The sequence below is a fragment of the Salvelinus sp. IW2-2015 genome, linkage group LG32, assembly GCF_002910315.2.
Source record: "Salvelinus sp. IW2-2015 linkage group LG32, ASM291031v2, whole genome shotgun sequence".
Lineage (NCBI taxonomy): Eukaryota > Metazoa > Chordata > Actinopteri > Salmoniformes > Salmonidae > Salvelinus > Salvelinus sp. IW2-2015.
Genome location: NC_036871.1, coordinates 3,461,822 through 3,533,910, shown reverse-complemented (window position 1 = coordinate 3,533,910; position 72,089 = coordinate 3,461,822). Strand labels below are relative to the sequence as shown.

The following is a 72,089-nucleotide window of genomic DNA, read 5'->3' as shown; positions in this document are numbered from 1 at the left end:
TCTATGTTACTTAGCTAAATCTGATTCTGCCACGACAGGATGTGTGGTCCAAGTCTGGGTTTAAGGGTATATTTTCCAAGCTTAAAAGGATAAACACTCAAATGCTTGCACCATGGGTCAGAAAATGTTGAATACATTGGCCATGCTGTCAATCCAGCATGACTTCTGCTGTGTTCAAAACAACTGGATACTCGGAACTGGGAAATCTCAGACTTCAGTGAGTTCAAGACACCTGGGAACTTGGAACAAAACGAGCTCTGACTAGGAAAATACGTTTTGAATGGTAATCCAACTCGGAACTCCAAGTCAGGAACTCGGGTCTCTTTCTAGAGCTCCGACCTGAAGATCACTGACGTCATGACTCAACCTGTCACGCCCTGACCTTAGAGATCCTTTTTATGTCTCTATTTTGGTTTGGTCAGGGCGTGAGTTGGGGTGGGCATTCTATGTTTTGTGTTTCTATGATTTTCTATTTCTATGTTTTGGCCGGGTATGGTTCTCAATCAGGGACAGCTGTCTATCGTTGTCTCTGATTGGGAACCATACTTAGGTAGCCTTTTTTCCCACCTGTCTTTGTGGGAAGTTTACTTTGTTTAGGGCACATAGCCTTTGAGCTTCACGGTTTGTTTTATATTGTTTGTTGTTTTGTCGGCATCATTTCTAAAATAAAGAGAAAATGTACGCTCACAACGCTGCACCTTGGTCCTCATCTTTCAACAGCCGTGACACAACCTTGTTTTTTTTATGTCTTGAAAGCACCATACATCCAGAGAATGCCAGACTTTGATGACAAAGTTTGCTGACAAAATTTACCCACAAGAAGTACCGCTGCGCCAACAAGGTGAGTCCAAAAATGTATTGTATGCTGCTGCATAGATTATGTAATATACCAGGGAGATATATATACTGTAGCTAAGAAAGTAATTCTAAGTGTATGTTGTGTTGTAAGCTCTCAGTAGGCCATGTGCCTCACCCTAATAATTTGGTCTATTTACCCCTCATAACTTAGCCTACGGTTCTGACTTGGTGGTGCACATGTAACCTATAGCCTGTTTTAGAGAAATGTCATCATCGAATACTGTAAGAGCGTTCATTTTCTTCTTACATGCCCCCTTTATTTATCCTACGGTTCTGACTTACAGGGAGAATACTGTCGCTGTACATTTCAAAATGAATGAACAAATAGTTATATTGACTACGGCCATTTTATTTCGCTCATTAATGTCTTAATTGAAATTACGGATTGCCTCTTATCTGCTTATTGTTCCCGTATGCCATATTTTGTACATCTCAATTGTCAGTAGAAACCACATTTGTTTAAGCAAGTCAGCCATATCAGCTATGTTTTTWAAACTTTTTGTAAATGAGGATGAATGAACTGTTTCGCTGCCAGACAATGCTCCTCTGATAGCCAGGTGTAGCTGTTGTAAGGATTCAATCCATGGTGCTGAAAAGAAACCTCTGATGTTGGGACAGCTTTATGTAGGCCATACAGTTTGTGGACACCGTTTGTCACCGTTATAATGCAAGTAATGTATTGTTTAATGTTGTGTTGTGTAGTGGCTTTCCTGGCATGCAGCTTCTCAGTCAGTGAGCGAGCACTGCGATTCCTCTTCCCTCCGCCAATTACATACGGTCCCCGAACCCACATCAGATCTATATTGTACATACTGATCAATGCATTTCTAGGCTGTTATTGATCATACCTCTGACTGATCTATTTTCATACTCTGGTTGGCACTGGTTGTCTCTGTTGTGTTGTGTTGGTGGTGGCGACTCATCAATGAAAGATAAAAAATCGAATTGACATACCAAAGGGATAGTTCACCTACATTACAAAATGACAGTCATTTAATGCAAATGCTACCATATTTACAGATAATCCTGAATGAACCGCGAATTATGATAAGTGAGAAAGTTACAGACGCATAAATATCATACCCCCAAGGCATGCTAACTTCTCACCATTACAATAACAGGGGAGGTTAGCATTTTTTTGGGGGTGGTGATATTTGTGCCAGAACCCCGAAGTCACCTCTTCACTGTTGACATTGAGACTGGTGTTTTGTGGGTACTACTTAATGAAGCTGCCAGTTGAGGACTTGTGAGAAGTCTGTTTCTCAAACTAGACACTCAAATGTACTTGTCCTCTTGCTCAGTTGTGCACCGGGGCCTCCCACTACTCTTTCTATTCTAGTTAGAGCCAGCAGTACACAGCATTGTATGAGATCTTCAGTTTCTTGACAATTTCTCACATGGAATAGCCTTCATATCTCAGAACAAGAATTGACTGACGAGTTTCAGAAGAAAGTACTTTGTTTCTGGCCATTTTGAGCCTGTAATCGAACCCACAAATGCTGATGCTCCAGATACTCAAATAGCATAAAGGACAGTTTCATTGCTTCTCTAAATCAGAACAAGAGTTTTCAGCTGTGCTAACGTAATTGCAAAAGGGTTTTCTAATGATCAATTAGCCTTTTAAAATGATAAACTTGGATTAGCTAACACAACGTGTGATTGGAACACAGGAGTGATGGTTTCTGATAATGGGCCTCTGTACGCCTATGTAGATATTGCATAAAAAATCTGCCGTTTCCAGCTACAATAGTCATTTACAAGATTAACAATGTATACACTGTATTTCTAGACCCACTACCATTTGCATACAACCCCCACAGATCCACAGATGATGCAATCTCTATTGCACTCCACACTGCCCTTTCCCACCTGTACAAAAGGAATACCTATGTGAGAATGCTATTCATTGACTGCAGCTCAGCGTTCAACACCATAGTGCCCTCAAAGCTCATCAATAAGCTAAGGACCCTGGGACTAAACACCTCCCTCTGCAACTGGATTCTGGACTTCCTGACGGGCCACCCCCAGGTGGTAAAGGTAGGTAACAACACATCCACCACACTGATCCTCAACACAGGGGCCCCTCACGGGTGCATACTCAGTCCCCTCCTGTACTCCTTGTTCACTCATTACTGCACGGCCAGGCGCGACTCCAACACCATTACATTTGCCGATGACACAAAAGCAATAGGCCTGATCACCGACAATGACGAGACAGCCTATGGGGAGGAGGTCAGAGACCTGGCCGTGTGGTGCCAGGACAACAACCTCTCCCTCAACGTGATCAAGACAAAGGAGATGATTGTGGACAACAGGAAAGAGGACCGACGACCCCATTCTCATCGACGGGGCTGAATTGGAGCAGGTTGAGAGCTTCAAGTTCCTTGGAGTCCACATCACCAACAAACTAACATGGTCCAAGCACACCAAGACAGTCGTAAAGAGGACACGACAAAACCTATTCCCCCTCAGGAGACTGAAAAGATTTAGCATGTGTCCTCAGATCCTCAAGTTTCTACAGCTGCACCATCGAGACCATCCTGACTGGTTGCATCACTGCCTGGTATGGTAACTGCTCGGCCTCTGACCGCAAGGCACTACAGAGGGTAGTGCGAATGGCCCAGTACATCACTGGGGCCAAGCTTCCTGCCATCCAAGACCTCTATACCAGGCGGTGTCAGAGGAAGGCCATAAAAATTGTCAAAGACTCCAGCCACCCTAGTCATAGACTGTTCTCTCTGCTACCGCAAGGAAAACGGTACCGGAGTGCCAAGACCATGTCCAAGGGGCTTCTAAACAGCTTCTACCGACAAGCCATAAGACTCCTAAACATCTAGTCAAATGGCTACCCAAACTATTTGCATTGCCTCCCTCCCCTTATCACCACTGCTAGTCTCTGTTGTCATCTATGCATAGTCACTTTAATAACTCTACCTACATGTACATACTACGTCAACTAACCGGTGCCCCCGCACATTGACTCTGTATCGGTAGCCCCATGTATATAGTCTCGCTATTGTTATTTTACTGGTGCTCTTAAATTGCTTGTTATTTTTATCTCTTATTCTTTCCGTATTTTTTTAAACTGTATTGTTGGTTAGGGGCTCGTAAGTAAGCATTTCACTGTAAGGTCTACCTACACCTGTTGTATTCGGGGCTTGTGACTAATAACATTTGATTTGATCAATTTGATGTTATTTTAATGGACAAAACATTTGCTTTTCAAAAACAAGGACATTTCTAAGTGTCACCAAACTTTTGAACAGTAGTGTATATCCACCTGTCCAGTAAAAGACCAGGTTCATTGGTAGGTTCAAGTACGCTGGTGGGTATACTGTGAGTTTTCAAACTCCTGCTCATTGACTCTGGGGCTGACGAGAGCTTCATGGACGCTACCCTGGTATCTCCACACAACCCACACAACCCTTCTCTATTCCCAAGGACGCCAGAGCATTGGACGGACGCTCTCTTGGCAGGGTCACTCACAGTACAGTTCCCATTAACCTGCGAGTGTCGGGCAATCACAGTGAGTACATACAATTTCTACTAATTTAATCTCATGTTCCTGTGGTTTTGGGATTTTCATGGCTCCAGAGGCACAACCCGCTGATCGACTGGGCTACTGGTTCTGTCCTTGGTTGGAGCCCATTCTGCCACGCACATTGCCTTAAGGCGGCATAGCCTGCCCTGGGACGTCCTCCAGTAGGCTTCTGAAAACAAGGTTTTCAACAAGGCCACATCCCTTCCGCCGCATCATTCCTATGATTGGGGGGGGGGGGGCTTTATTCCCTGTCTGGCCCAGAGACCAAGGGCATGGAGTACATTGAGGACTCTCTGGCTACAGGGAGCATTTGTCCTTCTGCCTCCCTTGCTGGCGCAGGGTTTTGTCCTTTTTTACACAAAGAAGAACCCTGCGCCAGCAGGGGAGGCGGCAGGACGAAAGGACAAAAAAAAGTGCAAAACCCTGCACCCGTGTATCGACTACCGGGGCCTCAATGACATCACAGTAAAAAATCATTACCTTCTACCACTCTTCTCCTCTGCATTCGAGCCTCTCCTGGGGGCGATCATCTTTTCGAAGTTGGACCTTCGGAACGCCTACCAGCTAATTCGGATACGGGAATGAGACGAGTGTAAGACAGCCTTCAACACGGCTAGTGGACACCACGAGTACCTTGTTATGCCGTTCGGACTGACCAACGCTCCTGCAGTGTTCCTGGTCAATGATGAGCTCCATGACATGTTAAACCGGTTTATGTTTGTCTACCTCGACGACATCCTTGTCTTTTCCCATTCGGCTCAAGAGCATGTCCTCCACGTCAAACCAGCTGTTTGTAAAAGCGGAGAAATGTGAATTATATCGCTCCACTATCTCTTTTTTGGGATACGTCATCACTGCAGGGAACGTTCAGATCGATCCTGACAAGGTGAGAGCGGTGGTGGATTGGTCCCAACCCACATCCAGAGTGCAGCTGCAACGTTTACTGCAAATTTCTACTGCCGCTTCATTCATGGCTACAGCACCCTGGCTTCGCCCCTCTTTGCACTCACCTCTCCCAAGGTTCCGCTCACGTGGTCCCCAGCTGCTGACCAGGCATTTTTGGATCTCAAGCATCGTTTCACCATTGCCCCCATTCTAATCCATCCAGACCTGTCCCGTCAGTTCTTGGTGGAGGTTGACGCCTTGGATGTTGGAGTGGGGGCCGTTCTGTCACAAGTTGCATCCCTACGCTTTCCTGTCCCATCGCCTTAATCGGAACTATGACGTTGGTAATCGGGAACTTCTCACGGTCAAGATGGCCCTGGAGGAGTGGAGGCACTGGCTTGAAGGGACGGAACACCCATTCTTAGAGTGACCGACCATAAGAATCTAGATTATCTTCGCATTACCTAACGCCTCATCTCAATGCAGGATCGTTGGGCTCTGCCTTTCACTCAGTTCAATTTTACCATCTCCTACCAACCTGGGTCCAAGAATGTTCAGCCTCTGATGCCCTCTCTCGCCTGTTTAGTTCTATGGCTACACCCTCTGACTCAGAGACCATCCCCCCTACCTCCAGTCTTGCAGCTACACTTGTCTGGGGTATCGAGAGCCTGGTACGCAAGGTGCAGTGTTCCCAGCCGGACCCAGGGGGGATGGCAAACTGGATGTTCGTTCCTGATTCGGCTCGGTCCTGGAATGGGCTCATTCCGCTAAACTTACCTGTCATCCCATCTCCAGTCGGACCCTGACTTTCATCCGACAAGGATCCTGACGTCTCCACATCCATCGCCACCTGCACTGTGTGCGCACAGAACAAGACTTGGCGGAAAGCTCCGGCTGGCCTCCTTCAACCACTCCCTGGTCCTCACCGTCCCTGGTCCCATATATCCCTGGAATTTGTCATTGGTCTACCCCGTCAGATGGCAACACCACCATCCTTACGGTTGTGGATAGGTTTTCCAAAGCCGCACATTTCATTCCGCTTCCCTCGTTGCCCTCAGCCAAGGAGACGGCCCAGCTTATGGTAGAGCACCCATTCCGGATCCATGGACTTCCGGTCGACATGGTCTCCGATCGTGGTCCTCAGTTCTCATCCAGGTTCTGGAAGGCATTCTGCACACTGATTAGTCATCGGCCAGTCTGTCCTCCGGGTTTCAACAGTCCAACAGCCAGTCGGAGTGAGCCAATCAGGACCTGGAGACTACTCTCCGGTACCTTGTCTCTGCCAACCCCACCACCTAGAGCCAACAACTCGTGTGGGTCGAGTACGCCCGCAACACCCTTCCCTGCTCGGCCACTGGTTTCTCGCCCTTCGAATGTTCCTTGGGTTACCAGCCTCCGCTCTTCCCTGATCAAGAGGAAGAAGTCAGCATACCCTCGGCCCAGATGTTCGTCAACCGCTTTCGGCGTACCTGGAAGAGAGCCCGCTCCAGGTATCGGCGGCAGGCGGACCGCCGCCTTACCCTGGCTCCCCGCTATCGTTTCGGGCAGAGGGTATGGCTCTCCACTCAGGATCTGCCCTTCAGGATGGAGTCCCGTAAACTTTCCCCCCCACTTTAATCGACCCTTTCCCCATCTCTAAAATCCTTAGCACCACTGCTGTTCATCTTCTTTTGCCACGCACCCTCCGTATACATCTCACTTTCCATGTGTTTAAGATTAAACCTCTCACAGCCCTTTGTCTCCTGTTTCCCCATTATCCCCTGTGTATTTATAGCTGCGATTTCTGTCTCGGTTGCCAGTTCATCTTGTTTTGTCAGATCTTACCAGTGTTTCCCCAGTTCTTGTTTTCTAGTATTCCTGGTTCCGACCTTTCTGCCTGCCGTTCTGTCCCTTTTTGACGCTGCCTTGGATTACAAACCTCTGCCTACCCTCGGTTTGCCCCTTTGTTATAATATATATTTTGAGAACCAAACTATCCACCTGTGTCTGCATCTGGGTCATATCGTGAGTCGTTATAGAAATGGGGGGACTATGTACAAAAAGTGCTGTAACTTCTAAACAGTTCATGAAAATACCCTCAAATTAAATATGACAGTCTGCACTTTAACCTCAGTCATTGTTTGCTTTCAAATCCAAACATTTAGAGTATAGAGCCAAATGAGTTTTTTTTACTGTCCCAATAATTATAGAGGTCACTGTGACTAGAGCTTGCTAGATGAGTCTTGACCACTTCGTTCCTCGCAATGAACATACAGAAGTAAAATTAAAAGCAATTACATTATACTCTTTCTTTTCAGCGGATTATACAACATTTGCATTTATGTTAAAAGACAACAGATCAGGTTAAAAAATGAATACAAGTTCCTTGTTTACCCGTTCTATCACTGATGATAGACATTTGGCAACTCTTTTTATAACAAATACTACACTGTTACACTAATAAAGGGATTAGATGGTGTTACTTCAGCAAAGTATATTAATTGATTCAAGTGCAAAATTATTATGAAACCAATGGATGGCAAGATCAAGATACACAGGCTGTGTCTCAATAGTCTAAAATGGCTTCCTCTCCTTGTCTCCCTTTTCTTGCTTTACAGATGTAAAATAACTGGATTGGACTAACTCTAGTATAGGCGTCCATCCACTATATTAATTTCACCTTCGCCGTTTGTTACATATCAATGCAGACCACAGGAGGTTGGTGGCACCTTAATTGGGGTGGACAGGCTCGTGGTAATGGCTGGAGCGGAATCAGTGGAATGGTATCAAATACATAAAGCACATGGTCTCCGTTCCTGCCATTATTATGAGCAATCCTCCCCTCAGCAGCCTCCACTGATGCAGATGAAGGAGAGGAAACGAGGAGTGTAACTAATTTAAGACTATTGAGATGCACCAAAAGAACTACAAGAAACAAGTAGGTCATTTCTGGTATGTGCTTTATCTTTATTGGCCAGTTGATTGCAATGTTGTTCACCTTACATTCTGGAGTTGGGCACCAATTCTAATGTGGACCTGAGATACATGCACTTTACACATACTTATTCTCTCATGTAATCTTTTCTCCTCCCATATTCTGACATCAGGTTTAATCATACGCCAATGTGGGCACCAGCAAGATATGCGATAGGGGTAGAGATCCATGGAAATGTGGCGGAGTCTAGTGGTAGTGCTGCCAACCCCAGATCACACATTGCCCCACATAGTTTGATTCCTGGCCCTGCCACTCACTTTCTGTGCTATATCCCTCTCATTTCCCCATCTCATCCATTTCCAACTGGTATTTATCAATAAAACTTTAACATACCAAATTTCCAGGATGTGAAACCCTAGAATAAGTCGAGTGAACCTATAACCTGCATGTTGGAAAACACATCTGGTGATTTTACCTCAATAGGAATGACAATAACTCTCACTGCAAAGCAACATATAACTTCTGGAACACCAGTGCAATAACTACAAAATGGGAAAACTGAAAAAATAGGAAAAATATTGTAGACTGAATATTCACACTTAAAATAAAGACTTGTTCCCTTTTAAAAATGTGTTTATTAGAGTAACAATGCAGTATTGGTTAATCCGTTTGAAGAACGAGAGCGTGAAGACCCTAGTCTCAGAGCATAGTGAGTATTTTTACTCCCTTACTATCACGTCACAAACATGAAACTATTTGAATCTAGCAGCGGCAGTCTAACCTACAACATTTGGACCGGACCAGTGACATTATAGGTAGACATAAGTGAGAGCCATACAGACTCAAACAATATGGCAGCCACTGCCATTCATTCCAGAATATCAGTCTCATAGTAGGTCAGGTTAGGGGAAAACGTTTCTTGGTCTTCGGCACAACAGTACATTTGGTTGATGCTGTCTCAATGAGGTCCAGGGTCTCCTTAAGGCCAGATTGGGTATCATACATGAAAACATATTGAAAAGAGGAAATACTCTGAAGACAAGGCATTGGAAAATCTAGCGTGAGAATTGCAGGCATGTTGATGTTTGGTGACTTGTTCTGTGTGAGACAAAGAAACAGAAAATAGGGAAGAACAGACTGAAAATATCTCATTTTAACAAGAGTTGTTTCCATCTGCCGTTCATTAAAGGGATAGTAAAAAAATAAAAAAATAAACGTTTATTTTAGGTGAACTATCCCTTTAAAAAGAGTAGACTGGTTCCATCCTACATTTCACAACCAGAGCCAAGACTATAAGTGATATCATAGCGCAAGGTAGCATCAATTAGTGTGATTTAAACAGTATAAAATAAGACAACTAGAGAGTGAATGATAAAAGAGAGCGATGGTTGACGACTCACCCAAATCCTGCAGACTGTGCATGTGGACACTGACAGGTCTCTATCCTGTGGTGCACTGTAGTCATAGATGGTCTCTGTGTTTGCCAAACAAAATCCATTGCACATCATGATAGTCATCATCACACCGCGTGGCCGCTGCTACTCTAACCTGGTGGTCCCAGCGCGCACGACCCACGTGGAGTTCCAGGTCTCAGGCAGCCTCTGGAACTGCCGATCTGCGGCCAACAAGGCAGAGTTCATCTCAGCCTATGCTTCCCTCCAGTCCCTTGACTTCTTGGCACTGACGGAAACATGGATTACCACTGATAACACTGCTACTCCTACTGCTCTCTCCTCGTCTGCCCACGTGTTCTCGCACACCCCGAGAGCTTCTGGTCAGCGGGGTGGTGGCACTGGGATCCTCATCTCTCCCAAGTGGACACATCTCCCCAGGGAACATTCTCTCTTTCTCCCCTGACCCATCTGTCTATCGCCTCCTTTGAATTCCATGCTGTCACAGTTACCAGCCCTTTCAAGCTTAACATCCTTATCATTTATCGCCCTCCAGGTTCCCTTGGAGAGTTCATCAATGAGCTTGACGCCTGATAAGTTCCTTTCCTGAGGATGGGGCTCACCTCTCACAGTTCTGGGTGACTTTAACCTCCCCACGGTCTACCTTTGACTCATTCCTCTCTGCCTCCTTCTTTCCACTCCTCTCCTCTTTTGACCTCACCCTCTCACCTTCCCCCCTACTCACAAGGCAGGCAATACGCTTGACCTCATCTTTACTAGATGCTGTTCTTCCACTAATCTCATTGCAACTCCCCTCCAAGTCTCCGACACTACCTTGTATCCTTTTCCCTCTCGCTCTCATCCAACACTTCCCACACTGCCCTACTCGGATTGGTATCGCGCCGTCCCAACCTTCGCTCTCTCTCCCCCGCTACTCTCTCCTCTTCCATCCTATCATCCTCTCCCTCTGCTCAAACCTTCTCCAACCTATCTCCTGATTCTGCCTCCTCAAACCTCCTCTCCTCCCCTTCTGCATCCTTTGACTCTCTATGTCCCCTATCCTCCAGGCCGGCTCGGTCCTCCCCTCCTGCTCCGTGGCTCGACGACTCATTGCGAACTCACAGAACAGGGCTCCGGGCAGCCCGAGCGGAAATGGAGGGAAAACTCGCCTCCCTGCGGACCTGGCATCCTTTCACTCCCTCCTCTCTACATTCTCCTCTTCTGTCTCTGCTGCTAAAGCCAATTTTCACCACTCTAAATTCCAAGCATCTGCCTCTAACCCTAGGAAGCTATTTGCCACCTTCTCCTCCCTCCTGAACCTCCTTCCCCCCCTCCCCCTCCTCCTTCTCTGCTGATGACTTTCGTCAACCATTTTGAAAAGAAGGTCGACGACATCCGATCCTCGTTTGCTAAGTCAAACGACACCGCTGGTTCTGCTCACACTGCCCTACCCTGTGCTTTGACCTCTTTCTCCCCTCTCTCTCCAGATGAAATCTCGCGTCTTGTGACGGCCGGCCGCCCAACAACCTGCCCCTTGACCCTATCCCCTCCTCTCTTCTCCAGACCATTTCCGGAGACCTTCTCCCTTACCTCACCTCGCTCATCAACTCATCCTTGACCGCTGGCTACGTCCCTTCCGTCTTCAAGAGAGCGAGAGTTGCACCCCTTCTGAAAAAACCTACACTCGATCCCTCCGATGTCAACAACTACAGACAGTATCCCTTCTTTCTTTTCTCTCCAAAACTCTTGAACGTGCCGTCCTTGGCCAGCTCTCCTGCTATCTCTCTCAGAATGACCAAATCAGTCAGGTTTCAAGACTAGTCATTCAACTGAGACTGCTCTTCTCTGTGTCACGGAGGCGCTCCGCACTGCTAAAGCTAACTCTCTCTCCTCTGCTCTCATCCTTCTAGACCTATCGGCTGCCTTTGATACTGTGGAACCATCAGATCCTCCTCTCCACCTCTCCGAGCTGGGCATCTCCGGCGCGGCCCACGCTTGGATTGCGTCCTACCTGACAGGTCGCTCCTACCAGGTGGCGTGGCGAGAATCTGTCTCCGCACCACGTGCTCTCACCACTGGTGTCCCCCAGGGCTCTGTTCTAGCCCTCTCCTTCTCGCTATACACCAAAGTCACTTGGCTCTTGTCATATCCTCACATGGTCTCTCCTATCATTGCTATGCAGACGACACACAATTAATCTTCTCCTTTCCCCCTCTGATAACCAGGTGGTGAATCGCATCTCTGCATGTCTGGCAGACATATCAGTGTGGATGACGGATCACCACCTCAAGCTGAACCTCGCAAGACGGAGCTGCTCTTTCTCCCGGGGAAGGACTGCCCGTTCCATGATCTCGCCATCACGGTTGACAACTCCATTGTGTCCTCCTCCAGAGTGCTAAGAACCTTGGCGTGATCCTGGACAACACCCTGTCGTTCTCAACTAACATCAAGGCGGTGACCCGTTCCTGTAGGTTCATGCTCTACAACATTCGCAGAGTACGACCCTGCCTCACGCAGAAAGCGGCGCAGGTCCTAATCCAGGCACTTGTCATCTCCCGTCTGGATTACTGCAACTCGCTGTTGGCTGGGCTCCCTGCCTGTGCCATTAAACCCCTACAACTCATCCAGAACGCCGCAGCCCGTCTGGTGTTCAACTTTCCCAAGTTCTCTCACGTCACCCCGCTCCTCCGCTCTCTCCACTGGCTTCCAGTTGAAGCTCGCATCCGCTACAAGACCATGGTGCTTGCCTACGGAGCTGTGAGGGGAACGGCACCTCCGTACCTTCAGGCTCTGATCAGGCCCTACACCCAAACAAGGGCACTGCGTTCATCCACCTCTGGCCTGCTCGCCTCCCTACCTCTGAGGAAGTACAGTTCCCGCTCAGCCCAGTCAAAACTGTTCGCTGCTCTGGCACCCCAATGGTTGGGAAAAACTCCCTCATCCAATCACCACCTTCCGGAGACACCTGAAACCCCACCTCTTTAAGGAATACCTAGGATAGGATAAAGTAATCCTTCTAACCCCCCCCCCCCTTAAAAGAGTTAGATGCACTATTGTAAAGTGGTTGTTCCACTGGATATCATAAGGTGAATGCACCAATTTGTAAGTCGCTCTGGATAAGAGCGTCTGCTAAATGACTTAAATGTAAATGTAAAATGATATCTGTAAAAGCAAACACAAAGGCACAATAAGTTTGGCTAGTCAGACAACTGATAATGTCCTGTGTCATGTTCAATAAGGTACACTGCAGCGAAGTGCTTTGCAACAGAAAACAAACATCTGTGTTGTAAAATTTCCCATGGCACCTCCTTTGTTTCGAAAGGCATTCGAAAGGCATTCTGTTCCGTGCCTATTGAACAAGACCCAGGTGTTTGAAGGATTAAAATAATTCTGAAACAATTAAAACTCAAACAATGGAACTCCCGTTATGTTTGCACACTTTACTTTTAGTGGTCAGAACCAATGTTCTAGTCTCAGACCTTCATTAGGGTGTTCAGTAGTGAAGTCTCAAGCGCAATACACTTGAACAATCCTTATGTGGCAGCACACAACAAGTCCAGCATCTGTCACCATAGAGTAGACATGACATCTCTCTATGGTACTGTAGGTTGACCATAGCAGAACAGGACAGTCCTCGAACAGTATGATAGCAGTTCATGCATTTGATCTATGTTTTGGTGCACAAATCCAAAGTTATGTCAATTAAACTACTTGTTGCTTCAATTATGGCAACAAAGACTCCCTGAATAATGTGCATTCCTCCCTGACATTGGTGTGCCTGTTAAGATTTACTGTAAAATTAGCAAAGAAATAAATCGGACACTTGTTTTCAACTAAATTGGACTAAATTGCTAAATTAATTCAGACCAGAAATTGTTACTGGACTCTGGTAGTATGGCTCTATGTTGTTGATGTCGTTTTTCTAGTCCAGCCATGAATATTGTAGAAGTTAAGAGAAGAAAATAATCACTCTGGGTGGGTGGTTCTCACAATTCTTCTCCCAGATTCCTTGTGTCCCCTTTCCTCTCCTCAAAACATTAGAGGGTCTCCTCGCTTCTGTCTGACATTTCGAGAAGGTGAGAGGATGCGAGGAATCAAGGAAAATACTTGATTCACCCCTTACATGTACATTTGGTGACCTTTCCCTGGACACACAAATAAATTACATCATAACCAATACTCATCGTCCTTAGAACGGAATCACTTCCGAGAAGAAAGAAACTGATTCAAACGGCTGCCCAGTCAGACAGCCTAGATGCACTTATTTTGAAAAAAAAAAATATGCATTCAAAACACCAGGCTATTGAGCGGTTATTCAAATATTTGGTATTCACTACAGTTTACAGCCTAGACAATAGTTTTGTACATCCTTCATTACATTGTGTTGTAGCTTAGGTAGGATACATTTCTTGTCCCTAAAATATGGTCGCTTTTCGAGCTGCATAACCGGCGACTGGGAGGGAATGCACAGTGTAGGCTACCTATGATATCATTATCTACTAAACTTTTTTTCTTTCGCTGTGTAAATTGACTGGATATATTCATTGCAGTATTAAGCTTAAAACTTTTTCAGGCTAGGGTCCTTTTTTCTAGATTTCCGCCTGACTGACGTGCCCAAAGTAAATTGCCTGTTGCTCAGGCCCTGAAGCCAGGATATGCATACAATTGGTACCATTGGAAAGAAGACACTTTGTAGTTTGTAGAAATGTTAAAATGATGTAGGAGACTATAACACAATGGATATGGTAGGAGAAAAACCTGCGAGAGAAGGGCTACCCCTGGTGGAAAGAGGCTGTACGGCACAAAATGAGTTGCAAATGAGCGCTGTACGTTACATCGTGACGTGTCACTAACTTGTTAAACTTGTTATGTTAAACAATTAAGCAAACGTTTGGCGGTAATGCTCACCTTGGTATGATTGCTATACCGAGGTAAAGACAGTTTCAGGTTGGAAATTCGCCTATAGCTTTCCTTACCTCCACCAACAGCAGTTAGGGACCGTCAACATAGTGACAACTCAAATTTTTCAAATGTCAATAGCTATTTAACCATTACTCCAAAAACGTTCATAACTGGTTCTAGCTAACCCGATGGCATAGACACACATTGCACACATTTTCTTTGTCAATTTACATCTCACACTATTTTAAATTATTTAAATTTTTGAATTTCAATAGCTCATTGGTCATATGACCTACTGGACTCAAACAAGGTTCAGAATCTCCACTGACTACCCTTCTATATTGCATACCCTTTAGTTTGTCCATTTTCATCTCACATGATTTTACATGAATTTTTCTAAATTTAAGTGTAAGCTTGCAGGCCTTCATTTTACATGGGTGTTAAAAAAAATCCTTTGAAGTTAACAAATGTTCCAGCCTCTCTAACTATCTTTCACATGGACACTGACAAGATCGGCAAATGGCTGTATGTGGTATGGATCAAGGACAGGAGAGGTGTTCAAACAGAGGTGCTTAAAGGAAGGAGCACAGGTAGGCCTCATGAAAAACACTGTTTCATATGCTCTTTTTAATCACAGTAATAGGCAGTGATTTGTCAGTCACAGTGAGCTTGATAAGGTGAAAGAATAATTTTCATAGCACCACTTTCATATACTGTACATTGAGACAAATCCTTCTACGTTTAGTATTAGAACGCAGTAAAGGTAACATTTAGGATAGAGGTAGCCTATAGAATATGCATTCAAGTAGAGGCCTACACTGAACAAAATACAATTTTATATACACTGCTCAAAAAAATAAAGGGAACACTTAAACAACACAATGTAACTCCAAGTCAATCACACTTCTGTGAAATCAAACTGTCCACTTAGGAAGCAACACTGATTGACAATAAATTTCACATCTGTTGTGCAAATGAATAGACAAAAGGTGAAATTATAGGCAATTAGCAAGACACCCCAAAAAAGGAGTGATTCTTGCAGGTGGTGACCACAGACCACTTCTCAATTCCTATGCTTCTGGCTGATGTTTTGTCACTTTTGAATGCTGGCGGGGCTCTCACTCTAGTGTAGCATGAGACGGAGTCTACAACCCACGCAAGGCTGCAGGTAGTGCAGTTCACCAGGATGGCACATCAATGCGAGCTGTGGCAAAAAGGTTTGCTGTGTCTGTCAGCGTAGTGTCCAGAGCATGGAGGCGCTACCAGGAGACAGGCCAGTACATCAGGAGACGTGGAAGGAGGCCGTAGGAGGGCAACACCCAGCAGCAGGACCGCTACCTCCGCCTTTGTGCAAGGAGGTGCACTGCCAGAGGCCCTGCAAAATGACCTCCAGCAGGCCACAAATGTGCATGTGTCTGCTCAAACGGTCAGAAACAGAGCTCCATGAGGGTGGTATGAGCCCGACGTCCAAAGGTGGGGGTTGTGCTTACAGCCCAACACCGTGCATACGTTTGGCATTTGCCAGAGAACACCAAGATTGGCAAATACGCCACTGTGCTCTTCACAGATGAAAGCAGGTTCACACTGAGCACATGAGCACATGTGACAGACGTGACAGAGTCTGGAGACGCCGTGAGAATGTTCTGCTGCCTGCAACATCCTCCAGCATGACCGGTTGGCGGTGGGTCAGTCAGTGTGGGGTGGCATTTCTTTGTGGGGCCGCACAGCCCTCATGTGCTCGCCAGAGGTAGCCTGACTGCCATTAGGTACGAGATGAGATCCTCAGACCCCTTGTGAGACCATATGCTGACACATGCACATTTGTGCCTGCTGGAGGTCATTTTGCAGGGCTCTGGCAGTGCACCTCCTTGCACAAAGGCGGAGGTAGCGGTCCTGCTGCTGGGTTGTTGCCCTCCTACGCCTCCTCCACGTCTCCTGATGTACTGGCCTGTCTCCTGGTAGCGCCTCCATGCTCTGGACACTAGCTGACAGACACAGCAAACCTTTTTGCCACAGCTCGCATTGATGTGCCATCCTGGATGAACTGCACTACCTGAGCCACTTGTGTGGGTTCTAGACTCCGTCTCATGCTACCACTAGAGTGAGAGCACCGCCAGCATTCAAAAGTGACCAAAACATCAGCCAGGAAGCATAGGAACTGAGAAGTGGTCTGTGGTCACCACCTGCAGAATCACTCCTTTTTTGGGGGTGTCTTGCTAATTGCCTATAATTTCCACCTTTTGTCTATTCCATTTGCACAACAGCATGTGAAATTTATTGTCAATCAGTGTTGCTTCCTAAGTGGACAGTTTGATTTCACAGAAGTGTGATTGACTTGGAGTTACATTGGTGTGTTTAAGTGTTCCCTTTATTTTTTTGAGCAGTGTATATACAAAAAACGCCACTGCACAATGAGTGCATAGAAATATATATACAAAAAAGCGCCACTGCACAATGAGTGCATATATATATATCATAGAGGCTTCAGAACAAAGTGCAAGATTAGTTTGTGCATCACTATTGTGAACTGTGATCAGTCAACCTACTGCATACAGGACGTCTTGAAACAACTGACCTTTTTTCCCAAAAACATTTCAGTCATTTTGATTGTCTTTTACGTCACCTTTTCTTTTCTTCCTAGAGTCCGTTGTACTGCTTCTCCTCACCCTTTATCGACTTTTCTATTTTTCATTTATTGTCTTTCAGCCCTTTTTCATTCTCTCTTATCTCCTTTTCTACTGTCCATGGTATATCTGAAGCACTCAGTGGTGCATGGCGCTTTGCATTTCTCACATGCATAGTACGTTTGTCACAATGACGACTTCTCTGGAACCGGTACATCGTGTTGATTGGCCAGTGAGAAGCTTTGTCATATCTTGCCTGATCTTCAACAGTAGCAGCCAGTAAAGATCTCCTTCCGTGGTTTCGTGCCAAACTTTAGCATATTTGGGCTGTATACTATGTGTTTTGGAATCACATTGGTGGCAGGCCTCTTCGATCGTTTGAACACTCAATCTTTATTTTTGACCACCTGCASCTTTTCCCTTGGCTCTTCTGGCTAACCCCTATGGCTTGTAGAGGCCCTTGGCTCTTCTGACTGGACCCTCTGGTGGGAGGACCCTCTCTTGGATCTTCATTATCAACAATGGAGGGGGGTGGGGGAGGTTGTGGATGGGGGGGTGGTGAGGGGTAGGTCATCATCATTGATAATTGTTCCTGTCATGATCTGTTTGCATAGGTTCAGCATATACGTTCAAGAGCCAGGCTGGCAAATGGCCTGTCCATAGTCCATATCTGACCCATCTCTATCACAATCACTCAGGACAGCATCTTTCTCATTTTGAGGATAACTGCAATGTTGCATGCCTTGTCTGGGCAGTCACCTAGATCCAACATATCCAACACTTGACTCAAAGTGAAACTAAAAGAAAGAACAGAGTAGAGTAGAAAGTTAGGTAAAACAAGAACTATGTATGTGTATAACTATGTGTATACCTAGATGCACTGTGTTATCCCGCCGGTCACTATTGTTGCCGTCAACATGTTTACACATTCTATGACCACACTGAACAAAGTTGAGTAATTGCAAATGCATATATCAATACTATACACCTTAAAGATGTACCAAAGATCTTTGTCCTATCTTTATGTTAACATACTTTACTAACCTTTTGTTTGGGAGATTTGATGCAGCCATCCTCTTCTCATGGTGCAACCAGGAAGTAAACAGCTCTGGTCATGTGACAATTCACACTAAACATGTAACACTGCACATATTTCATTGAGACCCTTTATTATTTCAATATTTGCTGGAAATGCATTGATACATAATTCAGAAAAAGTTTTAGAGCCTTACAACTGGAAACGTTTTTTTACGGTCACTATTGTGACCGATGGGATTAAATAGGTTAATGTAAAAAAAAAAGACAATATAGCAGGGTCTTCTACCTTAGAGTCAAGGTAGAATGCAGTTAAGGTTTGTAATGTAGTGATCAATATCAGTACAATCACTAACCTCTCTCTTCCAGCTGTTCGCCTTTACAACAGGCTATAGGCTATACAAGCCTCTTCCTCTTCTCATGAAATTCCAGGAAAAGCTATAGGCTACAAAAGCTATAGGAAATGTACACTTGGGAAAAAATATATAAACGCATAATCCAACAATTTCAAAGATTTTACTGAGTTACAGTTCATATATCGACAGATCAGTAGGAAAAAGTGATGGGCTACGTTCTGCACGTGCCACGGTCAGGTCAGTGTGAACCGGAGTGACTTGACACAAAGCTAGCCAAACAAGATGTAGCTACAAACAAAACAGAGTTAAATGGTTCCAGGCTGCCGTGAAGTGTTCATCCATGTATACGGATTAACCAAGAGCATTTACAGTCGGAAGTTTACATGCACCTTAGCCAAATACATTTAAAAACTCTGTTTTTCACAATTCCTGACATTTAATCCTAGTAAGAATTCCCTGTCTTAGGTCAGTTAGGATCACCACTTTATTTTAAGAATGTGAAATGTCAGAATAATAGTAGAGAATTATTTATTTCAGCTTTTGTTTCTTTCATCACATTCCCGGTGGGTCAGAGGTTTACATACACTCAATTAGTATTTAGTAGCATTGCCTTTAAATTGTTTAACTTGCGTCAAACGTTTAAGGTAGCCATCCACAAGCTTCCCACAATAAGTTGGGTGAATTTTGGCCCATTCCTCCTGACAGAGCTGGTGTAACTGAGTCAGGTTTTTAGGCCTCCTTGCTCCCACACGCTTTTTCAGTTCTGCCCGCAAATTTTCTGTATGATTGAGGTCAGGGCTTTGTGATGGCCACTCCAATACCTTGACTTTGTTGTCCTTAAGCCATTTTGCCACAACTTTGGAAGTATGCTTGGGGTCATTGTCCATTTGGAAGACCCATTTGCGACCAAGCTTCATCTTCCTGACTGATGTCTTAAGATATTGCTTCAATATATCCACATAATTTTCCTCCCTCATGACGCCATCTATTTTGTGAAGTGAACCAGTCCCTCCTGCAGCAAAGCACCTCCACAACGTGTTGCTGCCACCCCGTGCTTCACGGTTGGGACAGTGTTCTTCGGCTTGCAAGTCTCCCCCTTTTTCCTCCAAACAAAACGATGGTCATTATGGCCAAACAGTTCCATTTTTGTTTCATCAGACCAGAGGACATTTCTCCAAGTATGATCTTTGTCCCCATGTGTAGTTCCAAACCGTAGTCTGGCTTTTTTTAATGGCGGTTTTGGAGCAGTGGCTTCTTCCTTGCTGAGCGGCCTTTCAGGTTATGGTGATATAGGACTCGTTTTACTGTGGCAATAGATACTTTTGTACCTGTTTCCTCCAGCATCTTCACACGGTCCTTTGCTCTTGTTCTGAGATTGATTTGCACTTTTCGCACCAAAGTGCGCTCTGTCTCCTAGAGATGAACGTGTCTCCTTCCTGAGCGGTATGATGGCTGCGTGGTCCCATGGTGTTTATACTTGCGTACTATTGTTTGTACAGATGAACATGGTAGCTTCAGGCGTTTTGAAATTGCTCCCAAGGATGAASCAGACTTGTGGAAGTCTACAATTTATTTTCTGCATGTTAACACTAGAAGCGTATTACCTAAAATGTATCAATTGAAAGTGTGGGTTCACAGCTCCAATCCAGATGTGTTGGTCATTACTGAGATGTGGTTTTGAACACTGATGTTAACCTTTCTGGTTATGACCTTTTTCGGCAAGACAGATCTTTTAAAGGTGGTGGAGTGGCAATCTTTACCGAGGAACACCTTCAATGCTCAGTTGTCTCCACCAAGTTTGTCCCCAAACAATTTGATTTGCTCGTTTTAAGCATTAAGGCAGCGTACAGACATGAAACAGAAACAATAATGCCTGGGGAAGGAACCAAAGTGAGTGACAGATATAGGGAAGGTAATCAGGAAGGTGATGAAGTCCATGTGAGTCTGAGGTGCTGGTGCGCGTAAAGATGGTGACCGGTGTGCGTAACAATGGTGATAGGTGCTCTGGCACCCCAATGGTGGAACAAACTCCCTCACGACGCCAGGTCAGCGGAGTCAATCACCACCTTCCGGAGACACCTGAAACCCCACCTCTTTAAGGAATACCTAGGATAGGATAAAGTAATCCTCCTAACCCCCCCCCCCCTTAAAAGAGTTAGATGCACTATTGTAAAGTGGTTGTTCCACTGGATATCATAAGGTGAATGCACCAATTTGTAAGTCGCTCTGGATAAGAGCGTCTGCTAAATGACTTAAATGTTAAATGTAAATAGGTGTGCGTAATAATGAGCAGCCTGGTGACCTAGAGCGCCAGAGAGGGAGTATATGTGACACACACGTATACCTCAGGCTGATTGGCTCTCGTTCAGTCAAATAACAAATAAGTGCACTCAGGCTATCGGGAAGGCCAAAGTAAGTCATTTTAAAAGAGCAGTTCTCTCTCTGTGGGTCTAACCCCTAGAAGTTCTGGAAAATGGTTAAAGACCTGGAGAATTAACCCTCCTCCTCACAGCTGCCCATGTCTCTTAATGTTGATGTTTTTGGTACTTACAAGGAGCACATGGCTGAGCTCTTTAATCACCAATTCATTAAGTCAGGATTCCTATTTGACTCAGACATGCCTCCTTGCCCGTCCAACATTTCCTCATCTCCCACCCCTTCTAATGTGACTAGCCCCGATGCTCCTCCCTCTTTTTTTTACTCTGCCCCGCTACAAAGTTTCTCCCTGCAGGCAGTCTGAGGTGCTAAATGAGCTCCTTAAACTTGACCCCAAAAAAACATCTGGGTCAGATGGTTTGAGTCCTTTCTTCTTTAAGGTTGCAGACCCTATCATCGCCAAGCCTATCTCTGACCTTTTTAACTGGTCTCTCCTCTCTGGGCAGGTTCCTATTGCTTGGAAGGCAGACACGGTGCATCCTTTATTTAAAGGAGATCAAGCTGATCTTAACTGTTATAGGTTCATTTCTATTTTGCCCTGTTTATCAAAAGTGTTGGAAAAATGTGCCAATAATTAACTGATTGGCTTTCTTGCTGTCTACAGTATTCTCTCTGGTATGCAATTTGGTTTACGCTCAGGTTATGGATGTGTCACTGCAACCTTAAAGATCCTAAATTATGTCACCATTTACCTTGATTCTAAGCAATGTTGTGCTGCTATTTTTATTGACTTGGCCAAAGCTTTTGATACGGTAGACCATTCCATTCTTGTGGGCCGGCTAAGGAGTATTGGTGTCTCTGAGGGGTCTTTGGCCTGGTTTTCTAACTACCTCTCTCAACGAGTGCAGTGTATAAAGTCAGAACATCTTCTGTCTCAGCCATTGAAGAGCACATCCGTGAAGAGCACACATTTCCAGTGGACGTCGAAGGTGAGCATTTGGCCACTGAAGTCGGTTACGACGCATGAACTGTAGTCAGGTCAAGAAACCTGGTAAGGACAATGAGCACGCAGACAGTTTTTGACAGTTTGTGCAGAAATTCTTCGGTTGTGCAAACCCACATTTTCATCAGCTGTCCGGTCTCAGACGATCCCGCAGGTGAAGAAGCCGGATGTGGAGGTCCTGGGCTGGTGTGGTTACATGTGGTCTGCAGTTGTGAGGCCGGTTGGATGTATTGCCAAATTCTCTAAAACAAAGTTGGAGGCAGCTTATGGTAGAGAAATTAACATTGAATTATCTGGCAACAGCTCTGGTGGACATTCCTGCAGTCAGCATGCCAATTGCATGCTCCATCAACACTTGACACATCCGTGACATTGTGTTGTGTGACAAAGCTGCACATTTTAGTGGCCTTTTATTTCCCCCAGCACAAGGTGCACCTGTGTAATGATCATGTTTAATCAGCTTCTTGATATGCCACACCTGTCAGGTGGATGGATTATCTTGGCAAAGGAGAAATGCTCACTAACAGGGGAGTAAGCAAATTTATGCACAAAATTTGAGAGAAATAAGCTTTTTGTGCGTATGGAACATTTCTGGGATCTTTTTTTCAGCTCATGAAACATGGTACCAACACTATTTTTGTTCAGTACATTTAGATATTTTTTTATACTAGGCCTAATAGCCTATTTGGGGAAAGAAGCATGCTTGCTCTTGCTAATTGCTGAATGTAAAACAGGCCTTGTAAAAACATCTAGCTGTACCATGTAAAAACAGCTAGCTGTTTTTAGTAAGTTTCACACAACCCCGTGTGCTACACTCATCTGAGGGGTCGGCTGTGAATGCCCTCACACGCTATTAACTTATGCTAATTGCTTAGGTTCTGCTCACTACAGTGTTGTCCGGTTAGAACATAATGTTGATGCCCATTACTCTCTTAATTGTCACCACACACACACAAAGGTGCTTCAATTGAAGGTAGTTCTTTATGTGTGGCAATTTGAATGACTTGAAATGTTATTGTTGTGGTTATTCAGACATCCGTGTTGTTGTCGACAATAAAAACCTGCGTCTTCTCTCTTTGGATGACAATAACTCTGACCTGAGTGGGCGGGTGTACAGTCGTGGCCAAAAGTTGAGAATGACACAAATATTAATTTTCAAAGTGTGCTGCTTCAGTGTCTTTAGATATTTTTGTCAGATGTTACTATGGAATACTGAAGTATAATTACAAGCATTGTGTCAAAGGCTTTTATTGACAAATGAAGTTGCTGCAAAGAGTCAATATTTGCAGTGTTGACCCTTCTTTTTCAAGACCTCTGCAATCCGCCCTGGCATGCTGTCAATTAACTTCTAGGCCACATCTTGAATGATGGCAGCCCATGTTTGCATAATCAATGCATGGAGTTTGTCAGAATTTGTGGGGTTTTGTTTGTCCACCCGCCTCTTGAGGATTGAGCACAAGTTCTCAATGGGATTAAGGTCTGGGGAGTTTCCTGGCCATGGACCCAAAATATCGATGTTTTGTTCCCCGAACCACTTAGTTATCACTTTTGCCTTAGGGCAAGGTGCTCCATCATGCTGGAAAAGGCATTGTTCATCACCAAACTGTTCCTGAATGGTTTGGAGAAGTTGCTCTCTGAGGATGTGTTGGTACCATTCTTTATTCATGGCTTTGTTCTTAGGCAAAGTGAGTGAGCCCACTCCCTTGGCTGAGAAGCAACCCCACACATGAATGGTCTCAGGATGCTTTACTGTTGTCATGACACAGGACTGATGGTAGCACTCACCTTGTCTTCTCCGGACAAGCTTTTTTCCGGATGCCCCAAACAATCGGAAAGGGGATTCATCAGAGAAAATGACTTTACCCCAGTCCTCAGCAGTCCAATCCCTGTACCTTTTGCAGAATATCAGTCTGTCCCTGATGTTTTTCCTGGAGAGAAGTAGCTTCTTTGCTGCCCTTCTTGACACCAGGCCATCCTCCAAATGTCTTGCCTCACTGTGTGTGCAGATGCACTAACACCTGCCTGCTGCCATTCCTGAGCAAGCTCTGTACTGGTGGTGCCCGATACCGCAGCTGAATCAACTTTAGGAGACGGTCCAGGCACTTGCTGGACTTTCTTGGGCGCCCTGAAGCCTTCTTCACAACAATGGAACCGCTCTCCTTGAAGTTCTTGATGATCCGATAAATGGTTGATTTAGGTGCAATCTTACTGGCAGCAATATCCTTGCCTGTGAAGCCCTTTTGGTGTAAAGCAATGATGGCGGCACGTGTTTCCTTGCAGGTAACCATGGTTGACAGAGGAAGAACAATGATTCCAAGCACCACTCTCCTTTTGAAGCTTCCAGTCTGTTATTCAAACTCAATCAGCATGACAGAGTGATCTCCAGCCTTGTCCTCGTCAACACTCATACCTGTGTTAACGAGAGAATCACTGACATGATGTCAGCTGGTCCTTTTGTGGTAGGGCTGAAATGCAGTGGAAATGTTTTTKGGGGGGATTCAGTTCATTTGCATGGCAAAGAGGGACTTTGCAATTAATTGCAATTCATCTGATCACTCTTCATAACATTCTGGAGTATATGCAAATTGCCATGATACAAACTGAGGCAGCAGACTGTGAAAATTTGTGTCATTCTCAAAACTTTTGGCCACGACTGTAGTGTCCCAACATGCATTTGAGCGGGTGTAGTGTCCAAATACGCATTTCCAAGCGCTCCGATTGGTTGGGAATAGCAGCGTTATAATGGGTGAGGGATAACTAAGGTAGGCTGAACAGCCAAACTAATGGGACTTAAGGGACTGTGAGGGAGAGTCAGGTAGAGAGGAGGAGCAGGACGGACTTTTTTACAGGCCTACTGCAAAGAAAATGTATGTTTGGGAAAGTTGAGGAGAGAAAGTGCATTCGTGTGATCACTTTTGGCCGGTTATGATAACATTGTTGCACTGATGCATTGCAAATGGTGGCACAGGACATACAGAGATGAACACAGTGAAAAAGCAGACCCAATGGAATTGACAACCATTACAAAAATGGAAATCACTTGCAAACCATCTAAGCAATGAGGCAATGACATGCTGTAAAAGATGTGCAGGCAAAACTGAGTTTGTTGAATTACTACATTTAAGTATGAATTACTATATTATTTCTCATTGGGCCTACATTTAGTTTGAAGTATTATTTGCAGTTGTCACTATGACAATGAGCACACACTGTAAACACTGAATGGTCTGAACCAGTATCTGTGAGTTAGAAACCTCATGAATGGTCTTGTTAGCACCTTATTAATAGGCAGCTTGAAGTAGGATACGTTGATCAGTTGATTGAAAGGGTAGGACTGTAGAACGATAAATGATCAACTTTCCTTTAGTGTGGATGCTCACCAATGTTTTACAGTTACTGTATGTAGCCTATAGTTGATCATTAGTTGTCGTTATAGTTATTGGCTTGCTGGATAGCCCAGGCCTTAACTACACAACACTGACTTTTATTCTCCTAAAATTGATTTTCAAATCATTTACTCTGGCAAGTTTGGCACCGGCGCGCTGCAGTAGAGAAGTAAAGTGGAAGTCGAATCCATCACTTCTGTCATTTGGTTGTGCTCATAGCAATGTTCGAAAATGGGGTGGATTTGAGCTTAAAAATGACATTTACATGTCGGTTATGCCCGGAAATGCCCTTGTCTGGAGCAAAGGATCCCAATTTCAAACTCTCCAAAAAAGTGTTTCAAATTCAAAAAACTGGCAATAATGAATATTAAATGAAAAAGGATTGTATGTAGTTTCTTTCAATAGTCCTCTCTGACTTTAAATAATATCTCTCTCAAAACTGTGATTCCTAAAAAATGTGTCCGGGGATTTGGTCAACTCCGTCAGATTTGTCTAAAATCCTACATTTATCAGGAATGAGCAGGGTCAGCTACACCATAAGGACCCCTTCTCCAGCCACCCTGTTCTCTCTTCTCCTGCACGGCAAGCGGTACCGATTCAACTTCATAAACTTCACAGAAAATTCTTAGGTTATTACTATGTAATTACCATTTCATTTCTAAAGAAATATCAACTATTGTGAGGTGTAGTAAAATAAATGTGCTTGTTTAATATGATTAAAGACACATTTCCATTCAAGACCAGGGTCATGGTCCATTAGGCCACGCAATGGAAAAGGAAGTCCAGGTAGTCCCTCTCAATCAGTCAGTTTTCTTTCGTTTGGTGCCTACTGAACATGACCCAGAGAAAGTTATTTGTCAGGATTACTGGACCCTTCCTGCAGAGATAGAGGTTTTGGGACGTTTGGGTGTCCTTGGTCCCAATACGTGGGATGGTTCAGAAGAGTGGTGCTTGCGCACATGGCGCAGCAGCAGCTGGCGGTCCGGTGTAGCGTACGGACAGAGGTGGCAGGGGAAAGACTCGCCTGTGTGGTGGCGTCGTGCGTGGAGATCTAAGCTCTTTTTCTGGATGCTACAGAAAGATTGAAAGAGAAAAAGAGGGAGATAGTCAGACAGGGAGGGAGAGAGAGAGCTAACTTAGTGTGGACAGTGTGGGAGACTGGCGAGGGACACAGAGGCTGCCATTGAGGAGTAGACAGAGACTTAGAGACTTAGCAAACTATTAACATGAACTCTAAACATACATTAGTGTGTGTGTGTGTAGTTACCTGCTGTATGGACAGTACTGGCAGCAGTAGGGCCTCTCCTGTGTGTGCGTGCGGGAGTGTCGGCGCAGGGAGCTGCTGTCGATGGAGGCGTAGGGACACTGAAGGCATTTGAAGGGCTTCTCACCTACAGGTAGATAGTTGACAGCTCAGATGTCACCAAGACGATAAGGCTTCAATCAGAACCTTTTATCATATATTATTGTCAAACTAAAAACTCTGTACAACATTATTGGTGGGCTCAGAACATTGTTTTTCAGTTTGAAAAGCTGGCTTTTCACTAGTCACTACAGGGGGCCTTTAAGGCAGGTACAACAATCTAAGTGACTGTGGCCCTCAAGGACAGGTTGGGAACTCTGCACCCTGTGTATAGTAGAAAGACATTTTTAAACCCAAAGCTGCTGTAGATAACTGTTTTATTGGGCCAGAGTAGGTAGCTACTTAAAGGGCAATTCCACCACTTTTCAACCTCATTTTCATCATCTTCAGCACAATAACAATTAATATTATGGGGTTCAGTAGCTTTCCAACTATTGACCAAAAAAAAGGTTTTGTTCAGAATTAAACTGCAAATTATTACTCTGTTGCCCAGTGCACCCCAATTCCTAAAAAAATGGCTGCATTATATTGTAAATATTGGTGTCGGCTTTCCTGCATGTTTCTCGGGGGGCCCAATGTTTATCTGGGAGAAACACTGAATTCCCCTAAACATTGTGTTTGTTATGTATATATCATGTCAGTGGAATGGAAAATTAACCTATATGGGATGAACATTCCGGTCTTCAACCTGATGGCATATTATGCAACCTCACTACTGTTACCATGGCCACACAGCTCTCAAAGTCATTGCTGGGAGAGAAGGTGTGGGAAAAGTTCTCTCATAAATTTGGGCCACAGCAACATCCCCCCCGCCCCTTGGTAAGAACCAATGCACAATGGGCAAATAATTGAGTGTCCAGTTACTCCTCCAACAGTGTTCCCGACACTGGATTTTGCATGTCCAGCTATTCTGGACTTGTCTCTTTACAATACAAATGTAACACTCCAAAACGTACACATTTCCCACATGTACAAGTCACACACACACAGTAATATGTGCCTTACTACACAGGTAGAACATTGAGGTACAACAATATAATGAATAACACTAGTGTGTGTGTGTCCTTGTGCTGACTACAGTACCAGCTAGGATGATTGAATATGGTCTAAAAACGTTACCTGTATGAACACGGAGGTGCTGTACCAGTGAGGCCTTGAGCCGGGTGCTGTAGTGGCAATGGGGACACTCAAAGGGCTTGTCCCCCTGGTGGATGCCCATGTGGCGACGCATGGTCAGCTTGGTGGAGAACTTCCTGTCATGGCAGGAAACTGCATTTACAACCTGAGATGCATTTACAACCTGGTCATACTTTAAATAAACTACACGTTATGAAGTCTTTATAAGCACTACATCAATGCTTCAGAAATTGTGTAGACATTAGGCCTTAAAGGTTGTAGTTTGTTTAAAGTGGGCTTGCTCTATGTATCTCTCAAACACACTGTAGCATTTACTTGATATGTGCTGCAACTATACCACCATAAAGTGGCAATGATTCTATGAAAGTTTTACACACAGAATTAGAACACTAGAATGATCATGAACCTTCTTATAAACCACCTTTTCATCCACAGCTTTTATGTGCATAAAGTCATACCATATATATAAAAAAAAAATCATGACAGCTGTGATTTGAAACAGGAAGTTTCAGTACAACTTTGTAAATGACCGACCAGGTCATTTGTTCGTTTGACATGGTGGAAACTTTTTGTGTTGGTAAAATTAATTATGCAAGAAATGTCAGTAGAAATGCTTTTATGCGCAAATATTGATATAATAACCATCATATCAAAGTAAACTTGGTGTCACGCGATGACATGTCCTCCCACTACAACTCGTCGGGAAAGCATGCTGTTTACTAGGCTACAGATGTAATAAGTTATGATGAACTGATGTGCTTGATGCTCAAAATATTGAGGGTTTTATTCTGGTGACATGATGATCGATGCTTGGCAAATTAAAATATTATCKTAATAATCTCATAATTTAGACTGGCCTACCTGCACTGTATCCATTATTGTCTAGAGCAGGCACATTTGCTATTTAACCCAAAGGTTTTTGTGAGACAACTCAGAGTGAGTGGAGTGGAAAATGTGATGGAAACACATTTTAGATTTTTATTTGGATCATTACTGAAAAAATTACTTTGTGCACTACGCCATCACGCTGTCACGTCCGTCGTTAGAATGAGACCAAGGCGCAGCGTGGTATGCGTACATTCTCTTTTAATGAATGAACACCGAACAAACCAACAAAATGAACAAACGAAACGTGAAGCTATACAAAATAGTGCTGACAGGCAACTACACATAGTCAAGATCCCACAAACACAAATGAGGAAATGGCTACCTAAATATGATCCCCAATCAGAGACAACGATAAACAGCTGCCTCTGATTGGGAACCATATCAGGCCACCATAGAAATCCAAAAACACCTAGATGACCCACCCAAGTCACTATCACGCCCCAACCAACACAGAAAAAAACAGCTTACTATGGTCAGGGAGTGACACACGCACTGATTTTTATCCGCACAAAGTCCGTTTGGTGGAGACACCACTGGTGAAAATTACTTTTTTTTTCTCTTAATGGAGATTTTTGAATATTCGCATTAAAATCTGTCGCCAATTGGATGGAAACCTAGCTACTGATGCGGTAAGGTCAATGGAACTCGATCCAAACAATGGAAAGATTTGACGAATATCCACTTTGTTAAAATCAGATTTGTTGAACGTGCAACAATCTGGCATCCTTCTATCCGCCATGGTCTCCGTTCCATTGACCTCTTTACCGCATCTATGATGGTATGAAAGGTCAGCCATTTTGGCACGGGAGTTGTTCAACCATGGTTTGCCAGTGCTGTGCTAAGAATCTTAAAATTCATAGTTTTACACTATGAATGTTTGTTAGCTAGCTAGCCATCCAGTTTTAAAGGAACAATACCATAAATGTTTCTAAATAACTGCCAATATGCCAACATTCCATTTCTACAAAACCTGTATAAACAGTATTTTTAATTGACAACATTTTCGATTGACAATTTTTTGACAATTTCTGATATCACATGTAGGGCCGTATTTTACTATATACCCGTATTGATGCAAGGACCGGTTTGGGTTTTTACTTATTAACCTTCTATAACGGTATTTGAATGTTTGGTTTGTTAAATGTGATACGCCGTGTGTAACATCCATTTGTAGTTTACTCCGCTACTTGAGTAATCGTCATCTCTCTCGCACTCACTCAGTCAGTCACTCACTCCACACAGACCTAGTCCCACCCCGTCACAAGGAGCGCTCTACCAGTCCTGGTGGATGCCTAAATCAGCATGTTGTTTGTGCAACAGTATCTGCTAAATCAAAGAGGAATAAGCGAAGCATGAATATGTTGGCTACATGAATAAAGATTTAATGTAGCCAAAGATTATAGGGTCCCCTAAGAAACACTGCACATCACTTTGGTTCCTACCCTGTCACAATAACTCGTCCATGGCATTTTCATTTGTTGTCATGTCAAACAACACTGTATTCAAAGTGCCCACTATTATTTTATATTCTAACTATAGACTTATAAAACATTATATTGCCATGATTCCAAAAGTTCATCCAAGTGTTTTGATCTAAATCACAATTGCAACATTTGGTTAAAAATAAGGCCTAGTTTTTTTTGCCCATATCGTGGCAGTGTGGAAATTATCTCAAATGAGTGCAGGAAATGAAGAAATTGATGGAAAGGCAGGAAATTATTTTAGGTTGAAGTTGAATTGAACAGTATAAAACAATCAGAATGGAGAAAGACCCATTGAAATAATTTAGAATATATGTGTTGCCACCCTAGGGTCACGTACTACTCATAAAGCAAATGTAAAACTTTTATTAATCAAAAACATAGAATACTGTCAAATATAGTCATACCGTAAAAAATTGAAAAATACCATATGATATTTTGAGCATATCGCCCAGCCCTAATCACATGCCTGCCTTTTATTTTCCTGCATAAGTAAAAGCAGGAAATGCATCACCTATGCCTCTACTGCCATTCATTCATATTAGACTGGTTTGGATTTCTCCCTGACCACAATGGCTGCCATTTTCAGACCATTCTGGAACTTTGAGGGGTTTAATTTAATAGGATCTCTATGGTTTTACGGCCTAGTTTTAGTGGCAAATTTATTTTGAAAGTGTATATGGTACTGAAAACACACAGAAAAGTAAATAAACAAACAAAGCCTCTGCAATACTCATATCTTCCACAACAAACTGTACTCTGACCCCTTGTGGTAAAATATGTTACTGACACTTCTGAGTGACTGTACCTGTTGCAGAGGGCACAGCAGAACTCTTTCCTCCCTTTCCTCCTCACCGATTCCTCCGCTTTCTGCCCTTGCTCCTCTCTGCACTCCTCTCCGTCCTTACTTCCCCTCTGCTTCTGCCTCCACTTATTCCACTTTTCTGGCTCCACTCCTTGCAGGTCTTGTGGGTAATTGCTTTCGTGGGTGAACTTCCTCAAAGCACACCTGCGAGTTGGAGAGGGCACCGTTAAATGGACAATCTGCACTTAAACAACAACAAATCGGTCACGACGCCATTGTTGTTTTGGTAAACAGCTGAGGGATGGATGGGTTGTGGAAATATAACCAGTCTCAAATTCATAAAGACAGCCATTAATGCAAGGGCTGACCATCCATGAGATCAAACTTATAGTTTTAACCATTTGAGGCTATAAAGTGTTTGTTATAAAAAAGCTCACAGGGCATTCAGGAAGTATTCAGACCCCTTCACTTTTTCCACATTGTTACTTTACAGCCTTATTCTAAAATGGATTCAATAGTTTTTTTCCTAAATCAATCTACACACAATACCCCATAATGACGAAGCAAAAAAGTTGACACCTGATTCCAGGGTTTTTCTTAATTTTTTACAATTTTCTACATTGTAGAATAATAGTGAAGACATCAGAACTATGAAATAAGACATATGGAATCATGTAGTAAGCATAAGTGTTAAATCAAAAAAATATATATATTTGAGATTCTTCAAAGTAGCCACCTTTTGCGTTGATGACAGCTTTGCACACTCTTAGCATTCAACCAGCTTCATGAGGTAGTCACCTGGAATGCATTTCAATTAACAGGTGTGACTTGTTAAAAGTGAATGTGGAATTTTTTCCTTAATGCGTTTGAGACAATCAGTAGTTCTGTCAAGGTAGGGGTGGTATACAGAAGATAGCCCTATTTGGTAAAAGACTAAGTCCATATTATGGGAAGAAAAGCTCAAATAAGCAAAGAGAAACAACAGTCCATCACTACTTTAAGAGATAAAGGTCAGTCAATTTTCAGTTGCAAAAACCATCAAGCGCTATGATGAAACTGGCTCTCATGAGGACCGCCACAGGAAAGGAAGACCCAGAGTTACCTCTGTTGCAGAGGATAAGTTCATTAGAGTTACCAGCATTAGAGTTATTGCAGCCCAAATAATTGCTTCACAGAGTTCAAGTAACAGACACATCTCAACATCAACTGTTCAGAGGAGACATTGTCAAGCAGGCCTTCATGGTCCAATTGCTGCAAAGAAACCACTACTAAAGGGACTCCCGAGTGAAGCAGCGGTCTAAGGCACTGCATCCTCAGTGCTAGAGGCATCACTACAGACCCTGGTTCGATTCCAGGCTGTATCACAAACGGCCGTTATTGGGAGTCCCATAGGGCGGCGCACAATTGGCCCAGCGTCGTCCGGGTTACGGTTTGGCCGAGGTAGGCCGTCATTGTAAATAAGAATTTGTTCTTAACTGACTTGCCTAGCTAAATAAAGGTAAAAAAATAAGAAGTAGAAGAGACTTGCTTGGCCCAAGAAACACGAGCAATGGACATTAGACCGGTGGAAATCTGTCCTTTGGTTTGATGAGTCCAAATTTGAGATTTCTGTTTCCAACCACTGTGTCTTTGTGAGACGCAGAGCGAGGTGAACAGATGATCTCCGCATGTGTGGTTCCCACCGTGAAGCATGGAGGAGGAGGTATGATGGTGCTTTGCTGGTGACACTGTCAGTGATTCTGCAGCAATACGCCATCCCATCTGGTTAGCGCTTAGCGGGACTATCATTTGTTTTTCAACAGGACAATGACCCAACACCTCCAGACTGTGTAAGGGCTATTTGACCAAGGAGAGTGATGGAGTGCTGCATCTGATGACCTGGCCTCAACAATCACCCAACCTCAACCCAACTGAGATGGTTTGGGATGAGTTGGAACGCAGAGTGAAGGAAAACTAGCCAACAAGTGCTGAGCATATGTGGGAACTCCTTAAAGACTGTTGGAAAAGCATTCCAGGTGAATCTGGTTGAGAGAATGCCAAGAGTGTGCAAAGCTGTCATCAGCTACTATGAAGAATATAAAATATATTTAGATTTGTTTAAAAAAAACTTGGTTACTATATGATTTGATCTCTTCACTACTATTCTACAATGTAGAAAACAGTCCAAATAAATAAAAACCCTTGACTGAGTAGGTGTGTCCAAACTTTTGACTAGTACTGTAAGTATTCAGACGCTTTATTCAGTACTTTGTTGAAGGACCTTTGGCAGCGATTACAGCCTCGAGTCTTCTTGGGAATGACAAATTTGGCACACTTGTATTTTTTAGGGTTTCTCCCATTCTTCTCTGCAGGTCATCCTTCTCAAGCTCTGTCAGGTTGGATGGAGAGCATCACTGCAGAGCTATTTTCAGGTATCTTCAGAGATGTTCGATCGTGTTCAAGTCCGGGCTCTGGCTGGGCCACTCAAGGCATTCAGGTTTCGTCAGACMAGAGAATCTTGTTTCTCATGGTCTGAGAGTCCTTTAGGGGCCTTTTGGCAAACTCCAAGCGGGCTGTCGTGCCTTTTACTGAGGAGTGGCTGGCCACTCACCATAAAGGCCTGATTGGTTGAGTGCTGCAGAGATGGTTGTCCTTCTGGAAGGTTCTCCCATCTCCACAGAGGAACTCCGGAGCTCTGTTATTAGTGACCATCGGGTTCTTGGTCACCTCCCTGACCAAGGCCCTTCTCCCCCGATTGCTCAGTTTGGCCGGGCAGCCATCTCTAGGAAGTCTTGGTGGTTCTAAACTTCTTGGGGAACTTCAATGCTGCAGACATTTTTTTGTACCTTTCCCCAGATCTGTGCCTCGACACAATCCTTTCTCGGAGCTCTATGGAAAATTCCTTCGACGTCATGGCTTGGTTTTTGCTCTGACATGCACTGTCAACTGTGGGACCTTATACAGACAGGTGTGTGCCTTTCCAAATCATGTCCAATCAATTTAATTTACCACAGGTGGACTCCAATCAAGGATGATCAATGGAAACAGGATGCACCTGAGCTCAATAAAGGTCACAAGGCTCTGAATACTTATGTAAATAAGGTATTTATGAAATTTCATTTATAAAAAAATGTTTAAACTGTTTTCAGAGACAAAAGTTATATTCTTCACTAATCAATGGGTATACAGTATATCGTTACCAAGTATATTATCAAGTCCAAAATGGTTGTACCAATAGCAGATTGCCCCTTTAATGGTCAAAGACGTATGGTTGAGATCTCAACTGTGTTCAAAGACCAACTTGTGAAAATTCATCCAAATAGATTTTATACAGTATTCCCATTAAAATTCTTTAAAAAGTCAAATTTGATTGAGCCATTGTGCCATGTCTAATCATTGATTACTTCACAGAAAAGAGGGAAGAAGGATGCATTTTTATGAAATTCAAATATGGCATATGTCCAGACCAAATGCTTTTAAATATTTTGGGTGCACACAATGAGTAGGTTGGTTTGTTGCTCTGAGACTATGGCGCAGGAAGGGAACAGGTAAACTACTTACACAACATGGGTACTCAGTCCATCCGGGTTTGTCAGTCTGTCCCCAAAGGCTTTGTGCTCTGAGAGAATGTGTTTGTGCAGCTTGTCCCACGACTTATCTGAAAGACAGACAGAGATGGGACAGCTGGGTAAAATTTGTATCATCTATATTAATGTTAATGTGTTCATCCCTGAATAGGGTTGGAAGGCTGCTGGTAATTTGGGGAATTAAAGACGCACTCCTGATTTTCCTTTCGAAAAACAATATCCCAAGAATAAATACAGTACTGTACACACACACAGGGTAAAATAGTTTTTTTTTTTTTTGATTGAATGTCCTTCTTGAAGCTTGCAGTTCTAGTTCTGATCGTGGTATCGTCGGTCCCCACCCTTTCTTGCGGGAACAATTAGCTTGAGTCGTCAGGCAATGGTTTGGAGGGCTACTCCGATCCAGACTCATTGCGGAGAAGAAACTAATGTACGTGAGCGTGGCTTTTAGTCGGAGCAAGGAGTGTGGGTAGCCAGTCAACCCAAACCAATGGCCAGTATACAGTATCAGTTCTCTATGTTTGACAAGTTGTATGAGGCTGCGACTCAGAGCATTGTTTATTCATACTATGTAATGTATTCAGTGTATTATGTGATGTTTTWGTTTTTTCCCCCTGATCAGAGAAATTAGCAATTGAAGACGCTTGCATTTCCCCCCAAAATTAAGTGAAAGTACCAGCTACCTGGCTGTTCCTGCTTTCATCCATTTTGCTGGTCTCTTGTGTTATCAAATGTATCACAACATTTTCTCTGCAGCTTTGGCTAGAAAACCAATAGCTTTTTGTGTGGTTATCCTCACAAGTTAAGCCAGTCCCCCATGAAAGCAATTCAGTTTGTCCTTCTCTTAGCAACCCAACTCTCCTTGAATAGTCCAACATGTGGCAGCTCTCTGAGGGCTATGCCTATGGTGCAATTACCATATGAAGCCCAAAAATGTGATGGAGAAATGGGTTATTGACTAAACACAACCCAACACCATTACAAAACACTATACAGTGTAGTGTGTGTTTGGGACTTTTACCATTGAAAACCCTTAGAGACCATAACATAACTGCTGTAGCCTAACTGTTTGCTTGTTCAACAGGAATGGTCTAACAACTAATCCAGGCCTTTTTTGAAGGGAATAAACCACACACAGGGGCAGTTTCCTGGACATAGATTAGGCCGAAGAGAAGGACAAACTGAATTGCTTTCATTGAGTACTGGCTTGAATTGTGAGGATGATCACAATTTATTTTCATCATGCACAAAAGCTATTGGTTTTCTACCCAAAGTTGGAAAGAAAATGTTGTGATACATTTAATAAACACAAGAGACCAGCAAAATGGATGAAAGGGTGTGGCAATAGCATGAACAGGAGCATCTGGTGGGTAAAACCTGGTACTTTGACACTTATTTATAGGGGAAAATGCAAGCGACTTCAATTAATACTCTCTCTGAATGGGCAAAAACCATCACCAACAATACTCCAAGCCGCAGCTTCATACTACTTGTCAAACATAGAGAACTGATACTGTATACTGGCCGTTGGGGTAGGCGGCTTAAAACAWWTTTTTTTTTAAGTCTTACGCATTGTTAGGATGAAGTTTTGTCCAAATCAGATGTTACGTACTATATTTATCGAATGTTATCTGAATCCTATAAATTAAAATTGCCAATTTGGGTGCAATCAATTAGATTACATTTTTTAGAGATGAAATTATATTTTAACAAAACAATATTGCAGAAATGCATATCTTATTTGTTTCTATCTACAGAAACAATTTCAGAACAATCTTAGATGTTAGATGTCAAACTCCTCGTGTTTTTTGGTGGAACGACCCCAGAGATAATTACAGACACCTGTGATAATATGTACCCAAAAAGGCAACCAGATGTCACCTGATAAAATAAAAAAACTTGACAGATACCAAAATTCGAGTAGTTTACTGGTAAAGATTCCAGTAATAAACCCTCCCTTTGCAACTCTATCCCGAAACAATTTCAATGTTAGGTGGAATAGTAGGGTAAAATTGGAATAAACACTGAAACAGGTCCTCACCACTGTAGTCACAGTGCTGGCACGTGAAGCATTCTTGAGGACTCCGCCGTTGACTGTGGTGCCGCCGCTTATGTGCATCCCGGGACTTAACACTCCGGAACTTCCGGAGACAAACCTGGCAACCATGGGGCCTGGTGCCCCTATCTTTCTCTTTTTTTCCCCGCCGCATCCTCTTCCCGTGGGCCCTCCAGTGGCGCTCCATCTCCCCCCACACGGCCGACGTCCAGCCACACTGAAGGCACTTGAAGCCCCTGTCCCCGTTGTGACATTTAAGGTGGACCTCAAGCAAGTGTCTAGAGGTCAGGGTGGCACGGCAGAGGACACAGAACAGTGACCTCCGCTGCTTGGGGCCATGAGGAGGGGACTGCTTTCCCTGGGACTGGGGCATTTTGTCATCCATCTTGTCATCCAAGGAGGTGTCTGACTCCAAACCCTCTTGCCCGATGGGAGTTGAGGGAAGCTGGGTACCCGCTCTGTCTGAGAGGCCCTTGTTGGCTGTGGAGATGCGACAGAGGCCCAGGGTCATGAGGTGAGCTGACTGGGCCATCTCATCATCCTTGGCCTCGTTTATCACCACCGAGCCCATTGGACACGACAGGTTGACGGAGTCGGCAGCGTCCAATCGGAACACGCTCTCCTCTTCGTCCTCCTCACCATGTCTCTCATCCTCCTCAAACAAAGTGCTCACCTGTATAGGACCAGAGCAGGATAAACAAAACTGATTCTCAGCTACAAATCTGAGTATATATTGCCGACATAGAATTGGAAATTACTAGTCCACCTTTCTATCCTATAGTGATAAATCCACTCAACTGGAATTTTCACTGCATTTGAAACACACATTTTCCCCCCTAGTTAAACTTCTCTCTTACCTCACAGGTCTGTGCAACGTGGAGACTCCCGTCCGAGTTGGAACTCAGGGCCATGTCACATGACCGGGGACTGATATTGGGCAGCATGCCGTACATGGGCAGCAGGAAGGACATGCGCTCCAAGCCCATATGATCCATCTGGTCAGCATCCTTTGAGACGGAATGGAGGTCATCCTCCAGGTTGTAGCCTGGGGAGCCATTTTGGTCCAGTTCATCATCATCTTCTCTGTCAACTCCCACCCCTACCTCAAGGCCATTGTCCTTCTCAAGACAGGGAAGACCAGGGCAGGAGGAGGCTCCTAAATCGTGCCTCTCCAGTACGTGTGTTTGGATACTGCCTTTTAGGCCACTGGTGAACTGGCACACTCTGCAGCGGTACACTTCAACCAGGAAGGCTTCGACTAAGGAGGCCACTTGGGCCTCCAGCCCCTTAGCAGTGACACAGTACAAGGAGGTGACCGTCTCTTCTGGAAGGTGTAGTGTGACTGGCCTGATGTCCTGGAAATCATAATTGACTGGACTCATCATCTGGGTTGAGCTAACATGGGGAGACAGAGGGATTGCATGAGATTAGCATAACTAAAATGTTGGGGATGCAACATTAGCTTCGTTTGAACTACACTTGTCCAAGCCATACTCCGATTAAGCAAGATATTCTGTATTCAAGAGACATAATGAAGAGAAAGTCTTGCTTAGTGTCTAACCTTACACTTGTTGACCATGCATAATAGGAAGAACTTAGTCATAGCACTACAAGTCAAGCTGGCTAGCTGTGGAAAATGCATGCATGCGAAACTGAAATCTACAATAAATACTAACACATGCACGTAGGTAGATATTGAAGAACACACACTGAATTTTCTGAAATATGCAACGTTTCTATTTACAACGATAGCTAGTTAGCGTTCATTACGTTTGATAAACATGGAATCGCGCTGAATTAAACTCACTCGTCACCACAGAGCCCAATTCCAGGTAGCTAGCTAGCTAACGTTACCTAGATCTACAGTACATAGCAAGACATATACGACAACAATGTCACATTTATATCAGCGATGAGTTCATGCTGTATGAAATGTAAACACGTCGGAAACGAACTGGATCCCAACATGCCAATGAGCCAACCTGCTGACTTTTTAGGGACCACTGACTGTTAATGGAATAGTTCGTTTCAGTGCAGTAAATTACATAGTCTTATAATTATATAATAGTGTGTAACATCAAAATATAGGCCCAAAGAAGATTCATTATTTCGAAATCTCTTATATAGGGGATACAGACAAAACGCAAAATGGTCATTACTTTACATACAATGCCTTGCCTTGTCTTCCTATCCATTGCGCATGTCCAAAGTAAACAATGAAAATGGCTGCCATGGGTTTCATAACCGGTGACGGCGAAAGAAAACAAGCGTAAGACATTTTTCAAATTGTGTTTTAGGCACGATGTGTAGTTGTCGCGATAGGGTGTCCTGGGGTGGGTCGTAACGAAACATTTGGAAAAGTAATATTGTATATAACAGAGAGCCTGTTTCGGTGCTGTAGCTAACAAACGTGGCTAACTACAGGAGCTAACGTTAGAAGAAATGTGCCATTTGTAATTGAAACTAGCTAACTTAGTTATATAGCTAGATGTTTAACGTTATTTAGGTAGGTAGTTAGCTACATAACGTTCTTACAAGTCAATGTCAGTTATGAAACTCGGAGAAATACCGGTTAGACTAATTGAATCCGGTGTGGGTCCCCAAGGAAAGGTCTGAGAAACACTCAAGTTGCACCACTAACGTTAGTAGTTGTGGAATAAACCAGCAATAGTTGTCAAATTAACCAATTATAATAGACCTTCCCAGTTGACTAATCATTACCCTTTCCTATATCTTTTTTGTTCGCAGGGGAGAGGATGCAGAGAGCTCAGAGAGGAGTGGCAATGAAGAGGAAAATGAGGACCTGTCAGGTGAAGAGGAGGAAGAAGGAAGTGCCGGGAAGGTCGAAGCCGGTTCGTTGAAGCTCCGCGTCGCCGTGAGCTCGGCCAAGACCAAGAAGAAGAAACACAAGCACCGCAGCAAACACAAGCGACAGAAGCACGTCTCCCCAGAGGACAAGGAGCGGCGCCACGGGCACCGGCACAAGCACAAGAGGCACAAGCGTAAAGACAACCCCTCGACCGATGTCTTCTCAAACTGTGGGGATGACGACGCTTCCCTGTACTCCTCTGCCAAGCAGCCAAGACTGGAAGATGATGAGATGGCACTTCTGGAGGAGCTGGAGAAACAGAGGGCCCTGATACAAGCCGAGCTAGATGGTGAACTGACTGAGGGGGGCAGGGAGGTACAGTCGGACATGGGGCTCATACTCCAGGGCTACCACTCTGAAGAGGAGGAGGATGGGGAGATTCAGGTGGAGAGGGAGCGCAATGGGCAGCACTGGTGTATAGGGGCAACAGGTCCCGGGTCCGGCTCAGGCTCACAGACCGCTAAGGACACCTGTAGAGGACGACGAGAGTCGACGGATGCCGGAAAAGCTAAGCAGATCAATCCCAATAAAAATGCCAGGAAGAGCAGGACAGACGGGAAGACCAAGGATCGGATGAGAGGACGGAGCACGTCCAGGGATAGAGACAGCAGAAGACATTCCAGGAGTTCAGAGTGCTTTAGGTCTCCTCCTGGCACTAGCAAGCAGCCTTCCCCACCGGCTCAGAGCAGAGGAGCCCAAAACCAGGAGCCCAGCGGCAGCAACCACAAGTCACCCGAGCACTGCAAGGCTAGGTGGCCAGATAGGGAATGGGACAAGGACAAGAAGGCAACCAAGTCCCCCGCCAAGGATGCTTCCTCTGGGAAGGAGAACCGCTCTCCAGGCCTGCGAGGGAGGCTGCCAGGCCCCGCCCTCCAGCTGCAGCGCAGCACGTCCCCATCACAATGTCACTCATCCTCAGGCCCCCAGGCAGCTGAGCGAAGGGCCATGTCACCGTCACCACCCAGAGGGGGCCACCCATGCTCTCCGGAGAGTCGAAGGAGAGTGATGGACCGAGTGAGACTTCCACCTGGCAGGTGAGATTTTTTTGGGGCCAAATGTCAATTCAAAAACAAACACAGGTGTGTCATAAACATACACACATCCGTCATAAACACACACATCCATTTGTGTTCAATACAGATAAACAGGTGCTATTGTTTTTGAAGAGGAGATGTGTCCTCTCACAACCAGGAACAGAATTCACAAATGAATTTACGGGTTAACATATTGTGACACAACCATCAGCTCACTCTCCTCCCGGGATAGACCATGAGCATTGGAATGGGAAGCCCTGGGGTGTATTAATTAGTGTACACTAACTAAAAAAATTGCAACAGAAAACATTTTGAAACGAAAAGTAGCGCTTATCAGGCAAGTTCAGGTGAGACCTCCCCATTTTGTCCGGTTGCTTCCATTTGGTTTTCAGTGAATACACCCCTAGTAATGTATCGGGAGCAGGATACTTGCAATATCACCGTTATTTCAGATAGACCCTTGACAGCTATCAGCAGAAACAATGCCAATAAGAAAAAACAAGTGCAGATCTTAGTGCAAGAAAGACAAGTACTTAATTGCTATATGGGAGATGGCACTTCACATGTCGTCATGCCACGATATTCCCAAACAAACATAGTCCAGTGTACATCATCCCCACATTGAATCCTGTCCAAATAAAACCAGACCCACTTTAGGTAATGCATGGAGAATATTGAATGTGTAACACCTTATCCTTTTGTCACGTGATCTTCAGGATGTGGAGCCAGGAAGAGGCAGCGGTCCGTATGGACGCCAGCCCGGCCCTAGGCGCCCGGCGAAGGTTCAGCCGCTCACCTTTCAGGCGGAGATCGCGCTCTCCCAGGAGATGCAGCAGGTCACCATTCAGGAGGAGGTGGGTGGAGGACAGGTTCAAAAGTGTTTTTTAGTATCCATATTGGTGCATGTCTCATTATCTGTATAACCACTACCTGTGTTATGTATTTGAGTCTAAAACTACAGATACAGCGCCTTTGGAAAGTATTCAGACCCCTTGAATTTCCCACATTTTGTTACGTTACAGCCTTATTCTAAAATTGATTAAATCTAGAAAAATCTGCTTCTTAGAAATGTTTGCAAATGTATTAAAAATAAACAACAAATGCATTATTTACACAAGTATTCAGACCCTCTGCTATGAGAGTTTGAAATTGAGCTCAGGTGCATCCTGTTTCCATTGATCATCCTTGATGTTTCTACAACTTGATTAGAGTCCATCTGTGGTAAATTCAATTGATTGGACATGATTTGGAAAGGCACACTTCTGTTTATATATGGTCCCACAGTTGACTGCATGTCAGAGCAAAACCAAAGCCATGAGGTCGAAAGAATTGTCCAAGACTCTTCCTAAAGCTGACCGCCTGGCCAAACTGAGCAATCGGGGGAGAAGGGCCTTGGTCCGGGAGGTTACCAAGAACCCGATGGTCACTGTGACAGAGCTCCAGAGTTCCTTTGTGGGCATTGGAGAACCTTCCAGAAGGACAACCATCTGTGCAGCACTATACCAATCAGCCCTGAATGGTAGAGTGGCTAGGCAGAAGCCACTCATCAATTAAAGGCACATGACAGCCAACTTGGAGTTTTCCAAAAGGCACCTAATGGACTCTCAGACCATGAGAAACAAGATTCTCTGGTTTGATGAAACCACGGTTGAACTCTTTGGCCTGAATGACAAGTGTCACATTTCGAAGAAACCTGGCACCATCCCTACGGTGAAGCATGGTGGTGGCAGCATCATGCTGTGGGGATGTTTTCTGGTGCATGGACTGGGAGACTAGTCAGGATCAAGGGAAAGATCAACGGAGCAAAGTACAGAGAGCTCCTTGATGAAAACCTCAGACTGGGGCAAAGGTTCACCTTCAAACAGAACAACGACCATAAGCACACAGCCAAGACAACGCAGGAGTGACTTCGAAACAAGTCTCTGAATGTCCTTGAGTGGCCCAGCCAGAGCCTGGACTTGTACCCGATCGAACATCTCTGGAGAGACCTGAAAATACCTGTACAGCAACGCTCCCCATCCAACCTGACAGAGCTTGAGAGGATCTGCAGAGAAGAATGGGAGAAACTCCCCAAATACAGGTGTGCGAAGCTTCATACCCAAGAAGACTTGAGGCTGTAATCACTGCCAAAGGTGCTTCAACAAAGTACTGAGTAAAGCATCTGAATACTTAGTGGCAAGAAAAGTATGTGAACCCTTTGGAAATACCTGGATTTCTGCATAAATTGATCTGCTTAAACTAATTACACGCAAACAATTATACGTTTTAATGTCTTTATTGAACTCAGCGTGTAAACATTCACAGTGCAGGTTGGAAAAAGTATGTGTAACTGGTTGACCCTCCTTTGGCAGCAATATCCTCAACCAAACGTCTTCTGTAGTTGCAGATCAGACCTGCACAACGGTCAGGAGGAATTTTGGACCATTTCAGCTTCAGTGAAAATAGAAATCTCATTGGTTTATCAAGACCAGTCCCCATGCTTGTCTCAGAGCAGTGTGAAACGGTGCTAAAATAGTTGTAGGCTATTGCTTCAAATCCTATTGCTTCTAACTTCAATATGCTCTTTAAATAAATAGACCTACACCACTTTTAACAGAACATTACTCAACACTAGTGAGACTCATGTCGCCTACAGTATTTCTGAAAATGTGACGTGACTCTCCGTCAATAATCACATAGAGGATATTTCTGATATTTCTTCTAATTCAGTGATATTTATTCCCATATTAATTTGTTATGGATCCATAACTAAATAAACATCGGCATTTTGAAATAGTATTTTTATTTTATTAACGAAAAGATGCTATTATTAGTTACATTGTTTTAGTTTGAACGTGCAGACTGGCACTAAGAACAGCGGGAACGTTTCCCTAGTCTGCCATTATTAGTGCAATGCCCCTTAAAGTGTTGTTCTGTACTACCCAGGGTGGGGGTCCACCCACCTCTCCCTTCCCTATGGCCTAGGTCCGTCTTCTGTGTGCGTATCTGCGGCCCATCCCGTGCCCCCTACCCTCGTGCCTTGAACCTCGCACGCTTTCAGTGGTTACAGCTGGAGAACTGCAAGGCAATCCCATTGTGCGCCACTCGGGAGACATGACAAATATGATCAATATATTGTTCTGCTAATAACAGGGTTAATAATATATCTGTGAGAATATCCGAGGGGCTTTTATATAATTCAAAATTAATAAAAAATAATAATAGTTTTGTCTAAAAAAAATATATATAATAATTTGGAGATTTCGTTTTCAAATAATGTAAAATGAGCCAGAAAAAGGCCATTCTTGAACATGGGGTGAGCCATTGTTACCAATTTGTAAATAAAGCCAGTTTGTTATTTAGAATGATTTATTTCTGTTTTTAGAGGGAGAGAAACCAAAAACCTACAGTCATCTTATGGGTCTCCCAGTCGAGGTTAGCACGGGTATTGAACCAGTATCTGTAGCAGTGTCTTAGACCGTTGCGCCACTCAGGCGCTATACAATGTGACCGGTCGGAAATGGGCTACACTACTACAGTAAGAGCAAAATAATCCTTATAAAATAATAACCTTAGTGTAACAACAGTTTTAGTAAGTAATATTGAAGATGTGCACAATTATCAGTTTCTATTTAGGTTTATGTCGCCCATTCATTGTCAGTTAGAGACACAGTAGGACCCAAAAGCATAATCAGTGCTCTAACTCCCCCTTGTGGTGGTCTGGAGCAATGAAGTGGTGACGCAGGGTACTGTACTAAACCACAAATTGCCTCTAAGTACCGCAGCATAATCGCAAAACTTTTAGTGGAGCAACCACTGTGTGTAAGTGTGACATGTCCATTTTTTTTATAAATTAGCAAACATTTCTAAACCTGTTTTTGCTTTGTCATTATGGGCTATTGTGTGTAGATCGATGAGGAAAAAAATGTAATTGAATCTATTTTAGAATAAGGCTGTAACGTAACAATATGGAAATGTCAAGGGGTCTGAATACTTTCTGAAGGCACTGTAGGTCACTAGTCCTATTTAAATACAATAAAGATTTTTGTAATGGAGAGAATTGCAACTCACAAGTTTTGGGTTATGAGATTTCGATTATAAGGTGTTTTTGTTATTCTTCAAGATTCAATGGTAATAGCTATATCATTAATATAAATGACCATTGAACAGCAGGATGTCTTCCATATTGCACCTGTAAGATGCTCAGGCTTTTTCTTCGCTCTTCTCCATAGGTCGTTGGATCGGTTGGGACGGAGGCTGCGGTGGCGTTCCAGATCCCAGGAGAGGAGATGGAGCCGGGACAGAGAGGACAAGTTCAAGGGCAGCCTCTCGGAGGGAATGAGGGCCGACAAGGAGGACTCTGAAGATGAAGTGTAGGCAGTGCACTAAGGAATTTTAGTTGCTTATACTCCATGAAAGTCATACCTCTGCATCATGTCCCCTAATCCTTTGAATGGGCTTAACGATTATATCATAACATTTGTGGAAACGTAGTCATTTAAGGTGTGTATGTATACAATTATATTTGTGTTTGTGGATACATTTACTACAAAAACAGGAAAATGACAGATCACTTTAATAGGGTATTGCTTACCTCAGATTTTGTCTTAAGTGTTGACTGTATGGTTCATACACATGATTCAACATTAATCAATTTCAGTCTCGTTAAACCACACCATTTTTGTTTTAGGGCAGGCTTTTTGTAGTATAAGCTTTTGTTCATGAGTGTGGGGAGGATGATCACATTGTATGTGTTCGTCGAGAGTTGACGTGGTGTTTCCTGTCCAGGCTGGAAGATTACGATGTGGATGAGGAGGACGAGGAGGCTCTCATTGAACAGAGGAGGCTACAGCGCCTGGCCATCGTCCAGGTGGATGATAAGACCTCAATAATATCATCCTCGATGCACTGACATTACTTTAAACCTCAAACAGCCATTTAATGTCATGATATGCCATTTACCCTGTATTATTGGTTATTGTCATCCACTGCATGCCCACATGGCACACACAGGTGTTTGATTGTTAGTTCATCATGTGTGTACATGTTGGCGTGCCTGTGCTTGGTATTCATGCTTACATTGTGTGTCTATCTGTGTTCCCGTGAACAGAAGTACAAGGGAGGGAACGAGGGTAGTAACATGTCGGCACCATCGGAGCCCGGCAGCCCCCAGAGCAGCCCGCGCAGCCGCTCACCGTCGCCAGACGACATTTTGGAGCGCGTGGCGGCCGACGTCAAAGAGTATGAGCGGGAAAACGTGGACACCTTCGAAGAGAACATCAAGGCCAAGCACAACCTCATCGAACAGGAGAAAGACGGTACACTGGTGTGTATGTGTTCACCAAACCTGTGACAAACTAAGACATATGAAATACTTTCAGATACTTGAGCCACATTTGATTTAGTTTGYTCAGTACAAACACCATGAAGTATGTATTGAAAGTATTTGACATATGCATTTGACCCAGGTGCGTGTGCGTGTTTTTGTGTCATGCTGATAGAAGCTCATGCTGGTACATGAATCAGTAGTGGGGATAGAAACTAGAGGTCGACCGATTTAATCGGAATGTCCGATTTAATTAAGGGCCGATTTTCAAGTTCTCATAACAATCGGTAATTACATTGCACTCCACGAGGAGACTGCGTGGCAGGCTGACTACCTGTTATGCGAGTGCAGCAAGGAGCCACGGTAAGGTGCTAAGCTAGCATTAAACGTATCTTATAAAAAACAATCAATCTTAACATAATCACTACACATGGTTGATGATATTACTAGCTTGTCCTGCGTTGCATATAATCGATGTGGTAACTGTTAATTTATCATTGAATCACAGCCTCATTCGCCAAACGGGTGATTTAACAAGCGCATTTGTGAAAAAAGCACTGTCGTTGCACCAATGTGTACCTAACTATAAACATCAATGCCTTTCTTAAAATCAATACACAGATGTATATTTTTTTAAACCTGCATATTTAGTTAAAATAAATTAATGTTAGCAGGCAATATTAAACTAGGGAAATTGTGTCACTTCTCTTGCGTTCGTTGCACGCAGTCACGGTATATGCAACAGTTTGGGCCGCCTGGCTCGTTGCGAACTAATTTGCCAGAATTTTACATAATTATGACATAACATTGAAGGTTGTGCAATGTAACAGCAATATTTAGACTTATGGATGCCACCCGTTAGATAAAATACGGAACGGTTCCGTATTTCACTGAAAGAATAAACGTTTTGTTTTCGAAATTATCGTTTCCGGATTTGACCATATTAATGACCTAAGGCTCGTATGTCTGTGTTATTATATTATAATTAAGTCTATGATTTGATAGAGCAGTCTGACTGAGTGGCGGTAGGCAGCAGCAGGCTCGTAAGCAATCACTCAAACAGCACTTTACTGTGTTTGCCAGCAGCTCTTCGCAATTCTTCAAGCATTGCGCTGTTTATAACTTCAAGCCTATCAACTCCCGAGATTAGGCTGGCAATACTAAAGTACCTATTAGAACATCCAATATTCAAAGGTATATGAAATACAAATGGTATAGAGAGAAATAGTCCTGTAATAACTACAACCTAAAACTTCTTACCTGGGAATATTGAAGACTCATGTTAAAAGGAACCACCAGCTTACATATGTTCTCATATTCTGAGCAAGGAGCTTAAACGTTAGCTTTTTTACATGGCACATATTGCACTTTTACTTTCTTCTCCAACACTTTGTTTTTGTATTATTTAAACCAAATTGAACATGTTTCATTATTTATTTGAGACTAAATTGATTTTATTGATGTTTTATATTAAGTTAAAATAAGTGTTCATTGTTCATTCAGTATTGTTGTAATTGTCATTATTACAATTGATGGTGATCGAGTTACAAATGTAGTTCCAAAGTCCATTATTCATTATGTCATATCCTAATATACACTATGAATTCTTATTTATAAATCAAATGTATGGCCTTTTGACATCAGCAGTATTCACAAAATGCTTTTACAGTTTAACAGTGCTTATAACTGTACTCCCTTTCTTTCTTAGAAGGAACCAACCCGAAAAAAACATCCGCCCCTGATATGTTCACCGAATCAGATGACATGTTCGCCGCCTACGATGTGAGTACTCCTCCAGTTGCTATGATTCCATTCCGATTCTGACCACCATGATGTGTACGAGCCTTCAACTTTTTAAATGAACTTGTCTATGGAATAGGATTTCGGCAGATAGTTGCAGTGTGGTGCCCGGGTCCCCTTTGTATTACTGTCCAAACAAGCTTCTGTCAGTGGTAACTGTAAACTGGGCCACCGCGTTTTCTCTGGTGACATTTCTGTGAGAACTGCTAGTTCGATTCAGAGTCTGGCTTTCACGTAAATCATTAACTGAGGTCAGTGGGGAACTTACACATTGATCTCAAGTCAGAATACCACCTCAACTGTGGTTGAATGTGGTTTTGTATTGCAGCCTGACAGTCAGACCTGGGTTCAACTAGTATTACACTGAACAAAAATATAAATGCAAGCGTTGATCCCATGTTTCATGAGCTGAAATAAAAATCCCAGAAATYTTCCATACGCACAAAATGTTTCTTGCTCTCAAGTTCTGTGCACAAATTAATTTACATCCCTGTTAGTGAGCATTTCTCCTTTGCCAAGATAATCCATCCACCTGACAGGTGAGGCATATCAAGACACTGATTAAATGGCATGATCATTACAGAGGTACACCTTGTGCTGGGGACAATAAAAGGCCACTCTAAAATGTGCAATTTTGTCACAGATGTCTCAAGTTTTGAGTGAACATGCAATTGGCATGCTGACTACAGGAATGTCCACGAGCTGTTGCCAGAGAATTGAATGTTAATTTCTCTAATATAAGCTCCCTCCAACGCCGTTTTAGAGAATTTGGCAGTACGTCCAACCGGCCTCACAACCACAGACCGCGTGTAACCACGCCAGCCCAGGACCTCCACATCCGGTTATTTCACCTGCGGGATCGTCTGAGGCGGGGTGGGGGGTGGCGCTGAGGACTATTTGTGTCTGTAATAAAGCCCTTTTGTGGGGAAAACTCATTCTGATTGGCTGGACCTGGCTATCCAGTGGGTGGGCCTGGCTGACAAGTGGGTGGGCCTATTGAACTCCAAGGCCCACCCATGGCTGCACTCCCTGCCTAGTCATGTGAAATCCATAGATTTCCACTAATTAATTTCAATTGACTGATTTCCTTTTATGAACTGTAACTCAATAAAAATGTTGAAATTGTTGCATGTTGCGTTTCATATTTTTGTTCAGTATAGAATATTATTTTATTCTATGAGTTTGATTGAGCCTGCTTGTGTTGCCAGATGGACGTGATTTACGCTTTTGAGACTATTCAATTGGTTCCATTGTGCCAGGCAAGCTCAATCAAGCACACTTAATAATAACTTATTACTTGAAAGGATATACAGTGGGGAGAACAAGTATTTGATACACTGCCGATTTTGCAGGTTTTCCTACTTACAAAGCATGTAGAGGTCTGTAATTTTTATCATAGGTACACTTCAACTGTGAGAGGTGGAATCTAAAACAAAAATCCAGAAAATCACATTGTATGATTTTTAAGTAATTCATTTTCATTTTATTGCATGACATAAGTATTTGATCACCTACCAACCAGTAAGAATTCACGGACTTTCTTCACAACACCTGTTTAGTTTATTCTTTAAGAGCCCTCCCCTGTCTCCCCAACATCATTAATCTGTATTAAACTGGCAGCCTGTTTGAACTCGTATACCTGTATAAAAAGACACCTGTCCACACTCAATCAAACAGACTCCAACCTCTCCACAATGGCCAAGACCAGAGAGCTGTGTAAAGGACATCAGGGATAAAATTGTAGACCTGCACAAGGCTGGGATGGGCTACAGGACAATAGGCAAGGCAGCTTGGTGAGAAGCAACAACTGTTGGCCCAATTATTAGAAAATGGAAGAAGTTCAAGATGACGGTCAATCACCCTCGTCTGGGGCTCCATGCAAGATGTCACCTCGTGGCATCAATGATCATGAGGAAGGTGAGGGATCAGCCCAGAACTCACACGGCAGGGACCTGGTCAATGACCTGAAGAGAGCTGGACCACAGTCTCAAAGAAAACCATTTAGTAACACACTACGCCGTCATGGATTAAAATCCTGCAGCGCACGCAAGGTCCCTCTGCTCAAGCCAGCGCATGTCCAGGCCTGTCTGAAGTTTGCCAAATGACCATCTGGATGATCCAAGAGGAGGAATGGAGAAGGTCATGTGGCTCGATGAGACAAAAATAGAGCTTTTGTCTAACACTCCACTCGCCGTGTTTGGAGGAAGAAGAAGGATGAGTACAACCCCAAGAACACCATCCCAACCGTGAAGCATGGAGGTGGAAACATCATTCTTTGGGGATGCTTTTCTGCAAATCGGGACAGGACGACTGCACCGTATTGAGGGAGGATGGATGGGCCATGTTATCGCGAGATCTTGGCCAACAACCTCCTTCCTTCAGTAAGAGCATGAAGATGGGTCGTGGCTGGGTCTTCCAGCATGACAACAACCCAAAACACACAGCCAGGGCAACTAAGGAGTGGCTCTGTAAGAAGCATCTCAAGTCCTGGAGTGGCTAGCCAGTCTCCAGACCTGAACCCAATAGAAAATCTTTGAAGGGAGCTGAAAGTCCCGTACTGCCCAGCGACAGCCCCGAAACTTGAAGGATCTGGAGAAGGTCTGTATGGAGGAGTGGCCAAAATCCCTGCTGTAGGTTTGGCAAACCTGGTCAAGAACTACAGGAAACGTATGATCTCTGTAATTGCAAACAAAGGTTTCTTACCAAATAATTAAGTATCTGCTTTCTATGTATCAAATACTTATGTCATGCAATAAAATGCAAATTAATTACTTAAAAATCATACAATGTGATTTTCTGGATTTTTGTTTTAGATTCCATCCTCACAGTTGAAGTGTACCTATTGATAAAACAATGGACCAGACCTCTACATGCTTTGTAAGTAGGAAAACCTGCAAAATCGGCAGTGTATCAAATACTTGTTCTCCCCACTGTATATATATATATTTATTTTTTTACCATATTTTTTTTACTAAGTGATTTGTGCTCACTGCAGAGTGCAAGGCTTCGAGCAGCAGGCATCGGGAAGGACTTTAAGGAGAACCCCAATCTCCGAGACAACTGGACAGACGCAGAGGGATACTACCGTAAGTCCATGTGGCATAAAGTTCCTTCATTTGTTTGTTAGTTTGTTAGTTCATTAATCACTCAGTGAAGTGTTTTGGTTAGATCTATTCTGTTGTATGTCGATACGTTTGTGCACAATTGTGCATTTTTAATCTACATTATCCGTCAAAATTGTTAGAAGAGAAAGTTCCTATTCATAACCAGCTAATATATTCTGTCTTTTGATGTTTGACAGGACTCAATATCGGGGAGATACTGGACAAGCGGTACAGCGTGTACGGCTACACGGGCCAGGGGGTGTTCAGCAACGTCATACGCGCCCGAGACGTGGCCCGCGCCAGCCATGAGGTGGCCATCAAGATCATTCGGAACAACGAGCTCATGTGAGTGTCAGTCTACCAATAGTTCGTCCTGGGCCCTGTTCAGCAGCTAAATGGAGGGAAACACGGGAGATATTACCTGAACTTGCCTGTTGCAAAAAGTTTTGCTCGGTGTGCGCCACTGAACACAACTCATCAAACTCATAATGTGAACTTTCCCTCATCATTATGCCTTTGTTACATGGAAGAGGCTTGTATTTAATATTTTGACATGGGTAGCCACCTTCCTCCTGGAGGGATGGGTGTGTAGGCTTTTGTTCTATCCAGGCTCTAACACACCGGATTCCACTAACCTCTACTTCCTTAGCTGAATCGGGTGTGTCAGAGCAGGGCTGGATCAAAAGACTGTGTATTCATTAGTCTGATTCCATTGCAAAACATTTAATATGTTGCAAAATGTTTCGCAACGGTAACCGTTTACTCCAAATGGGAAATGTTTTCCAACGAAAACGTTTCTATTGGACAAATTATAGTATGTCTCTCCCCGTTTGGTTCCGTTTGCTTCTGTTTGGTTCCTAGATTAAATGGTAAACGGTTTCGGGGAAACGGTTTCCGTTGCTAAATGTTTTGCAACAGACTAATGAATACTCCCCAGTACACCCAGTATCTCTCCAGGTGGATCTGTCCTACTGGGATGCCAGTGTGTCCATAACTTGAGACTCATCCCAGTGATCTCTCTGTCCTAACAGGCAGAAGACTGGGCTGAAGGAGCTGCAGTTCCTTAAGAAGCTCAACAATGCTGATCCGGACGACAAGTTCCACTGTCTGCGGCTCTACCGACACTTCTACCACAAGCAGCACCTCTGTCTGGTCTTCGAGCCTCTCAGGTACACCAACAAGGCCACTGGCTCCCCTAGATTGAGTACAGTGTTTCCCCTTTCACTGTATAGGCAGTAGGGCTTACCCCATTTAGCTGACTGGTCGATTGTTTGGTCGATTGCCTGTTGGTCGACCGAGATTTCTTTAGTCGAGCAGTAGCATGGTGTACAAGGCTTTATCTGATTCGTGCCTGTCTGAGTGGATTAATCCATTGTAGGGGCCGTGGGGATGGCACAGTCCACTCTAAGACATTTGCTACTCAAATTGTATATGGTTATGTAAGAACAATGGTGCAACTAATACAAATTATATTGTTTTATAACAATTGCGCTTTTCTCCCCGTCGGATAGCGGTCTCTGTCCGCGGTTCTGAAATGCATCAGTGCGCTGTTGAATTGGCGCCCCTTCCTAGACCATGTTGCTATGGGCATAATAGCAAAGTTAACCAGCATATTGGTGTTGAGAACAATGCGGTAGAGGTAGCAGCGGAGTTGGGAGATGAGAAAACAGCCCCTGCCTTAATTGTCTAAGAAAAGTGAGGAAAGAGGAATCCCCAACTTAATTGAGTCTGTAATCAATAGCCTAATTGTTAAATGTGCCTGGCTTTATAAATCATCTATATATATACTGTATCTACAGAAATAAGTGTTTAATAGCCTACTGATTCCGTTAGCACCAAGCCTCACGCAACCACATGTCGGATAAACAATTTCACAAATTCGTCTGTTTTTAATCTTTGCTTTACACTTTTTTGTTGTTGTTTGAACAGCCTCTTTAGTATTATTTATAATTTATTCACACTTCCATATTGTCCGAAAAATAATATAATAGCCTTCGTTTTTCTTGATCCTTATTGTTATTATTACTATTATTGTAATGTCATTAGCATTAGTAGGCATAGTATAGCGGCCTTGTATAACCACCATCGAGCTGTAGGCCTAAAGGCGTCAGCACACTTCAGTTCGGCTGGCGGCTAGTCGAAGTCAGCTTGGCGAACTGAACGCGTGTGCTCGCAAAAAAAGTGGAAATATTACTGTTTGTCCATTTTGAGACAGATTAATACATTTGTCATAAATTTATGTTTTTGCCGAGGAGATCTTAGTTGCACAATTTTACATATAACTAAGATGTTTGGTGCAGTATTTCTAAATGAAAAAATGTGCATGAAAATGAATCTTCTCTCGTTGAATGACAACAGACTTTACTGAAGAATCCCTGCTGTTGACCAATCACAGACAAAGGGGCGTAGACTTCGGCTACCGACTTCAGCTATCGGCTACCGACTTTGGCTTGCCTGAGAAAAAATGTTGTGTGTCCGAACAACCGAGAAAAAAAAAAAAACTTACCAAAGTCCAAAACGAACAAAACACCACAAAAAGAAAGGATGACCAAGGCACTCTTCATATAATTAATTAAAATGCCTTTATTTGTATCTATTTGTTCAATAGAAACAAAGTTTTAAAAATCCGACGTGTTTCGGCTGCATGGCCTTAGTCAGGGAGTACAAAGAAATAATACAATGTCCTCTTTTGAACAGCTTTTCCAATTAGCCTTAATTTGAAGAGGGAGTGGTTACAAAATTGATTGGACACACCTACTAAACAATACTATACATATTAAAAAGTGAAATACTGTAGTTATGTTATCAAAAAATTCAACTCCAAGCTAGAAGTATCAGAACACCTAGAAAAGTAGTTCTAACCTTAAATATGACTGGTTAGAAGTGTCAAGAATAAGAAAGCAATATATTCCATAGTACACTAGAACACAGCAAACATGAACAACAACAGTCTAAACTTAGCTGAGGGCAATTGAGCAAAATGTCCACTAGATGACAGCAAATGGACCTATCACAACCCTACAGGAAGGGTGAGAAATCCATATCTTCATTTAAACCAGGGTACTTAGTGGACTGTAGATTGTAAATCCAAAAACTTTTCCTTTGGTTTAACTGTTTTAGACGGTCCCCTTTTCTAATTGAGGCCGGAACATTATCAATACCCATAGCTTGTAGGGAGGCAGGGTTGCCATGGTGTAAGAACTTGTAGTGCCTTGCCATGGGGTAGTCTTCATTGCCTACCCGTATGGCGTACTTGTGTTCCGCTAAGCGGTCTTGAAGATGTTTTGCTTGTACCAGGCCTTCAGATGTAGAAACGAAATAGGTCAATCTTTGTATTGAATTCATTAGTTGAGTATGTGGGGGCAAAGGACAGTCCTTTAGACAAGACCCTTACACAATCATCAGAAAGGGGTTCTCCAGAAATGTTGATCACAGCCTTGTTCTGGTCCTGCTCCGTGTGGTTGGATAGTCTTGATTTCTTCCTCCCCCTCCGTGTTGGCCTCTTCCACGTCCTCTCCTTGTCTTGTTTAGGATCCTGCGTGACTCCTCTTCCCGATCTAAAAAATCTTGGGAGGAGCTGGCCTCTGAGTGTCTGGGGTGATCCTCATTGTCACTGCTCGTAAAGTTGAAAAAAAAAGATCTACTCTTCCTCCTCTGGGGATGTGATTCTGAATTCTTGCGCGTTGGTTTTCTCCAGGCAAAGACCTTGCCATCTCTGTAGTCTACTTCACAAATTGTTGTCGTTATATGTGCACAAACTCTTCCAAACTCTTTCGKCTCGGAAGTATGCGGACATCTTAAGAGCGAATCCTATTTAGTCTTAAAACCGTAACTTATTTAGGCCTATATTTCAATACTTATATAAGCTACTGTATCAGTCAATCATTAATTCATTCATGTCATCACACAGCAGACGAGTCATTCATGATTTGAAATGCAATCAAGCATTTAGTTTTAAAATAAAATAAAGCAAACCTTGAATAATTTGCGTAAAAAATATATAAACAGTTCCATTTCGGAAATTGCATTCACAAAATAATCTTTGCTGTAATAAAGGCTTTACAACAAACTCTGGTACGCTAATAATTTCTTTACTGTTTACATTGCTCCAAATGGTCAGAGAAATTATATTGTAATCTAACTACACCTGTTTTGCACACATAATATGCATGCAGCATTTGCTCCTTACCTTTTTCTTGATCTTCATGATTTCCCACAACTAGTCAAATTTATTCCACACATCTGACTTCCCCGTTATCTCCTGAGCAACCAGTAAACATTCCCTGTGTCTAGTTTGTCACGTCCTCTGCATCCAATTTATACATGTCACGTAAAGAAAGGAAGGGTTGAGGGAATAGGGAATGTTTTCCCTAAACAAATGAAGGATTTCGGTAACAGAACTTTTCAGTCAGAAATGGCTGTAATTATGTTTCAACTTCAGCAACACAGACAGCGCGATAAACACTGTTGATGTTCTGTGGTGGTCACTGCGGAGAGAGACAATGGGTGCTAGTCACTCGCTGTAAAAAAAAAAATAAGACACTTCAGCAATTCTAACAAATCAATTGTGGTTGGACTCCCTCAAGTCATTTGTGTGTTTTAATTATTTAATCAAACACTGCACTCCAAGCATCAGACAAGCTTAGTGCATATAGTTGATTTGATTAAAATACATAGGATGTCTCTATACAGTGCATTCGGGAAGTATTCAGACCCCTTCACTTTTTCCACATTTTGTTTTGTTACAGCCTTATTATTATTATTTTATTTTTTATCAATCTACACCGGGCCTGGGCAACTCCAGTCCTCGGGGGCCTGAGTGGTGTCACACTTTTGCCCCAGCTAACACACCTGATTCCAATAATCTACTAATCATGATCTTCAGTTAAAAATGCAATTAGTTTAAATCAGGTGTGTTTGCTAGGGATGGGGGAAAAGTGACACCAGTTAGGTCCCCGAGGACTGGAATTGCCCAGACCTGATCTACACACTACTCCATAATGACAAAGGGAAAACAGTGTATGGAAATTTCATAAATACCTTATTTACATAATTATTATTATTATTATTATTATTACAATTATTATTAGTCCTGGACTTCCTGGGTCCTGGACCACCCCCAGGTGGGTGCTGGACCACCCCCAGGTGGTGAAGGTAGGAAACAACATCTCCACTTCGCTGGGGCCCCAAAGGGTGTGTGCTCAGCCCCCTCCTGTTCACCCATTACTGCGTGGCCATGCATGCCTCCAACTTAATCATCAAGTTTGCAGACGACACAACAGTAGTAGACTTGATCACCAACAAAGCCGAGACAGACTATAGGGAGGTGGTGAGGGTACTCAGTGTTGTGTCCGGAAAACAACCTCACACAACGTCAACAAAACAAAGGAGATGATTGTAGACTTTGGGAAACGGCAGAGGGAGCACCCCCCTATCCACATCGACGGGACAGCAGTGGAGAAGGTGGAAAGTTCCTCGGCATACAAATCACGGACAAACTGAAATGGTCCACCCACACAAACAGTGTGGGGAAGAACCTCAGGAGGCTGAAGAAATTTTGCTTGTCATCTAAAACCTTAACAAACTTTTACAGATGCACAATTGAGTACATCCTGTCGGGCTGTATCACAGCCTGGTACGGCAACTGCACCGCCCACACCCATTGTCACAGGAAGGCCAAAAAGATAATCAAAGACGACAACCACCACCCGAGCCACTGCCGGTTCACCCCGCTACAATCCAGAAGACCAGGTCAGTACAGATGCATCAACGCTGGGACAGAGAGACAGAAGCTATTTTTCAATCTCAAGGCCCTGATGGCTCTGACTGTTAAACAACCGTCACTGACACAGAGAGGCTGCTGCCTACATACAGACTTGAAATTATTGGACACTTTAATGAATAGATTACTAGTGACTTTTAATGATGGCGCTTTAATAATATTTACATATCTTGTATTACTCATCCCATATGTATATACTGTATTTTTATACCATCTATTGCATCTTGCCTATGCCGCTCAGTCATCGCTCATCCATATATTTATATGTATTCTCTTTTTCCATCGCTTTACTTAAACGTTTGTGTATGAGGTAGTTATTGTGGAATTGTTAGATATTACTGCACTGTATATCGCTACACTTGCAATAACATCTGCAAACCATGTGTATGTGACTGATTTGACCAAGAACCCGATGGTCACTCTGACAGAGCTCCAGAGTTCCTCTGTGGAGATGGGAAAACCTTCCAGAAGGACAACCATCTCTGCAGCACTCCACCAATCAGGTCTCTATGGTTGACTGACCAGACAGAAGCCACTCCTCAGTAAAAGGCACATGAAAGCCCACTTGGAGTTTGCCAAAAGGCACCTAAAGGACTCAGACCATGAGAAACAAGATTATCTGGTCTGATGAAACCAAGATTGAACTCTTTGCCCTGAATGCCAAACGTCACATCTGGAGGAAACCTGGCACCATCTCTACGGTGAAGCATGGTGGTGACAGCAGAGACTAGTCAGGGTTGAGGGAGAGATGAACTTAGATCCTTGACGAAAACCTGCTCCAGAGCATTCAGGACCTCAGACTGTGGCGAAGGTTCACCTTCCAACAGGACAATGACCCTAAGCACACAGCCAAGACAATGCTGAAGTGGCTTCGGGACAAGTCTCTGAATGTCCTTGAGTGGCCCAGCCAGAGCCCAGACTTGAACTGATCGAACATCTCCTGAGAGACCTGAAAATAGCTGTGCAGCGACGCTCCCAATCCAACCTGACAGAGCTTGAGAGGATCTGCAGAGAATAATGGGAGAAACTCGTAAAAATACAGGTGTGCCAAGCTTGTAGCGTCATATCCAAGAAGACTTGATGCTGTGAGCGCTGCCAAAAGTGCTTCAACAAAGTACTTAGTAAAGGGTCTGAGTACTTATGTAAATGTGATTAATTTTTTATATGTAATAAAATAGCTACAATTTCTAAACGTATTTTTGCTTTGTCATTATGGGGTATTGTGTGTAGATTGCTGAGGATTTCTTTATTTAATCCATTTTAGAATAAGGCTGTAATGTAACAAAATGCTGAATAAGTCAAGGGGTCTGAATACTTTCCGAATGCACTGTATATGGAAAATTACACGTTTAAACATTTCAGCCAATCAATTGGTCGAAAGAACACAGACTCGTTCTACCAATATTTTTGGGGGGTCAGGGGCAGTACTAATAGGCAGTGTGGGCCCCTCCACATAGGTCTGCTCTCCCTTTCTTTGTAAAGTAATTTGGTTTCAATTTAACATTTTGGTTATAAAAGACCCAGCTGCTGATTTTGGGGAGCCTTTGCATCCTGCCCTAAAAATAATCTTGGGGAAAGTGAACATAGAGTCTGTAAAGAGATGGTCTTATTGATGCTGTTTGACGTCTGAGAAAGTCTGCTGGTTCATCCTTGGGAGCAATTTCCAAACCCCTGAAGGTACCACGTTCATCTGTACAAACAATAGTATGCAATAGTATCCACCATGAGACCACGCAGCCGTCATACCGCTCAGGAAGAAGATGCGTTCTGTCTCCTAGAGATGTACTTACTTTGGTGCAAATCAATCCCAGAACAACAGCAAAGGACCTTGTGAAGATGCTGGAGGAAACAGGTACAGAAGTATCTATATCCACAGTAAAAAGAGTCCTATATCAACATAACCTGAAAGGCCGCTCAGCAAGGAAGAAGCCACTGCTCCAAAACCGGCATAAAAAAGCCAGACTATGGTGGCAACTGCACATGGGGACAAAGATCGTACTTTTTGGAGAAATGTCCTCTGGTCTGATGAAACAAAAATAGAACTGTTTGGCCATAATGGCCATCGTTACGTTTTGGAGGAAAAAGGAGGATGCTTGCAAGCTGAAGAACACCATCCCAACCGTGAAGCACGGGGGTGGCAACATCATGTAGTAGGGGGTGCTTTGCTGCAGGAGGGACTGGTGCACTTCACAAAATAGATGTCGTCATGAGGGAGGAAAATTATGTGGCTATATTGAAGCAACATCTCAAGACATCAGTCAGGAAGTTAAAGCTTGGTCGCAAATGGGTCTTCCAAATGGACAATGACCCCAAGCATACTTCCAAAGTTGTGGCAAAATGGCTTAAGGACAACAAAGTCAAGGTATTGGAGTGGCCATCACAAAGCCTTGACCCCAATCCTATAGAAAATTTGTGGGCAGAACTGAAAAAGCGTGTGCGAGCAAGGAGGCCTACAAACTTGACTCAGTTACACCATCTCTGTCAGGAGGAATGGGCCAAATTCACCCAACTTATTGTGGGACGTTTGTGGAAGGCTACCCGAAACGTTTGACCCAAGTTAAACAATTTAAAGGCAATGCTACCAAATACTAATTGAGTGGATGTAAACATCTGACCCACTGGGAATGTGATGAAAGAAATAAAAGCTGAAATAAATCATTCTCTCTACTATTATTCTGACATTTCACGTTCTTAAAATAAAGTGGTGATCCTAACTGACTGGGAATTTCTCCTAGGATTAAATGTCAGGAATTGTGAAAAACTGAGTTTAAATGTATTTGGCTAAGGTGTATGTATACTTCCGACTTCAACTGTATACACACACACACACTACCGTTCAAAAGTTTGGGGTCACCTAGAAAAGTCCTTGTTTTTGAAAGAAAAGCACCTTTTTTGGTCATTAAAATAACATACAATTGATCAGAAGTACAGTGTAGACATTGTCAATGTTGTAAATGACTATTGTAGCTGGATTTTAAATGGAATATCTACATAGGCTTAGAATATGTGGACAACTACAAATACCTAGGTGTCTGGTTAGACTGTAAACTCTCCTTCCAGACTCACATTAAGCAGAGGGCACTGTACAGTTACTTTAAAACTTTATGCAAACAGGAAATTAAGTGGGGTGACAGGCAAGTGGTAAAAACAATGGGAAGGGTGGTCACAGGGATTGAACCCTGGTCTTCAGTGGGGAGTTGGATATGTGATATGCCAGGGAGTGTTACCACTATGCCGTAGCACTGCACAATGCAACTCTAGATTGTAAGTGTCATCTCTCTTTACTCCTCAGTATGAACCTGCGCGAGGTACTGAAGAAGTATGGCAAAGACGTGGGCCTCCACATCAAGGCGGTGCGCTCTTACAGCCAGCAGCTCTTTCTGGCCCTGAAGCTGCTGAAACGCTGCAACATCCTGCACGCCGATATCAAACCTGACAACATCCTGGTGCGTCTCCTCTAACCAACCAAAGCACCCAGAGAGAGTCAATAACACTATTTCACTAAACACAGTCAAAAATACATGTTTAAAGCAGGTTTTAGTTTTGAAAATTGTATTTAAGTGTCACTCCACAATGATACAATAATACAGATTTGTTTGTTTTTAATCACATTGTGAACCACTCAAATGTCGTTTTGAGACTCTAACAATCATTATCAAACATGGTACAGGCGTCATCTATAATTCATTACGTCATCTATACACATGTATGCATAAAAACAAAAAAACTGAGTACAGAAGATAAAAGGACAATTAAGCACTTGTAAAGAAAGTCTCCATTGTGGGATAATGTGGCAGGCTTTGGCGCAGGCATTTAAATTATTATTACTTGATGATAAAATGTCACCCAATTTATTATTTTAATCTAGACTGTTAATTATAATTTTGTCTGGACAGCTGACTTAAAACATCATCCCGAATGTTGTTTTATAACCCACAGTAAAGCAAGACATGAGCTTCTGTTTCAATAGAACCCTTGTTCCAAGAAGTACATGTTTATCTAAGGGAATGTTTGTGTATCGACCAGTCTCAATGGCGAAAGGGGCCACTCCACATCTAAATTTAGCAAAAGAGCTTTGATATTACTTCGATAAAACTGTACGTACGTAGGCAGTAGGTGCACAGTTTGTTACTTTCAGGTTTGTTTATCAGTTGGTACCACTTTAGTTCATTGTGTTCCTAAAAGCGCTGATTCAAAAGCATTTTGGGCATTTCTAGAATACACTCTGGCTTTGACATTTTGTCTTTGCAACATCACAAGCCCATACAAATACACTTTAACATAGACGTTCATTTGGCATACTGCAACATCTCTGCAAGTGTTTTTAAATGCATAGCCACTAGTGATGCCATAGAGTTTTCCAGCCCATATCACCTTGAATAGCAGCACAAAGGTAACATCTGCAGGCACGGTTAAAAACAGCATTAACACAAGTATAATGTATCTGTCCACATACTGCTGCAGCATAGGTAATAATAGGTAGCACCAGTGATTCAAACAGTTTACTGTTCCTGGTTCGAATCCAGGCTGTATCACATCTGGCCATGATTGGGAGTACCATAGGGCGGCGCACAATTGGCCCAGCGTCGTCCGGGTTTGGCCAGGGTAGGCCGTCGTTGTAAACAAGAATTTGTTCTTAACTGACTTGCCTAGTTAAATAAAACAATTTACACTTTACAATGACGGCACCAAGGGCACAATTTGCATGGTTAGCTATGTACTTAATCCAAAACTGAATTAATAATCAACCCCAGATACGTATACTCACTGACATCTGTGGCAGGACCACAGGAGAAAATAAGGTGCACTACCTTAGTTTTGACTACATTGATTTTCCATTGTTCACACCAGTTAAAAGCAATATATAAAAAAAATCTTAAAACTCATCTTCAGTTTCAGAGATCAATACGATGTAATCTGTATATAAAAGAGTAGACACTCATTCATTGTTATGACCTTTTCCTAGAGCTTTGATGGCCAGAGTGAGATCATTAATGTACATTGACAACAGAATAGGTGATAAAATGCAACCCTGTTTCACTCCAATGTCAACAGGTAACCAGTCAGTTAGGCAGCCAGTTAGACAGTTCACATTATCATACATCATAAGGCATTTCAGGATGTTACCATTTAGACCAATTTGACTCCAGCTTGTCCCATAGCATACATATGTCAATGTGGTCAAAGGCTTGAGATAAATCTATTGAAGAACAGTAAGTGGACTTGTTAATTTTTTTATTTGAATCTGATTGTGGTAAATCGGGTGGCGTATTCCAGGCAACTTTGTTTCTTTCTGAACCCATTTTGCTCATCTGCTATATTGTTSTATGTTTCTGAATGATCCATTATGCTGTCTTGTTGGCATTATGACCCAGTTGCGCTGATAACTGATATGAGCAAGGCACTCTGCCCTGACCTGTTTTGCCTGGTCAAGTAACCAGCCGTGGCCCAGTGCACCTCTGTTCACACAATTAGACTAAACTATGTGATATTTTTGGGGGGGGGGGGTTAACACTGTTAACTAGAGATGACCGTTGTACAATGTCAATGCTCTGACTATAAATTAGATACAGTACGTTTAAAATTGTATCACTTACCTAAGAGTTTAGTTTACAGCAGGGTTGTCTCACTTGCTAACTAGCCAGTAAATAACTAGATGCTGACTAGTATTTACTGACCTGTTGACTGTGGCACGCAGCACTCCTTTTCCACAGTGACGTAATAGTGAAATAGGGTTATTCACATCTGCATCTCAGTTCTTTTGATAGCATGTGGTTTGTCATTGTGCTTGAACTCTACAATAAATACATTTGGTGGAAGGGGAATGCTGGGAGATTTGCCATCACGATTGACCTTTTGAAACATGTTGGCTGGAGTTTTACATAGGTCGAGTGGCATATTTTTTTGATTGGTTTGTTTTCAACAGGTCAACGAGTCGAAAACCATCCTCAAGCTCTGTGACTTTGGTTCAGCGTCGCACGTGGCAGAGAATGACATCACGCCCTACTTGGTCAGCCGGTTCTACAGGGCGCCGGAGATTAGTGAGTCTTCGCTTTTCTTATTCACTTTTGTGTTCTTCTCCTCTGTTCTTTTGTATTTTCTTCTCTTCTCTGGATTGGTTTAGAATGAATCCTCTCACTCAACTTTTTATCACCAACCCTTGACCTGAAGAGCTACTTTACTTAGTGTGCAGGCTTTTGCTCCATCCCAGCACAAACTACATTCAACTAATCACCTCTCATCAAGTCCTTGATTAGTTGAATTAGTGCATCCAGTAGCTCTCCACAACCAGTTGGTGACCACCTCTGTAGGTCTTAACTTGTAGGGAAAATGTACCACTGTCGTGTTTAGTAGGCACCAAACGGAAGAAAACAGATTATTTTGAATACTTTTGAAAAGGTGTGCCCTTATGAGCACATCACTGATCAAACAAACTCATTTGTCATGGTTTGTCAAAGTCCTCTAAATCCTACATCTTTCCTTGCAGTCATCGGGAAGCCTTACGACTATGCGATCGACATGTGGTCCGTTGGCTGCACTCTGTATGAGCTGTACACGGGCAAGATACTTTTCCCAGGGAAAACCAACAACCACATGATTAAGCTCGCCATGGACATCAAGGGCAAGATGCCCAACAAGGTGAGACCAACTGTACTGTAGGGTCCATCCAGAAACACACCCTTCCCCCTACTACTGGAAATGTACAGAAAGAAAAACTATTTATTCAGAAGTGAAATAAGAATTCTGAAATATCAATGAGGAAACTTGAATTCTGAGTTTCTGGTTACTTCCTGGGCGGATCAATTTGAAATGGAATTGACCCCAACGTATATCTTTCTACCCCTTCACAGATGATCAGGAAAGGCGTGTTCAAGGACCAGCACTTTGACCAGAACCTCAACTTCCTGTACACAGAAGTAGACAAAGTCACTGAAAGGGTAGGTTGTTGTCTCATATTGTCTGAGTGGGAATGTTTGCATGAAAACCCCTCTGGTATCAGTATCAGTCAACTGATCTTACACTGAACAAAAATATAAACGCAACATGCAATGATTTCAAAGAATTTACTGAGTTACAGTATATATAAGGATATCAGTCAATTGAAATAAATTGATTAGGCCCTAATGACTGGGAAAGGGCGCAGCCCTGGGTAGGCCCGTGGTCTGCGGTTGTGAGGCCAGTTGGACATACTGCCAAATTATCTAAAACAACGTTGGAAGCGGCTTATGGTGGAGAAATTAACATTCCATTTTCTGGCAACAGCTCTGGTGGACATTCTTGCAGTCAGCTTGCCAATTGCACACTCCCTCAACTTGAGACATCTATGGCATTGTGTTGTGTGATAAAATGGCACATTTTAGTGGCCTTTTGTCTGTCCCTAGCATAAGGTGCACCTGTGTAATGAGCATACTGTTTAATCAGCTTCTTGATATGCTACATCTGTCAGGTGAATGGATTATCTTGGCAAAGGAGAAATGCTCACTAACAGGGATATAAAAAAAAAATGGTGTACAACATTTGTGTGTATGGAACATTTCTGGTGTCTTTTATTTCATCTCATGAAACATGGGACCAACACTGTACATGATGCCTTTATATTTTTGTTCAGTATATTTCCATTTTGTGCAAAGTTAGCTAAGTCCATTGTTCATTCTCCTTTTCCTGCTATTCCAATCACCCCCTCTACATCTCTATGCCAATTTTATTTTCCCCCACTCCTTTTCTCTCGCCGTCTTATGACATGGTTTGTTTTCCTCCCTGGTTCTTTCTCGACACTGATCCCTTTCGCCACACCCCACCCAACCCGCACACTCATATCTGTTCCGCTTCTCATTCTGACTCCCCTCTCTCCATCCCCCTGTACCACCTCTGTCCTTCTTCTGTCCCACCTATCCACAGGAGAAGGTGACAGTGATGAGCACCATCAACCCCACCAAGGAGCTGCTGGCTGACATGGTGGGCTGCCAGCGTCTCCCTGAGGACCAGCGCAAGAAGGTTGCCCAGCTCAAGGACCTGCTGGACCTGACCCTTATGCTGGACCCGGCCAAGAGGATCAGCATCAACCAGGCCCTGCAGCACCCCTACATCCAGGAGAAGATCTTCTGAGCATCTCCTACTGTACCACTCAGTCATGCATTGATTGATTGACACATGCAGAAGCTAGTACTGAGTCCCTAGTTTGACTATGGTTGGACCCCACCCCAGCCCAAGAAATTGATTTATTTGAGCTGGCAGACTCTGCTGATGGAGAGGAAGTAGTATTATCTTTCTTCCTCTGTTTACACAACACACACATGCTCTCCCGTTTTACATTGATCTAATGGCTTGTATTATATAACCATAGTCGTGGTGTGAACGTTTTAAATGTTTAATCGAAATTGAATCCTTAACGTTAAGGAAAAAACTGAAACTTTTATTTATTTATTATTTTTTTTTTTTTACAAAATGTAAATCCCAGTGCAGTTATCACAAAACGACCACTAACAGGTCCTGATCATCATGAAGGGAATAGGCCTACCTAACACAACAATGCTGTAACGTTAGTAAGAGGGGATATGCATCCGCACGTCGTCGTCGTCGTTAACAGTTTGAAATAAAAGTGCTGATTACAGTTGGTATGCATCTGTTTTCAATGGACTATTTGAGTCGTGAGGTAATTTGTTAAATGAAGAACTGCAAACGCCATTTGAGCCTCGACTCACGCTACTGAAACGGGTGCGTCTTTCTCATAAATTTCACAGTTTACTCCCATTTCAACAGGGTGTTAATTCCTTTTGTAATGGGAGTTGAGACATATAGCTAACAGCATTAGAAAGCAAAAATTATTCCCTTTTTTAACCAGTAAATACCTGTATTTAGCGCGATTTCTTTTGCCCTGTGTTTGATTTGTGCGCTTAAACTTGGTGGGCAGGCTTTTGTTAATCATGAAATAAAGTAGGCCCCTAGACTATTGAATACAAAATTTGCCTTCATTGAAATGTTTTTGTTTCATATTTTATAGTGGAACCTGCCTAGATTTAGGAGGGGTTGTAACCTATTCTAAATGGCACACTATAGCAGTTCACAAAAAAGCCTAAAATAGCACTGCAGTTATTCCAAATCTGCAGCGTGTGGCTGGAACACATTTCCCTACGTTTCCCTATCAACCAGTCCATTTTGAATTTGTGATAAAGCTGTCGTGATTCGGCAAGGAATGTAGCTTGGCTACAGTTTCGTTTGTGTATCCCATCAGTTTGATACGTTTGTATAGGCATTAATACTATGAAATTGTGAAAATTATGATAATGCCCTTTTAGTGTAAGAGCTGTTTGAGAAGACAGCCTAAAATTTCAGCCTGTTTTGGTGGGATGAAGTTTTGGCCTGCCTGGTGACATAACTATTTTCCCGCCCAGTGAAGACCAATGAGAAAGAGTTCCAAACCTCTCTTTCAATAACGGCTAGTTTTCAGTTTTCCCTTCCCCACTAAGACCACTCCCAGACAGCCCTAGCAAAATTCTTGCTTGTGAAATTGCTCTTGGCTAAGAAGCTATTTTTGTTTCTTGACCATTTTAATTGAAAACAATCACGGTGATTGTTACCCAGAAATTATTTGATATTGAGATAAAAATGCCTGCATTAGACCTTTAAGGCCTAATGAGAGCTTGGGTGCTCAGCATGCATGTGTGTAGAGAGAGCGGTCGGATTGTAATTTCACCTGCAGAAGCAGATTCCAGATGCCGCCTACGGTAGAACTTAATTGCCCCCTAGCGGTCATACCATGCAATATGATTTGACATGGAATTTTGTTAAATGTTCTTATCGTTTTAACGGGGACATTTAAAAAAAAAAAAACACATTTATGGCAGTTTAAACGTTAAGAAATATTTTCCATTTGTCACATCCCTAAACCATAGTAGGGCTACAAGCAGAATGCCTGCTTTATGACATATTTTCCATCTCCGCCTAACTGCAAGTCAGATAAAAAGCTTATAATGACGCATAACTATCTCATGGACAGTAAGCCACTCAAAAAGAGTGAGTTTCATCCACTTGGATTTTCAGTTTTTTGATTGGCCCCTTGCAGGTGACTGAAGGTGGATGATATTGTAGCTGTAAAAATGTAATTCTGATTGTTGGGAGTTTACTGTCATTCATGAGTTGCCAAGGCTGTGACGAGCAGGGAGGGGGTCCAGATAATGATCACAGTTATTTAACTTGGGCTTTGTTTGATTGGTCGCAACCCAATTGTTCGTAACCCAATGCCCTAAACCTTTTGATTGGGACGTTTGTACAGTCTAGATTGTGAAGTCTTGCAGACTTGGCAGCTCCTTTGACTTACTATTATTCTGTGCTGTTATTACCCGTCATGCCCTGTGCTGTGTGTTGTGTTTTATTGTGGTGCAGGGCCAGCGTAAATGCTATTTATATCCACGTCTCCCCCAGGTATTGAAAACCCAGAGCGCTCCCCCACCCTGGTGTCTGTGCAGGCCCTGGTCCGCATGCCCGTTCTGCCGCTGCCTGTAGGTCTGTCAGTGCCGAAAACCCAAACGGTTGGGGGTCCTACTTGAGCCCACCTGCAGGGATGGCCCCTCATGTTTAAAGCAGATTGTATACCACTTTCAGTACATTGAAGGTAAGCTATCCCCCCCTCCTCCAAAAAACAAAACCCATCAACTTCACCTGGTTATTACCTCGTATGTTTGTTTATTTATTTATTTTTAATATATTTTAATGTTGTACACATTGTTTTAGCCAGATGCCCCCATAGACATGGTTTACATGTTGTTTAAAAATATGTCAAAGACAAACTGGATAAAAGTAAACTTAATCAAGTCACGCACCCAAATTGTGGAGAGGAAGTTGGGTCGGGTATGGGGGGGCTGTATCCAACAAGCTATGATGGACAAGAGCACCTTCAGTGTACTTATCTTAATGGAACAACTCAGAATTTCTTGCTCTCCTGTAACGAATACCTTTTGTTTTTCATGTGTTCCCTTGATACAATGTTAGAAACTGCATGTGAGGATAGCAGTCTTGCTACGTATTGAAAATTGTGTGTTGCAATTATTTTAGGCATGTTCCTCTAAAAAAGAAGGGTATTTAAGTGTTTTGTTTCCCTCTATCATTGGTTTTCATGTTTTGTATGACCATGTTGTCTTTTGATACAGGGATATTTCTTCTCTGAGCTTTGAGTCTGCTTGTTATGAGCGGTAATTGCCTCTACTTTATTTTGTGTTATATATTTTAATGTTCTTATAGGAGCAAAACAGAAATAAAAGAGCTCACATGTGTAGCTGATGGAGAATTTATGCCTTTTCCACAAATGTCTTCCCTACATACACATGCCAATGTTCAGGCCCCTTTAAGTGTCTAACAATTAACTGAAATTCTGTATTTTTAAAACTAATCCACAAACCTTAACTAGAATACTTTCGTTTTCATCAGATTTTTGTGCAGCTTTAGGCTGGAATCCCAACTTGATTTGTGCGCATAACTTGACGAACACAGATCTCAAGTTAGGATTTGGCACGTGTATGCTAAATTTTGTTTCAAGCCAAATAAGCAAAAGACAACAAAAAACATGTATATTTTTGTGCTTTTTTTTTACTGACACTAACTGATGTTTGTGATGTTTTTCCCAACAATGATGTTTCCTGTGGTGGCTGAGAGCGAGACAGAGTCCAGCACCTTCTCCAGCCTGGGCTCCACTTTCAGAGAGACAAAACCTCCACAAAGCCACTTATCAAGGTCATTTTTGATGGCATGGGTAGATACAAAAAGCAAACAACACTGGGGTGATAGAAAAGACAAGATGGGGAATCACTTTCACTTACCATTTTATGAAAGGCATTTATAATAGACACTCATAATAACATACCTTAAAAGTGTGTTTCTATACGTTTTCTCTCACAATACTTTTAAGGCCTCCTTCCTTTTCTACACATGACATATACTCTATCTGGTTAAAAGTATCATTCCAAGCTGCTCATATACCTGACTGTGGATGTTTGGTTAATCATATTGCTCTAAACTAGTTCCAGATTGCTACAAGCAAGGCTTCAGGTGTCTTGTCTTGTAACTGTGTTAAAGTTGAACCAAGATACTTTTTCATTTGTTCTCTATATATTCTAGGTGCTGCCACTTTAGAGAAGAAACTCACAAGGAACCTCATCTGGACAAAGGTTTCTGTTCTGGAGATAGTTACTGTATTTGTAAAGGTGGACTCATCAATATGACAATCATACAAAGCGGGGCAAATCTCTTCTGAGATTGCTACTTGAGGCTTTTCCCAATCTGGGCTAGGCTCAAGGGAGGGTGCAGATTGGGAAGAGCCAATGTTTTCTGTGAGCAGAAAGAAGCCCTGCTGTGTATGATGTAATTTTGATAAGTCAACCTTTAATAATCATGATGTCATGATCTGATTTGCTGTTCTTTTTCAAACATGTTAGCAGAAACTACTGTAGTTACCATAATGAGCCAGTATTGGACACATTGGGTGATATTTTGGACCCATTATAGACGTTTGAGATTTGTTCATGAACTCAATGCTTTGCTTTGCAGAGCAAAGCCAAATAGATAGCAATTGTATTAGGTCATTTAGATTGAACATGTGTTACAATTTGGCTAAATCTATGCCAAAGTGACCATCAACAATAAGGTAATACTTTTTCTTGTTATTGATAAATATGGCCAGATTCATATCACGGTGTTAACGTTGCAATTTTGTGTTTATTTTTCAGGGTAAGTCAGAACTTATTTTCCCTGTCTTGGTTTCATCAGTCTCCTTTTTCTGCTTTGGTGGCCATGTAAGACTCAAGGCCAGAGAGATGTTCAACAATGGGCCCTGTGGATATTTCTCAGAAACATTTTAAAACAGAAATGTATTAAAACATGCGTAACACTTTTGTCCGTGTACTTAACTGTATTCGTGTAATCCAACCCAAATAATTGGACACCACTTTTTCCAATATATGATAAAACATCTATGTATATTTTGTCTGCTGTTGAGAACATAACTTGTATTCACTTTCACGTGTGTTTTAATACACTGCTCAAAAAAATAAAGTGAACACTAAAATAACACATCCTAGATCTGAATGAAATATTCTTATTAAATACTTTTTTCTTTACATAGTTGAATGTGCTGACAACAAAATCACACAAATTATCAATGGAAATCAAATTTATCAACCCATGGAGGTCTGGATTTGGAGTCACACTCAAAATTAAACAACAGGCTGATCCAACTTTGATGTAATGTCCTTAAAACAAGTCAAAATGAGGCTCAGTAGTGTGTGTGGCCTCCACGTCTGTATGACCTCCCTACAACGCCTGGGCATGCTCCTGATGAGGTGGCGGATGGTCTCCTGAGGGATCTCCTCCCAGACCTGGACGAATCATCCGCCAACTCCTGAACAGTCTGTGGTGCAACGTGCGTTGGTGGATGGAGCGAGACATGATGTCCCAGATGTGCTCAATTGGATTCAGGTCTGGGGAACGGGCGGGCCAGTCCATAGCATCAATGCCTTCCTCTTGCAGGAACTGCTGACACACTCCAGCCACATGAGGTCTAGCAGTTCTTGTCATTAGGAGGAACCCAGGGCCAACCGCACCAGCAATGGTCCACAAGGGGTCTGAGGATCTCATCTCGGTACCTAATGGCAGTCAGGCTACCTCTGGCGAGCACATGGAGGGCTGGCCCCCCAAAGATATGCCACCCCACACCATGACTGACCCACCGCCAAACCGGTCATGCTGGAGGATGTTGCAGGCAGCAGAACGTTCTTCCACGGCGACTCTCGACTCTGTCACATGTGCTCAGTGTGAACCTGCTTTCATCTGTGAAGAGCACAGGGCCAGTGGCGAATTTGCCAATCTTGGTGTTCTCTGGCAAATGCCAAACGTCCTGCACGGTGTTGGGCTGTAAGCACAAACCCCACCTGTGGACGTCGGGCCCTCATACCACCCTCATGGAGTCTGTTTCTGACCGTTTGAGCAGACACATGCACATTTGTGGCCTGCTGGAGGTCATTTGCAGGGCTCTGGCAGTGCTCCTCCTTGCACAAAGGTGGAGGTACGGTCCTGCTGCTGGGTTGTTGCCCTCCTAGGGCCTCCTCCACGTCTCCTGATGTACTGGCCTGTCTCCTGGTAGCGCCTCCATGCTCTGGACACTACGCTGACAGACACAGCAAACCTTCTTGCCACAGCTCGCATTTGATGTGCCATCCTGGATGAGCTGCACTACCTGAGCCACTTGTGTGGGTTGTAGACTCCGTCTCATGCTACCCTAGAGGAAAGCACTGCCAGCATTCAAAAGTGACCAAAACATCAGCCAGGAAGCATTAGGAACTGAGAAGTGGTCTGTGGTCACCACCTGCAGAACCACTCCTTTATTGGGGGTGTCTTGCTAATTGCCTATAATTTCCACCTGTTGTCTATTCCATTTGCACAACAGCATGTGAAATTTATTGTCAATCAGTGTTGCTTCCTAAGTGGACAGTTTGATTTCACAGAAGTGTGATTGACTTGGAGTTACATTGTGTTGTTTAAGTGTTCCCTTTATTTTTTTGAGCAGTGTATAATAAACATGTCTGTGAAAAATATTTGGTATAGTCCGTGCCTATCTGATGATCAGTAAAATATCTTTGGTAATAGCTGACTTGGACACTGTCAAAGCCTACATAATCATGTAGCCATAATGACATACTGTCACAAAAATCCTGACTTAGCCTGTCTGCTTAGGTGTAAGCCCTTCGATCGCAATATCTACTAAGCTAACATATGGAATTGTTTTAAGATGTTCATAAAATTGATTTAAAAAAAATTGACCCCTGTAGGTATAATGGGAGAAAAAATGTGCCTTTTAATGCTAGAGCCCATAGAAATTCATTGAATAACACAGTTGTACATGACAAAACATTTTTTTTTTAATTGTAAGGAATAAGACACGGCAAGAGCATGATGAACGGATAGATGTGGTTATGGACAGAGAGGAAGAAGGAGAAGAAGAGTTGAGTGCAGTGGGAAGGTGTGTGTTGAGGATGAATGGCGCCAAGTATTCTATTCTACTGTCACTGATAGGTCAAAAATTGAACCTGAGGAGAGAGGATGAATTACCTGTGGTGGCAGGTGTTGTGAAGACCTCCGACCCTTGCCCCGGGCCAAGTGGGAGTGACATTTTTGGAGAAAGTGGATACCTGCCTTTTGGCTGATCCATATGTAGTTACAGGCTGGGTAGAAAAGACGTTGTGCACTGTTTAATCGGTGAAGGTAGTTCGAAGTGGACTTTTTTCTGTGTCTGTTCTGTCCATAGGGAGTGGGTGCATTGCGTCACGCAACTAGGGACAAGACCTGGGACTTGCTTTGCTCTCCATAGCAGGATGCCTTTGAAATGAGTGGCTTTAAATTCCCTGTGTCTGACACCCACTGTTTGGTCCGACACAGAACTGGTGGCGAGCGTTGTGAAATAGAAGACATTGTCTGTCCTTTTGAGTTTTGAAGCAGTCTTTACCTAATAAATCCATGTTAGGATACGTTGATTATCCAGTGAGAGCTTTTGTGCCGATCCCACAAATTTCTTTCAGATGCCAAGCTAGGCTTGCTTTCAATGACAATGACAGATCTATAACTCGCATTTCTATGTGAATTT

General features: G+C 43.2%; 2 protein-coding genes across 12 annotated transcripts; one reads left to right on the top strand and one right to left on the bottom strand.

Moving 5' to 3' along the window:
• Positions 1-25,955: 25,955 nt before the first annotated feature.
• Positions 25,956-38,658, bottom strand: si:dkey-154p10.3 (zinc finger protein 84). 3 transcript variants are annotated; one of them, XM_023977301.2, is made up of 8 exons: positions 38,422-38,658; positions 37,425-37,962; positions 36,553-37,240; positions 34,486-34,582; positions 30,949-31,149; positions 27,754-27,887; positions 26,539-26,662; positions 25,956-26,342 (listed from the first exon to the last, which is right to left on the bottom strand). In XM_023977301.2, the coding sequence occupies exons 1-8, from the start codon at positions 38,436-38,438 to the stop codon at positions 26,135-26,137; spliced, it is 2,007 nt and encodes a 668-aa protein (XP_023833069.1). In that variant the 5' UTR covers positions 38,439-38,658; the 3' UTR covers positions 25,956-26,134. The 3 variants fall into 3 exon arrangements, with proteins under 3 accessions (XP_023833069.1, XP_023833071.1, XP_023833070.1); XM_023977303.2 differs by having other exon boundaries at positions 38,338-38,657; XM_023977302.2 differs by having other exon boundaries at positions 38,375-38,657.
• An 80-nt stretch (positions 38,659-38,738) lies between these two features.
• LOC111956737 (serine/threonine-protein kinase PRP4 homolog) lies at positions 38,739-69,525 on the top strand. Of its 9 annotated transcripts, none has more exons than XR_011474615.1 (17): positions 38,739-38,836; positions 39,316-40,470; positions 41,187-41,324; positions 44,682-44,822; positions 45,238-45,319; positions 45,560-45,767; positions 47,484-47,557; positions 50,571-50,661; positions 50,877-51,024; positions 51,711-51,848; positions 59,754-59,907; positions 62,388-62,502; positions 62,949-63,100; positions 63,313-63,399; positions 64,361-68,188; positions 68,573-68,622; positions 69,181-69,525. XR_011474615.1 is itself a non-coding variant. In XM_023977298.2 (15 exons), exons 1-15 carry the CDS (start codon positions 38,784-38,786, stop codon positions 64,565-64,567), a joined length of 2,940 nt encoding a protein of 979 aa, XP_023833066.1. In that variant the 5' UTR covers positions 38,739-38,783; the 3' UTR covers positions 64,568-69,525. The 9 variants fall into 9 exon arrangements, 2 of the variants coding, with proteins under 2 accessions (XP_023833066.1, XP_023833065.1); XR_011474614.1 differs by having other exon boundaries at positions 64,361-68,207; XR_011474610.1 differs by having other exon boundaries at positions 64,361-67,073; positions 67,609-69,525.
• Positions 69,526-72,089: the final 2,564 nt, after the last annotated feature.

Coding starts and splice junctions, on each gene's coding strand:
- si:dkey-154p10.3 (XM_023977301.2), bottom strand. Junction 37,241..37,424: donor ACGTTGCACAGACCTGTGAG/GTAAGAGAGAAG, acceptor GGTCCTATACAG/GTGAGCACTTTGTTTGAGGA. Junction 26,343..26,538: donor CAGTACTGTCCATACAGCAG/GTAACTACACAC, acceptor ATCTTTCTGTAG/CATCCAGAAAAAGAGCTTAG.
- LOC111956737 (XM_023977297.2), top strand. CDS start 38,784: ATGAAAATGGCTGCCATGGGTTTCATAACCGGTGACGGCGAAAGAAAA. Junction 50,662..50,876: donor AGACGCAGAGGGATACTACC/GTAAGTCCATGT, acceptor GATGTTTGACAG/GACTCAATATCGGGGAGATA. Junction 63,400..64,360: donor TAGACAAAGTCACTGAAAGG/GTAGGTTGTTGT, acceptor ACCTATCCACAG/GAGAAGGTGACAGTGATGAG.